The sequence below is a fragment of the Poromitra crassiceps genome (assembly GCF_964638095.1).
Source record: "Poromitra crassiceps genome assembly, chromosome: 13".
Classification (NCBI taxonomy): Eukaryota; Metazoa; Chordata; class Actinopteri; order Beryciformes; family Melamphaidae; genus Poromitra; species Poromitra crassiceps.
This window is the reverse complement of record NC_139644.1, coordinates 22499977-22572065: the sequence shown is the minus strand read 5'-3', so window position 1 is coordinate 22572065 and position 72089 is coordinate 22499977. Positions and strand designations below refer to the sequence as shown.

Below are 72089 nucleotides of genomic sequence, written 5' to 3'. Positions count from 1 at the left end.
GTGCGTCTGACCATGTAGCCCCCCAGTGACATCCGGTTTAGCTGGTTGCCTATAGCCACACATGATACGCTCTAATATAAGATATATAACTGTTTGACATAATGTCAGATCATGATGGAGCAGCGATTAGACAAGATCTATCTAGATCCCGCTAACCCCGCGGGTTTCTCTAGCATTGCTAAACTATGTGATGCCGTTAGAAATGACGATAAGGGACCGGTGAATGAAAGCAGCGTTAAAGATTATCTATTAAAACAAGATGCATATACACTACACACTCCGGTTTTTAGAAATTTCAAACGCAATAGAGTATTTGTATCGGGAATCGATAAACAGTTCCAGATAGACTTAGTAGATATGTCTGAATATTCGATGGAGAATGACGGCATTAAATTTTTATTAACGTGTATAGATGTATTCAGTAAATTTGCATGGGTTCAACCTCTGAAAAATAAAACGGGTCTAGCTGTTACAGATGCCTTCAGATGTATCCTCATGGATGGCCGTATTCCCATCAAATTACAGTCGGATAAAGGAACAGAATTCTTCAACCGTAATTTCAAAAAGCTAACCCAGGAATACAACATTAAACATTTTACGACATTTAATGAGACTAAGGCCAGCGTTGTCGAGAGGCTGAATAGATCGATAAAATCCCGGATGTGGCGATATTTGACAGCTGTCAACTCAAGAAGATACATTGATAACCTAAGTGATTTAGTTTACGCCTACAATAACGCCAAGCACCGATCGATAGGGATGACACCCAGCCAAGTAAATAAAGGAAATGAACGCATAGTTTTTAATAGACTGTACAAGAAACACCCAGAGCCAACCCCCTCGTTCAAGTTTAATATCGGAGATAACGTGCGGATCTCAAAACAAAGAGGCATATTCGATAAAGGATATAAAAGTGGATATACCGAAGAATATTTCATAATATATGAGCGAGTCGCTAGACATCCGGTGGTCTATCGCATCAAGGATCTATCCGGTGAGGCGTTAAAAGGATGTTTTTATGAAGCAGAACTGCAGAGGGTTATTATTGACGAGACCAAGGCATTTAAAATAGAGAGAATAATCAAACGACGTAAATCAAAGGGGGCAAGACAAATCTATGTCAGTTGGCGTGGTTATCCAGAATCTTTTAATTCCTGGATTAATGAATGTGATTTGATTACCATATAATATTTATAGTGGGTGGATGACAGCTAGGCGGCTACTCTCCCCGTGACAGGCAACGCGTTACGTCATCTACAACATGGCCACCCCGGAAGCGGCTGGCTTCTACGTTACGCTCCCCAGTAACGCCTCTATCGATATATATCCGAATAATAAAATCTGGAGTTATCGGACAAAGCTGGCGAAACCATTAGTGTTTAGAGAAGCCTTTGAAGTAGGTTTGGTAGAAATCCAATACCCAAAGTCTTGGCCTACTTTTCCATTAGAGGACGCAAACATAATGGTTTTTGATGTTAGGGGCAAAAAGAAGATTTTCAGAACCGTTTCTATGCAGATAGGAACTTATGGGTCAATCCCTAGTATTTTATCACGCTTCAACCACACATGCATGACTGTGTTCAATAACCCAAACCCACCTATAGTATTAACCTATAACGAGATCACTAATTTTGTACAAATCGGTGGCGTCCCTGGATCAAAAATAATATGTACAGGAAGACTGGCGACTATCCTAGGAATGAGCCCAAATGTAGAACACCTCTGCATTCCTAAACCAGCGACCGCTGATTATCAAGCTGATATTGACGCGGGTGTTTATAATATATTCGTGTACTCAGATGTATGCCAGCATCAACTCGTGGGTGACAAATATGTACAGTTGCTCAGAACGATTAATATATCAGACACGGACCGACGCGTGACCACTCTATCATTGGATCCCGTACATTACACACCTATCTCAAAGGACGTTATCGATGACATTGAACTGGTTCTGAAAAACGATCAAAACAAGCATATTCCATTTGCATACGGAAAAGTCCTTATCAAATTACATTTCAGACCAGTTGGTTATAAACGCTGACGCATAATGATGACGCCGTATGAGAGCGCCGGAAATGACGCGATGGATTACTATTATGATTACTATGTTAAACAGGCGGGTGGAGATTTAGCGGGGTTTTCTGGAAGCGCTACACAGTATGGAGCGGGACTAGGTGGCCTGTTTAGAAGTCTTTTTAGGATGGCTGTTCCATTATTTAAACGCGGATTTTCTATTGCTAAACCGTATATTAAAACTGCAGCATCAGGCATCGCTGGAGACATAGTTCAGAATATCGTCAGAAAAGCAACAGGAAGACCTGACCCCCAAACCGGAAATGGTTTTATGGCATACCCCCAGCGTAGACCACCATCTAGTGGTCGGAGGGGGTATCGCCCCGTTAAGAAAAGGAGTAGAATACATAAGCGAAGACGTTGCACAGCTCCTCGCAGACCAAAGACAGCAACCAAACCACGTAGACGTGCTAAAACTCACACCAGAGACATCTTCTAAATAATGTCACTCCTTCACAACCAATCGGTAGAGTGTATGAAGAGTGAGCTTGATATTTTTCGTCTACCACCAACTCAGACATGTATAGAGCGTGCTGCGTGGGTTGAAATTCCACCTGTTTCTCAAATCACCACTGGGGCACCAATCGAATTCGTAATTACTGGATCAAACGATCAATATATCGATTTTAATGACAGCTATTTATATATCCGACTGAAACTCACCAAGCCTGGCGGCGTAGCCCTGGCTGATGATGATATAGCTACCCTGATCAATTATCCAGGTGGTAGCCTATTCTCACAACTGGATATTCAGCTTGGTGATAGGCTTATTACTCAAGCTAGTAATACATATCCATACAGAGCCTTGTTGGAATGTCTTATTAATTATGGGCAAGAGACATTGGATACACAATTCAGCACAGCCCTTTTCATCAAAGATTCGGCTGCTGCTATGGATGGGTCATCTCTTACCTCGGGTAATGATGGTCTGGTGCGTAGGAATACCTACACTGCAGAGTAGGTATTAGGTAGTTGGAGCTTATCTGTCCTATACACGCCGATTTATTTATGCAGGAAAAACTGATGATAAATGGCATTGATGTGGGGCTGAAATTTATCCGCTCTAAAGATGAATTCTGTCTCATGTCACCCACTCCTGATAAACACATCGGGGTGAATATACTTAGCGCAAGTCTCTATGTGAAGAAAGTTAGCATTTCCCCAGCTGTCAGGCTTGCCCACATGAGGGCGCTAACGCACGCCAATGCACGCTATGCCATGGATAGGGTTTCACTGAAAATAGTGACAGTCGGGAGAGGCCTCAGGATGTCAAATCATGAAAACTTATACAATGGGCAGATACCCAAATTAATAATAATTGCTTTTGTTGATAACGAGGCACATAGCGGGAATTATGCAAGAAATCCCTATAATTTCCTTAATCTCAACACTGAATTTATTGCATTATATTGCGATGGTCATTCGTATCCTGCGAGGCCTTTTACACCTAATTTCACCACTGGCGAGTATGTCAGAGAATATCATGAGCTGTTCCAAGCCACCGGTCGTCATTTGAAAGACCGCCCTCTCGCTATTACACGCCAAGAATATGGGAGTGGCTATACCTTGTTTTGCTTTAACCTGGAAGCAGATGGTGCGAACACAGGAAACGTCAGCTTGATTAGGACAGGCAATGTGAAACTTGAGGTTCGGTTTAGACAGCCTCTGACTCGCACAATCAACATAATCTGCTACAGTGTCTTTGACAGCATCTTGGAAATTTCAGGGAAAAGACAGGTTTTATTGGACTATTACTAAAACTGGACACTATGAACACAATGGAGATTGATCGGATTCTCAGGAAGAAACTTGCAAAAGGCGTACAACTGTTGGGTGTACTAGCAGCCGACGCACTTCCGCGACATGTGCGCTCACTTCCGGCTATGGTTATTGTCAACACCGACTATAGTGACAAGCCAGGACAACACTGGCTCGGAATATATATAACTGCAACCCGAGAAGCTATGTTTTTTGACAGTTATGGTAATCGTCCTGATTTCACCGGGTTCCCAAAAGAAATAGCATGTTTTATAAACCGGAATAGCCGTCATGTCACATATTCAACTGTGCAGGTGCAGAACAGCGCCTCTGTCAGCTGTGGACAACATTGCATATTCTTTTTAATCAACATCCAAAAAGGTCTATCGTATCAAAGTGTTATGAAAAAATATACTAGTGATACTCTGTGTAACGATAATATGGTATGTACCTTTGTAAGCAGAATACAGCCTGGATCATGTAAAAGCTATCATTTAAAATGTATACAATGTGCAACACCACAGACCTGTATGTGACATTTTCAATCAAATAAATCATATGAGACTGGAACCAATGTTGGTTGTGACTTTTTATTTTTTTCAATATGTACATAGGATATTTTGAGCATTATGAAAAAAAAAAAACAACAACAACAATATGATCATACATCATGATATGATAAAAATAGGATGAGAAGCAATAGCATGTAACAAAAATGCTGAGGTTGTAAAAGCTTCAACCTGAATGATAGGATAAAAATAAAAATGGAAATAAAACATAATAAAGTAAATAGAATTTGAATGTTCTGTTTTCAATTAGAATCATTTGAATAAAAAATAGTAAAAATAAAAATAAAAATGGAAATAAAACATAATAAAGTAAATAGAATTTGAATGTTCTGTTTTCAATTAGAATCATTTGAATAAAAAATAGTAAAAATAAAAATAAAAATGGAAATAAAACATAATAAAGTAAATAGAATTTGAATGTTCTGTTTTCAATTAGAATCATTAGAATCATTTGAATAAAAATAAAGTATAATAGAAAATAAAAAAATGAAATAAAACATAATAATAATAATAATAATAATAATAAAACATAATAATAATAATAATAATAATAAAACATAATAATAATAATAAAGCATAATAATAGAAAATAATAGAAAATAATAGAGTAAAATAAAAGTATAATAATGTAGAGTATAAAAGAAAATTCTAATAGGATCTCCAGGCGGTCCTGGCGGGGCTAAACATTTCACCATCAACAATAACACTATCATTATCATCATCTTCACCATGCATTGTCTTGCTATGTTCAAACAGACGACGGAGACTCCTATTTGTAACGGTAGAGGAGGGGACATTTATCTCTGCTAGTGTCTTAAGAAACTCTCGCCATCCTAATGGGCGAGCCGACTCTCTAACCAGCTGTGAACCGGTCATAAACTTGACTAAATCAAATATGTGTGTTCCCCTGAGGGGCTGATTGTCAATAACTAGCTGACCGTTAGCAGTCCATCTGATTCTATCCGATGCATTGGAGATAGCGTTCAGAACGTGTGAGGCCTTGTTTTTGCTGTGTGCTGGTATGTGTTGTAATACATCCGTTATGTCAGCAGGTGTCGCATTGTTATCATTCACAGGTGCTAATGTCTCAGCTGGTTCAGAATTTGGCATCAATAGTGTTAGCGTGTTCTTTTCGTTATCGGCCTGTTTCACCAGAGTCAAATATCTGTGTAAAATGTTTGAATATTTCAACGCTTTACTATGTACATCAAGACTGGGATCATCTAGGACCTCTGCCATCAAACGATCTAGATCACACTGAGCCTTTGTTCTGATGTCAGGGGGGGCGATGGGAGTAGCAGGTGGACGTGTCTGAAGAGCCTTGATTTGATTGTGTGGTACAAGAAACATTTTGGTGGTGTGTTCCATGATCAGCCTCGATTAAAAAGACCACTAATAATAGGAATAGCCGCAGCTAGCAAAGGGAATATAAAACCACCGCGTTGGTTAATCTTTTTCTTTTTTTTCAATAGTGTAACTTTTTTATTGGCAAACCACCTAAGTAAAGCCTTGCTTTTCTTTAATCTCCTGTGAAGTTTAGGAGAAAGTGGAATATTCCCTTTTAATAGGTTCAATGCAAGCTCACATAATGCATTAATTAGATCATTGCTGGCTGTCGCAAGAATGGTCTTGCGCCTTTTGGGGGTCGCCTTATAAAGATGTTGAAGAAGTTCGAAATTCCTATGTACACGAGCAGACATTTCTAAAAGAGCCTAGCTTCTTCCCCCTCTGGGCAGATAGACAACCTGTCGCTCGGGGGTTAACTCAGTTCTGAGTCTTAACAGGTCAGGTGTCGTTGGTTTATAGTCTATGAGAATATATCCATAATTACTCGATGTGGCATCTTGAAAAGCTTCCATAAAATGTTTTGAATTTTTGGAGTACATTTGACGTGCTATGATGCTTATTTGTTGTTTATCGCGAGGGTTTTTAAATAACACAAGATAATTAGTGTTGAGACTTATTGTGCGGCTTGCTTTGCCTTGGGCGAAAAGATTCTGGACCAGATAGATACAACTTAAATTTCTGTGATGACAGTATTTTGTAAATACATTTTGAACCTCTGAATTATTAACGGCAGAAGACATCTGATCATCAATAATTAATAAGTTGCTCTTATCGGGGGGAAAAATACTATCATCTGCTAATGATGGGGGAATACCCTCAATAAAAGTAATTGGTCTAATCAGTAATAAATCATCATATACTTTTTGCCAGCAGCCATATAAAAAGACGATATTATCCAACGCTTGTGTGATCAGTTGTGATGCGTTTTGAATAATGGATTTAACAAAATAAGTTTTTCCACACCCAGACGGCCCAGAAATAATCATGGTAAAAGGGTGGAGTAGGCGTGCATCAAAACCCTCCTGCGTGTTGATGACGTTGTTAATATCCATGTGGACGTGTGCTGAAATCGTTCAGAACGCGGCGTTTATCATAGACGACCTGAAGGCGTTTAACTAATGACTGATTGCTTAGCTGTAGCGATAATTTATGTCTCCTGATTCGATCAGCGGTTGTTCTAATAACATTAACTTCACCATCCAACACATACGCTTCCAGCAGGCGTAAAAGGGAATCATAAGTGACAGCATTTTTATTTACACTAGTATTTAGCGTGATACCTTTACATTTCACTGACGAGCGACCTGTGTTGGTGATAAATGCATAGGATTTTGGACCCGTTGATACAAAGTCTGTAATGTGTTCGGCTGGTTCAAGCTCGCTTGTCAATTGTCCTAAATGCTTACCGAGTTCCGGGTTCCACTCCCCCTCCCGCGCTGTGAAAATTATTGAATCTGTATCACTATATAATGTGCGCGAGCCAAGTTTATCCATAATTTCATATAGCTCCAGACGAGCATATGCGGTGGTCATCGCGCCTAGAAAGACATTAATATCTTTTCCCTTCGGGCCTTGACCGGCAGCATGTTTCCATTGGACAATAGCGACCTCATCGGTGAGGAAGCGGAATTGACTCACGATGAATTGGTCACTGAACATTAGTTGTAGAAAACGAGCCTGGTTATTAATTATCTCACATGTACACTGTTCATCTCGTAATGCAAATCGTCCCCATAAAGTGTTCAAAAGTAATTTGGATGATGAACGTAGTGCAGGATTGTGCACAATTTTTGTTTTGTCTAAAAACACACCTTCGACTTTTTGGTATTCGGCAATGTACGCGTCTTTCTCGGCATCCGTAGTGACGTCGGCTGGGAATCCACTCGCTTCCTGTTTACGCTTGAGAAAAGCTTTTACGTACCCTTGGAATAATTCCTTTGTGCGGTGTTCAAAATGCCAGACTTCAGAGATTGATATAATACGATAACCTTTCTCGATCGCTTTGTGTAACTCAAACGAAACCCATACGCCGCTGAGAGCTCTCTCGTTCTCGTTGTGGTCGCACTCATCTTTAGAGAGCCCTTCTGCACATGTGCGACAAAGAGGGAACATCAGTTTCCCGTGTGCTCTGTGGGGGAGGACGGGGTGATACAAAGACCTAGGTGGCGCTATTACACACTTGATGAGTCCGAAGTAGGTTGAGATATCATCAAAATCCCTGGTAATAACTTTAGGATGTCCAAGAGGGTACTCTTTTGTGTTCTGTACATATGGATATAGAGAACAAAAGTCCACATAATGTATCTTTTCACCGTTTTCGACCTTATGGTGTAATTTTAAGGCGTTTGTTCGTCCCCCATATAGGGCTAGGCGTGGGTTCAAACGCTCAGGTTGTGTGTAAGATCTCATGAATGCCATCACGGAGACATCCGTGTGTTTCATACGGGTCCATTCACACTCCCATAAAACGACTACGTTCATACCATGGATAGATTCTAACGTATTTATTTTTTCAGCGAAAGCATGGTACAAGTCCCCAAACGTTGCGTTTTTGTAGGGGTGTGTGTCATTTGAAATATGACAGCGATCACACCCATGAAAAAAACAGCCGGCAAATTCATATGCAGTATTAGTCCTTGGGTTGAAACCATCTAGATAATAACCACCGACTCTATGCTCACCATGGTTGAGAGCATGTATAATGCTAATATTCTGGCTTTGTGCCAGATAAGATAACCACTGCATAGATGCGTCGCTGAATGTTCGGTTCTGACCTGTATAACAACCGTTATAGGTGAGCGCGACGGTGTCTGGTTTTAGGAATGTGGTTTTAAATACAGCCATGCAGGCGCCAGGAAGCGTGACATATTGGAGGGGGTCTACGTTGGTGGCTTTGATGAACGCTTCCCTATAAAGAACACAGGCTTGACGTAACACTCGAACATCTTGTGCACAATACTTGGCCTGTTGCTTAGCAAAGTTATATATCAGGGTCTTATGACTATTATACCATTTTAAGAACTTGTATTTATCTGATTCACGCATTGTACCATACCCAAACATCTGCTTTGAGGGGATGACTCCAATATAGTTTTCATTTTCTATTGTGTTAAATTTGTATGGGAAATAGCCTTTTGATTCAGCAAAACCTAAGGCTTTTGGGGTTTCGGCTAAACGCATGGGTAGAAAACTGGCAGAGTCTATAAACCTCTGTTTTTTGTATGTGGAAAAGATGGCTGTCAGTCTGGATCCCTTAACAATGACAGTGGGAGTTAGTCCTTGAGACACCATGTTTTTTAATATTAAATATCCATCAAAACCACTACCATTATGCGCTATAAACGTATGCTCTGCATAGCGGGGATTGGTATAGAACCTTAGAAAATCACCGATGCAATCTTTCCCATCAGCGCCACTGAAGTTTCTAGGCCTGTCATTTTTAAGCGTCATAGATGATACAAAACTTGCTTCATGCATACCTTCTGCATTTATTCTTGTCTCGATGTCATAAAATATATAGTTTTCCGTGGCTTCTTTAAATGGAGTAGGTTGTATGAAACAGGCATGGTCAGACTCTTGCGCCCCTAGTGGAACGCCACAATGATCACATCTTGGTGAGCTGCATATGTGGGGTGTAGTGGGTCTGTGCATGTGGCTCATTTTACATTGTGGGCAATATCTCTTTTTCTCACAGGGGGAGACGGTATGTTTGTCCCTTCTCACGTGTGCTTCATAGCAAGTCTGAGATTTGCACATAAGCCTACATACATTACATTTAACAGTGGTGTTCGCCTGGGGTGGATCTATGTGTAGAGGTCCGTAACAGACATTACATATGTGTCTACATGTATGTATATAAGGCTCCTGATACGGATGGTAGCAGTAGTCGCAAACATAACTAGACCCAATGAATCCATTTTTATTCAAAATGAGATAATAATGTCCTTCATATAAATAAACCCAAATTGTTTCTGGGTGGGGGACGTCTGTAGTCATAAATGGGTATCTGCGTTTAGAACTCTCTTTGTGGTGGAAGATAATTATCTTGCTGTCAAAATGACGTTCAAAAGTTCCAATGTCGGCAAATGATACTTTATACATATGGTCAAAACCCAACTCAGTGTATATTTCTCGAGCTCTCTCCAATAGACTAGCGTTGTTTAAATCAGGGTTAAAATGTCTGGCAATAACCATGCCGAAACAAAGATTATTTCCACAACCATTATCAGGATTATAAAGGCAATGAATCTTTCGATCAATAATATCTTTATATTGTATATCCATCAATCTAAGCCTACTGCCCCCTTGCTGATTCATTGTAACTGTGATGGTGAGAGATAGGTCACCAGAGATCATTGACTCATCATTGCTTTGAATTGCGTCTGAGACATAGTCCAGAAATTCTTGACCAGCATTGTCTCCAACTGTGGTAATAGTATGTACATCTGACGCTAGGCTATCGCCCCCCAACGTTACATCCATAATGCTACCCGTCGGGACATCGTTTGTAACTACATCAATTAACCCTGTTAATCTCTGTCTGACCATACCAGGCACCAATCCGAGATTATCAGTGTTAATATCGCGTAGATCTATATTTTGACGGTATATCCTAGCGTTGAATGTATCTATGTGTCTGAGGGTATAATCACTGGGAGAGATGGCAGCTGGGGGTTGAATCATAGAGTCTGCAGACGGTGTAGTGATGTCGTCATCGTCGCGGTCTGATGACGCGTCTATTTGTTGTGATGGTGTAACGACTGTCGCGGGTGTGGGTAGCATGTCGGCATTTGATGACGCTGCTATTTGTTGTGGGGGCGTAAGCGTAACGATTGACGTGGGTGGGGGTAGCGTGTCGACATTTGATGACGTCTCGTCGCAGTCTGATAACGCGTCTATTTGTAGGGGTATCCCTCGGGGGTCGACTGACTCTAATGACGTAGCAGCTGCGTCATTTTGGGGTTCCTCGTGTTGTTGTGTTGGGGTAGGCAAAGCGCCACCGGTCTGCGATACAATGCAGCTTCTCCGGGGTGGTAAATCAGCTATGTAGCGTTTGATTATACGAGTCTGTGCGTTAGCCCAGGCTCTAATATCGTTATTATTATTCACCCCCGTAGGTAGGTCATTTTCTAAAGCATAAGCGACGCCTTGCTCACTCCAGTCTATTCTAAGGGGAGGGGGTTTATCGGAGTTGAAATATCTAGTCAATTTAGGGGGAGGTGTTCGATTGTCTTCATCTGCATGTCGCCTACGCTTAGCCATATTGGCTGTTTAATTGATCTCTATATACATGGACTTTTTTTTTTTTTTTTTTTTTTAAATGATGGTGATGGTGATAGTGTTATTGTTCTACCTTACTGTACTTTTACAAAAAAAAAAATTACACATTCCTCAATTTTTCAAGCATGGAACATTGTATATTCTGATGTATCAAAATTGTGTTCAAATTGGCATCAGCCGATGCCATCCACCGTGTGTGTGTGCGTCTGAGTGTTCTCAATGTACGTTCAAATCTCCTTTGAGAGCGTTGCATTATCCTATAACCATTTCTTAAACGTCTATACACATTCTGCTTATCTGAGTTAGAGGTACCTGAGAGTTGTCGGTTCTTCTCGCGTGGTTGATGATCAGGCGAGGGTGGAGGTATCGCGTTCTCGTCGATACAGTGTGGTCTGTTGATGGAGAGGGCCGTGGGCGTATCTGAAGCTTCCACCCGCTCGTAGTCAGCAATCCACTCATTCAGTGTCTGATCACTGAGCTGCACATCCGTTTCCAACCACGTGGGTTGGTTGTTGATGGTGTCTTCAGCTGTTGGGGCCGTGTGTTCGCTGAGCTGCACATCCGGGTCCACCCACGTGGGTTGGTTGTTGATGGTGTCTTCAGCTGTTGGGGCCGTGTGTTCGCTGAGCTGCACATCCGGGTCCACCCACGTGGGTTGGTTGTTGTTAATGGAGATGGGTGTGGGTGGGTCTGTTGGTGAAGGTTGACTCCTGTACTGTGCAATCCACGCGTCCAGTGTCTGGTCGTTGGGGTGGATGGTGGGATTCAACGCTGATTCAGGTGATGTTGGTGATGAGGGTCGATACAAGTCTGCATCGGGGGTCAGCGCTGAGTTGTTGGGGGTTGTCTCCTGACTGTAAAAATAAATAAATAAATAAAAAATAAATAACGATGGATATGTCTATCTCAAAAATACATATAGCCTATATATATATATATATATATATATATATTGCTGGTTGTTATATCTGAATTATGTCCTTACCTCTGGTCGATTAAATCTGCAATATCGTTTGGGCTCAGCCCGTTATCCTTAGATGTGATGTTATCAGATGAATGGTGTATGGTGGCATCGGGGTTGCATCTATGGAAGTCACGTGGTTTGCCTCTATGGCGACGGTTGGCTGTCTTCGTGGGAGCCCCTCCCAATGATTGTGGATGAAATAATAATTCACCTGTGTGAGAACCCGTTCTATGGGGGGTAAAAAAAACAACATTTCAAAAAAAACAAACTGGTAGAAGTATGGTTACCACACCCTTTTTTTTCTAAACAAAATATGATAAATATGTAAACAAACAATGTTTCATTCTCACCCTCTAGGTCTGTTAGTAATATCTCGTAACGCAGCTCCTCGTTTTAGAGAGATTCTGGTGTAATGATCATCATCTGGATATTCCTCTGAGCGCGTGGTGTCCAATAATCTGGTCCCCGGGTTATATATGTAAAAAGCTGTATTGTTAATGTTTTTGTTAATATAACATTCCATAAAAAACAAGGAAAAGGATCTTAATTATAAATATATATATATTAAATGGATAGTCTAATTAAACAATATTAATAACAAAAAATCTTACCATTGAAATCCATGGTTGTTGATGCTAGGGTCGGTAGTAAAAAAATAAAACAAGCACACACTCTTGTTGTTGGGATCAAAAATGCTGCGCTCTGCCTTCTGCCCTCCACTGCTTCTCTCAAAGAAACTAACCGGTATGGCTTTGTGATTGTACTCTGCTGATCGCTCTCGTCCTTATAAAGGGAAGTGCTTCCTGTCGTGTAGTTGCGTCATAGAGGCGTTCAGCACGCAGCAAGCCTCTTCGTGACAAGAGGCGTGTTACGTGCTGCACGTCTCTTGTCACGAAGAGACGGGGTGCGTGCTGCGGAAGTCGTTGGTGTTTCACAAGTCGCGTCCATAACAACAGCGAGCAAAAGAGATATTACCCACTATGTAAAATGATCCAGCTGGGTTTGCATAATGATTGTTCAAATGTATTTCCCCCGAGATAAAAAAAAAACGCTGCTATTTTGTCGTGAGCTGTGCTATGGGGTAAAATGGAGAAGTACACTTTGGAGGCCTTTTGAAATAATCACTTTCCACAAGAAAAGTGTTTTTTAAGCACAAGACAAAAAAATGGAGAAGTACACTTTGCAGAACTATTGAAATAACCACTTTCCACAAGAAAAGTGTTTTTTAACCCTAACCCTAAAAATGGAGAAGTACACTTTGCAGAACTATTGAAATAACCACTTTCCACAAGAAAAGTGTTTTTTAACCCTAACCCTAAAAAATGGAGAAGTGCCCTTTGCGGAAGTACTGAGAAATTGATTTTTACCCAAAAGAAATCACTTCCCCTTTTCAAAAAAGCGGAAGTGCCCTATTGAGGAAGTTCTAAAAAAAAAATATTAGTTTGTTTTCCAAGGGGTGCTAACCCTACACTACTACTAAACGCTAAATAATAAATGTGTGTCCAATGTGTAGAAGGTAGAGCAGTACTAATCAAGGGTTTCTCATTATATCGAGGCGGCTCTCCCTGCTCCCAGATCCATACTAATAATGATTTTTATATGAATAATGTTTTGTACTGTACGCTCCGGCATGGACGCTGATGGGACAGGAACCTCGTCAGAGCTCCTCCCACACTGATGGTGATTCGTCAAGATGACTTCATACGCAGAATTACTTCCTTACTTGTTAGATGCTACAGCGGGCGGATGGTCCCCCGCGGCGAGACGGAGGGTGCAGTGACGGGTGGGGGTCGGAGGTCGGCGCCCCTGGGTGCCTGGCAGAATGGGGGGGGGGGGGGGGGGGGGGGGGGGGGGGGGTGAGTGGGCGGATGGATAGGAATCCACATGCTTCACTGCCCACACCATTTTTACATGACACAATGTAGCTTGAATATGGATTCATGACCATTCATTTTATTACTTACATACTAAATAAATAGATAGACAGATAGATAGATAGATAGATAGATAGATAGATAGATAGATAGATAGATAGATAGATAGATAGATAGATAGATAGATACTGTAGATAGATAGATAGATAGATAGATAGGTAGAGCTGGATGGATGGATGGGTTAGAGTTATCTCTGTGCCTCTGTCTTTACATTTACTTCTCTGTGCATTTCTCCCCTTTTTGCCAATGAGCGGATGCTTTATCAGCAACATTATTTTATTCAGTTGTTTCAAACCACCTACTCTCTCACCCACACACCCACCCCCCCACACACCCCCACACACCCACACACCAACCCCCCCCCCACACACACACACACACCCACACCCCCACTCTCCCTCTCTCTCTCCCTCCTGGGCTCACAGTCGAATATGCGGGGATATCATTATGGTTCCCGTTCCCATATATAGCCGTGACCTTTTGTGTATTTGTGCAGTTTTATTGCTGCTAAGCTAAAAGAGGCACGCAATTATTATCTTATATCTACTGAGTAATTTCAGCTTCATACTCCTACTGCAAGTTATTTAAGGACAGGGGCTAGCAGCCAGACAAAGCATAATGAGATTCTCAGTATGAACAGGTATGAAAAGGGCTTGGTATTGCAGGAAAAGTTGGGATAAATATGTGAATAAATTTCAAAATCATATGAGTCGGTAAAATCAGCAAAAAGAAAAAGAAAAAAGTGGAGAGTGTCCCTATCATTTGAATATGTGGAATAATGTTTACCTGCATTTTTAGGCTGACATGACTCTATGTCAGAACATCTCTATCATACTATGTAGTATCAAGCTGATGTAAGTTATTGTATATTATGAAGATAGGGGGAAAGGCATAGAAAACTGTGTGTTTGAAAATATAAAACATTTTTGCATATTGGCGGTTGTAGCTTATGACAATCTTTACTGCTGCAGAGCCGTTTGTCCATTTGTGTACACATCTGTTTCCTATAATCCCAGCAGTGCTTCTCATGCATGCTGGTTCTCACAGGTAAGATGAGAAGTGACAGTTTGCTGTGATGTGATGAAAGTACAGAAGACAGGAGTTTTAGCAGCACTTCCTCACCTTGTGCCTTCATCCCGGCTCTGGGGCAGCAGTCTCTTCCACCGCAGCGTCCTTTCCCCAAGGAGGAGATATTCCTGCATGGGCCTCTCTGCTGCAGCGCGCCCCACCCCGCCATGCTGGGAGCAAGGCCAGGCCACCAAGCCCCATCGCCTCCAGCTGAGCTTCTGACAGGCTGTTGTCTTTGATGCCTCGATGAAGGAAACCATCCTGGGGAATTCCTCCCCTGGGTCAGAAAAGAAGGAGAACAAAGACAGAAAAAGGAGTATAACACAAAACGTCCTCACAGTGTATCCTATGATGACACCCAGTTGAAAATAACTGTTTGATAGGCATTTAAATTGGTGCAGCTGTTTCTATAAGTGATGTGTGTCCATCTCACCGAAACTTGAGCAGTGCAACGAGATGAGAACGAGACTAGGCCCGTCCGGCTCAACGCCGGTGAAACACACGCACGCACACGCACACACACACACACACACACACACACACACACACACATGCACACACGCATGCACACACGCACACACACACACACACACATGGACACACATGGTGCCAGAATGAGGGGAGAGAGGGGGATAGGGGAGAAGTCTATGGGTCCGACCTGCACAAACCTGCAGCCATTATTTCAACACCTGTGTTGGGTTTGAACCCTGAATAGCTGGATAAACGGATTGGCCGCTACAGGGCTCCTGCCAGAAAGCACTTGCGACACCAGGTGGGGTTCAACACGTTTACTTGTGGTAAAGGCAGTCACCGACTGTGGTTTATGGTTTACAGTTTCTGGGAATAAAAGACGAATAAATGCTACATAAATATAAGAGTTCTGGAATATCCATCATGTTTCATGTAGTTAGGGATAAACTGATAATTGTTGAGAATTATTAACTAAAACGTACAACTGTAGGCTACAGTGCAAATGGAAATAATAATCCCCTCACACAGTGATAACAAGGCCCAGAATGAACCCCCCTTAGCTAATAGCTAATAGCATAATGACTAATGAACAAATAGCCTAAAAGGAGATAACTAGCTAGCCAAACAATTAGCATCCTTCATTGGCAAACAAACTACAGTGCCCATTTTAGCCACACAACACAACATAATAGTTCCAACTCACATCTTCTCTGACTGCTGTACGGGCAACTGATGTAGTGAAAGGAGAAAAGGGAGGGTTTATCCCTCTGACATGTTTCTAGCGTTTCTAGGTGCTCCACGTGTGTGTTTACTCGTTCTGACTGTTTCTAGAAACTTCCACGGACTCACCACACGATGAAATATTAATCTAAAATGCACATAATTGGTCTTTTTGGAAGGAAAAGAGGTAGCCGGCACTACTTTCCAAACATGGCCGCCGACCTCTTTTCCTTCCAAAAAGACAGATTAGGCCTATGTGCATTTTGGATTAACATTTCATCGTGTGGTGAGTACCCAAAGCACAACATGTATTTTGGCGTCGTGAGATGTGTGTTTTGACAGATTTTTAACAGCTGTACCATTAGCCTCCATTCTATGGCGATAATTACTAACTTCACGACTGTAGCTCACTGTAAACTGAGCAGACAGTGCCGGTAAGGCATGGTGTATCTTAGTTATGTTGGGGGGATGTGGCAAATGAGCTAAACTTCCAAAAAAGTGGTGTATCCCTTTAACAAGCAGTGCTTTCTCTGTGACAATTATGCATTTGGAGTTGACAAATGTTGGTTGTCCTCTCATAGAGCTGATAATGGCTCTGATGGGGTGGGCTTATACTAATTGGACAGGGTTGGTTTTTACACTGCCAAGAGTTCAATTAACACAGTTTTGCCATTTGAGGAACTGTGAGCACTGTGCACATAGGCTTGCAACTATACTGCACTCAGCTTCTTCCAAACAAACGGAATACCGGTAGCCTAATAGGCCTACTTCAGGATCCAGAAATCAAAGTTGCTCGCCCCTTGTACCTGGAATAAAAGATTTATGTAAGATTCCTCTCAAAAATAGAGCCATTCTCCTTTTTTTTGAAGGTTTTTGGAAGGCTGTTATGATACACTTGACAACTCTTTGGACCACACAACAGCTCAGCTGACCTATCAGCAGGAAGCCGAAGTCAGTTGGTTTAGTTTGCCACTTCCATTCTGTCTGTCTTTTTATTTCAATTCAATTGGCATGGCTCATCAACACACACACACACACACACACACACACACACACACACACACACACACACACACACACACACACACACACACACACACACACACACACACACACACACACACAAACACACAAGCACACACAGGATTTCATGACCTTGCTTCACTCACTCACACACACACACACACACACACACACACACACACACACACACACACACACACACGCGCGCGCGCGCAGACACAGAATTTCGTGACCTTGAAGCAATATTAAGGACCCAGTGGGAGGAGTGAAAACAGAACAGGCTAGGGAAGGCAAAGGCATGGCTGAATGTATTTATGATGTGCTTCTTTATTTGCTTTCTACTCGTCACAAAGCAGCTAATATTGCACTGCTAAAGCTTCAGCACGGGGCTTTGACAGTAACTGCTAAAGCTTCAGCACGGGGCTTTGACAGTAACTGCTAAAGCTTCAGCACGGGGCTTTGACAGTAACTGCTAAAGCTTCAGCACGGGGCTTTGACAGTAACTGCTAAAGCTTCAGCACGGGGCTTTGACAGTAACTGCTAAAGCTTCAGCACGGGGCTTTGACAGTAACTGCTAAAGCTTCAGCACGGGGCTTTGACAGTAACTGCTAAAGCTTCAGCACGGGGCTTTGACAGTAACTGCTAAAGCTTCAGCACGGGGCTTTGACAGTAACTGCTAAAGCTTCAGCACGGGGCTTTGACAGTAACTGCTAAAGCTTCAGCATGGGGCTTTGACAGGAAGAGTGTTTTCTTATGTTATCGCAGCTACTTCCTTCTGCACATTGTGCCGGGAAACGTCTGTAGACTTGCCTGCCTGTATTTTCCCAGTGGGAGGCTGAGTCTAACCTTTAACATGAAGGGGGAACGTCAGCCAGTGAACTCTACAGGCTGAGCCGTGTGTCTGTCGGGCGAAGATACACAAAACACACTTTTAATATCTTACATTTTAGGCATTCAGCTGTCGCTCTTATCAAGAGCAACTTACAGTGAGAGCAACAGTAGAACAAACAGAAATTCCTACATAACCAAAACGGCAAGTAACAAATGGGAAGGAGGATGTATAAAAAACTGACTATAAATATGACAAATATTCCAGTGCCGCAAAACAATTGGATTATTGTACCTTTAACGTTATTATTTTACAAGACAGGAGTAACGTCAGGTGCAGAGGAGGAAGGGAGAGGGATGTGAAGTGTTTTAGTGAAGAGGTGAGTTTTCAGTGACTCTCCAGACCTGACTGAGCTGGACCGGTCATCCCATCACCTTGACATCTGATTAGCTAGGATAGAGAATCCCCCCCCCCCCGACGGGGATTCTTCAGGAGTCAAGACTCGTTAGTGGCGGACTGGAGAGGTGGGTGGGACGAAACGAGAGCTCAGTGTGGACAAACAGCTGAGATGCCAGCTGCTGCTATAATAATAATAATAATAAATATGGGATTTATATAGCGCTTTTCAAGGACTCAAAGACGCTTTTGACGCTTGCTATGATTCGGCCAGGGAGGAAGGTGAGCTAAAATCTTCGCTATATATACTAGGATGAAACTGGCGACGACTAACGTCAGAACCGACATCATGCATCTTAACTGACGTCATACTTGACTGATGACACGGGCTGATCAGATATGATTATGGAGGTCAGTCTACGTGGGTTGAAATTCCATTTGGGACTACACACACACACACACACACACACACACACACACACACACACACACACACACACACACACACACACACACACACATATATATATATATATATATATACAGGGCCGCTGCTGGCCATTTGGGTGCCCTAAGCGTAATTGTTTTGTGGTGCCCCCCCCCCCCCGCAAAACTTTCAATAACTGTCAAACGAAAGACTGCAAAATCATTAATTATGAACGATACTAGTGTATCTCACATTACATTACATGTGGCAAACAAACAATTGTTAGAATTACTGTACATGTCAGCAAACAAGCGATTGTTAAACTGTACATGCAAGCAGGGGCGGACTGGGATCATAATTCAGGCCAGGCATTAGATACCAAGCAGGCCAGGCCAATACGGGCTGACGTGTGTGCCGGCGTCCGAAGGGCGGCGGCAAATTTTTTGGGCTGTTTGAAGCCCAATTTGGGCCATTTGAAGCCAGATTTGGGCTGTTTGAAGCCCGATTTGGGCCGTTTGAAGCCCGATTTGGGCCGTTTGAAGCCAGATTTGGGCCAGTTGAAGCCAGATTTGGGCCGGTTGAAGCCAGATTTGGGCCGTTTGAAGCCCAATTTGGGCCGTTTGAAGCCCAATTTGGGCCGACTCCAATTTTACAATGAGATGCACCCACTTTAACCATGAATAAAGTAATAAAACCACTAGTAAACCAGTAGGCAGCGCCTGGCCTGCTGTTCAGTGAGTGGCCTGACTGAGGGCACCAAAAAAAAAAAAAAAAAAAAAAAAAATTGTTGGTGCCCTCAGTCACATGATGCCCTACGCAGTCTGCGTACTCTGCGTAATGGGGTGCGGCGGGCCTGTATATATATACACACATGTATATGTACATGTAAATATATATATATATATGGCAGAGGTAATAAACATATTTAAAGGACATGAACGATTGTAGGAAGGCAGAAATCCTTTTCATTTATGACATCGACGGCAACACTTGGGTGGCCTGTGTCTGTGCTGTAGGATGATGAGTGTCTGTGCTGTAGGATGATGAGTGTCTGTGCTGTAGGATGATGAGTGTGCCTCTGTGTAAGATCCGCCTGTAAATATTTCAGAATCTTGCACTGTGATCATGCAAATGTAATCACCTCGTTGCACTGAAGAGTGTGTAGCAATAAACGGATGACTAACTGCTACATAACGTGCACTGTGTTTACAACATGGCCTAATCATTTTGGTAATAAGATCGACTGCGAGCCCACGAGCCCCCTACATGGATGAATGCAAGGCTGACTCGCCCTAAGTGGATGATCTCTGGCTGGCAAAGTCAGCATCGTTATGTCCTGTTAAAAATGCAATGCTGTCACATGCTTTAGTAAACAAGGCAGATGTCAAAGCTTGATAGAACCATGACGGCTGTGGTGAGGAGGAACACTTGGCCTGAGGGTATTCTGTGTGTCTGTGTGTGTGTGTGTGTGTGTGTGTGTGTGTGTGTGTGTGTGTGTGTGTGTGTGTGTGTGTGTGTGTGTGTGTGTGTGTGTGTGTTGTTTCCTCTGGAGTCATGTCCTTCACTGTTTCTGCATTCACCTGGATATAGTAGTACTGTATACTGTGCATGAGAGAGTGCGTGTCAGCAAAAAACCAGCGAGGCAGTCGAGGCTTAAAGCAAATACATATTAATTTCCCTAGCACATATATAAAAAAACAACCCCTCGGCTGTAGTGGTAAAAAAAAAAGTGGGTAAACTATAAATGTGTGCGGCAGCTCTCTCACGCTGTTATAAAAAAGAATGAAACTACTGTATAAACTTCAGTGGTCTTCAATTCGAGCTGAAATCGAATCATATGCATATGAATTAGGGATGGGCATCGAATTTCGAATTTTCGAATAATCGTTGTTATTATCAAGGTCGACTTTTATTATTGAAAGTCGAAATTCGTTTATTGAAAAAAAAAAAAATTGTGAGTGAAATGTTGCATTGTCTCCCCTGATTCTAAGTATAGTCGAATCGCTTGGTTTGAGCAAGTAAAACCATTTTTATAAGCAACCTCTCCCTCTTCATGGGATTTCATCCGCCATTCATTTTTCCATAAACCTTGCTTAAATTGCTTATAAAAATTGTTTTACTTGCTCAAACCATGCGATTCGACTATGCTTAGAATCAGGGGAGACAATACAACATTTCACTCAAAAAAATAATAAAAAAAAATATTTTTTTAATTTATTTTTATTTTTACATTTTTATTTTTATTTTCGAATTTCGATTAAAAGTCGACTTTGGCCAGCGAATTTCGAATAGTGTTTTTGCTAGAAATGCCCATCCCTAATATGAATATAAATATAAATATATTACTATTATTATTATTATTATTATTATCATCATCATCATTGCCTCTAACAGAGAGGAACCACATTCTTCAGGTTGGGTACCCATAGAATGCATTCTCATTCAGATATGTTGAGTTGAGAGGTCAAGGGACCCCTTTGAAAATGGACATGCCACTTCTTCCCTTGCCAAAATTTTGCCTGACTTTGGAGCGTTATTTAGCCCCCCTTGCCGACAAGCTAGCATATGACGACATGGTACCAATAGATGCCTTAGGTCTTCTAGTTTCATATAATACCAGTAGCTTCACTCTATCCCCCTTATTTCTGGCTGCCATGATGCCTATGCGTTTTTCTTCCGGTGTAATCCTTCCAGCCTTGTTGCTGACAGCTTGACACCCGTCTGGGCAAAGCAAATCACTAATCAGGTCCAGCTTGGCAAAAATCTCGTCGATAAATATCCCTTTAAGAGCGCAGTGCATCATGTGTGTAATCGCCTACTGTGGCTAATGTTAGCGGCTAGCTAGCTATGTTACATGGCAGTAAAACGCCACTGAATGACCAAATTGATATAACTTTTAACCATTTCGAGTAACACTGTTTCCATACGGATCACCATTGTTAGTTTGTTGTTTATAACCATAACGTGGCTATATTTGTCACGTTCTCTATCTAACTCTGATACTCTGAAAATACTGGGAGGTGGGCCATAGCGTCTCTGTCGATGATTTGATTTGACAGTTCTGGGCACTGGCGTTGGTGTTGGCCAATCCTGGCGTGTTCCACCCCCAAATCGATTGTGTTCTGGCGCAAAGCGAGTGGCTTCCAGGACGAGTCGCGCGCCACTAACGTTATTTTAGAGCAGTGCAGTAAATACACTGCACATACACACATCCATGTCCTCTGCATTCTACATCAAATAAAGACATTAGGCTACTGTTTGTTTTATTTGGTACTCTCGTCAGGAAAGTCTCGTGGGACTTGACGAGAGTTGTGTCTCACTGACCTGACAGACGAAAATGGGATGCCTGTAACTTAAGGTGACCAGATTTCTCAAATGAAAATCGGGGACATTTTGTGGTCCGCTAGGGGGCCCAGGGGGGGCTATGCCCCCCCGGCTTTTAGAAAATTGTGTACATTTTACAGTAAAATGCATAAATCTGGTGCACTTTGAGAGCAAAAGTAAGAGGCTAGATCTATGAAGAACTTTGTGATTTTGAAACAATTGAAAAAGAAGCAGTTTACAATGGTTACTAGTTATCTGGCACATTTTACCACAAATTAGACAGCCTAGGTAATTCATGGGAAATAGGCTACTGGTGTATTGTTTAGAGTGGCAGGAACAGAGGGACAACTTCTCTCTTTGACCTCACCAACTGGTGGATAATTTATTTCCACAAAACAAAAACATTACAGTAGTGATTTATTACCTCAGTAAACACTTTCCTTGAGTTTAGGGTGTCGCTCACCAGTTTCAAGTATTCAATGGCCACATGACCATATTAACTGCTAATTTAATATTAAATGCTGACAAAATAATTTTAAAAAATCATGTTAATACTAAAAGGCAATTTTAATGATTAAAATTGTAATCTAGAGATAAATATGACCTATTGTGTTAATTTAAACCAGGGGTTATCAAAGTTTTGATGGCTGAAGGCCAATTTAGGGAACGGTAGGCTAATGACTAGATAACAATGATCCATCGCCAATCATGTTAAAAATTGACATTTTTTTCAATGGAGTTTGGTGTACATAAAAACGTTACTGACTTCTCTGCAAAAACGTTTTGAGTTAGTTACTGCACTTACCAGATAGCTTTACTGTACTTTTAACTATTCAAAACAACTGGGATGGATAACCCGCTGAATGGGGTCCGGTAAACAAGGACGGTAGCAAAAGCAGCAAGCAGACGCCGCCTCTCGTTCGCCACCTGTGGGGCTTCGGTTGCGGGCGGCTGGGTCCTGGGCAGTAGCGGAGCGTACACCGGGGCAGAGGGTGCGCCCGCCCCGGGCCCACTCGTCAGTGGGGCCCCATCATTTTTTTTTTTTTTTTGCATGCCAGGCCAGGCCAGGCCAGGCCTGAGTGTGAGAGCAATTCAATCAATAGACAATAACATTGGTGTGTTTAAAATGAGATATTCCACTAAATATGGCTAAAACAGATTCAAACATGCAAAAAAGGCAAATTTTTCTTCGTCGCCGGCCTTAATTGGAAAAAAAAATAAAAAAAAATTGGGGGGATGGGGGGGCCCCCTAAGAGCTTCGCCCCCTCTGGGCTGATAGGGTCGCTCCGCCCCTGGTCCTGGGAAAACCACGGCACAGGCAGAGGGAGAACATCTACTCTGTGATCTACTCTGTCACACACAGGCAGCACTTTGCACAACGTGCGCACAACGACAGGCTTTTGTGGTGCCGCAAATGCTCTGTTATCGAGTTTCTTGCCAGTATTATTATTTGAGTTTGTGGCCAAAATCGGGGACATTTTCGGGGACAGCTCCAGCCGGGGACAGAGCACCGAAATCGGGGACTGTCCCCGAAAATCGGGGACGTCTGGTCACCCTACTGTAACTACCGGTGAAAAGAGCCTGGGGGAGAATTGCAGTCTGATGGTTCCTTAGCGAACAGTTTATGACGATACGCGTCGAAAACGGGAATAAAACTGTCTATTTAGATGGAGGAAAAGCACGCTGCCACTTGGCCCCCACGGAGCTTAATTCTACTAGGACTCGCTTGGACACTATTGATCTCAAAACAACGCCTAGGATGGACAAAAACGCTGCGGAGAACACTCGGTGAGTCCTCCTTTAAGTTCTCCTTTAATCATTAAATCACGCAACAAGGGCGTAAACCACCATAAAAAGGTGAGTAAACGCTATGTTGTACTTAAAAAGGTAGGTAAACTGTGGTTATGTGCATTTACCCTCCACTACAGCCCTGCTCAAAGCACACCCCCTCTCTCTCTCTCCCTGATCTCTCTCTGTCATGCACAAACACGCACGCACGCATACACACACACACACACACACACACACACACACACACACACACACACACACACACACACACACACACACACACACACACACACACACACACACACACACACAAGCTTAACTCCACATACACCTTTCAGAAGCCATGGGCAATTCTCTTCTGAACGCAGCCCTTTCCCTTCCCAATTTCCCCACAAATGCACCATCTACCCTTCACTCTCTCACCATTTCCAATTTTGCCTCCCTCTGCTCTGTCCTCTCTGTTTAACCCCCCCCTCCCCCCACACACACACACACACAGCAACTCAACTCCCTCTGCTCTGTCCTCTCTGTTTAAACCCCCCCACACAGCACCTCGGTGCTCTGTCCTCCCTGTTTAACCCCCCCCCCCCCCCCCACACACACACACACACACAGCACCTCGACTCCCTCTGCCCTGTCCTAGAACCCCCCCCCCACACACACACACACATACAGCACCTCGACTCCCTCTGCCCTGTCCTAGAACCCCCCCCCCCCCCCCCACACACACACACACACACACAGCACCTCGACTCCCTCTGCCCTGTCCTCTCTGTTAAACCCCCCCACACAGCACCTCGGTGCTCTGTCCTCCCTGTTTACCCCCCCCCCCCCCCCCCCCCCCCCCACACACACACACACACACACACCACCTCGGTGGGCGCCAAGCAGTGACAGCAGAGGCTGGATCCTGGCACTTATGAAAGGAGCTCTTTGATAAGCCTCGGCCAGGAGCAACACAAGGGAAGCAATCAGAGACACAAACTCAACTGGAGATGAGGCAGCCACTGTGTTTGCTTGTGTGCCTGTGTTGTTGTTTTGTTTCTTTGACCTGTTCGACTTTTCTCTTGAAGAAATCAAATCCCTGAAAGTGAGTTTTTTCTGACCCTTTACCTTCAGTGATTTCTCCTTGTGGACCTCTGAAACTGTCCTTTACCTTCAGTGATTTCTCCTTGTGGACCTCTGAAACGGTTGTAACCAGGGAGAACAACAAAGTGATTGAGTGCTTTTGAGCGGTGTTTGAATGTGGCTGGTGATGTCGTGGTTTCCTGCCTCATCACTGCAAATTCACCTGGCAAAGCTGCTATCTATGCTCTCTCTTAATAACAATCCATTCCTCCCTCAAAACAGGAAGTTCACAGAAGATTTCAATTCAATGTTGTCAGCTTTTGTTTCCATTTTTCATGACACAAGGAAAAGAATGACCCGACAAGTTCTGGCCAGATTAAATTATTTATGGCTGGGGGTTACTGTCCTTAGGTAGAGAGCCTTTTTACAGGTGCATGAGTATCAGAAAATAGCCGGGGGAAGGAAATGATGTCATAGCACAACCATGACGGGAGCAGCACATTTTACTAAATGGATTTTTGATGTGAGAAAGAGATTTTTGACATTTGTGATGTGAAGAAGGTGACAAATGCGCCAAAAATACAGTACAGTGGCAAATGTGTATGCACAAGGAGAAACAGCAACAAATAGCAAGACCAAAACAATAGATAGATAAGGCTTACCATGTAAACAGTAGATATATGTGTGTAAAAATGGATTTTTGAGATTTCTGGCTCACAGAAAAAGCAAAAAAGTGTAACACAAACATGAGATACTTGGCAAATTCTCCTACAACGCAACAAGAAGAGGAAACAAAAATGTCAAACTGGCAAGAACATCATTAGGCAAGTGGGACATGGCACACGATGATACATGCTGACACATTTGAAAGGAAGAAAGAGACAGATAACTAACTACACAAAGTGAATGAGGGTGTTCTCTTCATCAGGGCAGGGCGTCATGCAAGCCCAATTTTAGCCATGGACCCAACAAATTTTGCCGGTTTTACTAAAGTTTGGGCCGTTTGAAGCCATATTTAGAGGAATATCTCATTTTAAATTAACATTAGGATTAGATTGTTGTGATGTCATTATTCAGTTTTAACCATCATCTCATTAGGGTAAATACTAAACATTTTTGTCAATTACAGTATTTGTGCGGTTATGCTTTAGCGTAGTCAATCTTTCTTTCAAAGAATGAGGAGATTTTCCTCTGCATCTTGACCTGGAGACATCAAATGGAATTCAGTGTTTTGTTAACAACAGTATAACCTGTGATCGTGGTATACATTGGCAGCTCACTGCATCACAAGCTGGCAAGCCAGAAGGCTAGATGACATGTAAACAACATGATTGAGGGATGGCTAACGTTACAATGCTAACTTTAGCTGCCTGGTACATGTAGCCAACTATCTTGCTATATGCAAATTATGCCTATAATAAGTACCGTAACTGTGATGGAAATCTATAGAGATTCACACTCATCACACTAACAGCATTTCCTTTTCACACATTTGAAAAGGGGATTGATGCTCTAAGCACTTCAGCATAAACAGTGATGTCATTGGCAGCAGTGCTGTGTCTGTGTGCTTGGCTGTGTGCCGCGTAATGACTGACAGCAGAGCCAGAGACCAATGCACCTTTTGTTTGGAAGAACAAAGGGAGAAGGGTGTGTGTGGTTTTTTGAGGTATGATCTATGACATAATTAGACAAATACAAAAAATGATCATAACTACATGCTATAAAAACCATAGTAATGGAATATAAAATGAATTAAAATACTTTTCACGGATGTCAAAAATCTGAGGGGGCATGTGCCCCCTCAGATTCAATGGGCATGACGCCTCTGCTCTTCATTCACACCACAACATGTGAGAGCTTTCATTTGAAAAATGAATTTGCTCTCAAGTGGGAAGAGCCTTGTTTCTTGGACCACGTGACAGTGTAGAACCAAGTCTATACCACAAAAGGACAACTCTCAGCAGGACCTTCTGCCTCATTGAAATGTTTTGTCACTGAGGACCTCTCATCACCTGTCTTAAGGTCCTGTGTTCATTGATTTATTTGCAGTGGAGATGGCAATTCTTCTTGTCCATAAATTGGAGGCCACAGGGTCACGAAAGACAGCAAATGGCATTTGTAAAGAAACAAACCATCGTTTGATCCACTATTCCTTTTGAGGAACCGGATGATTCATGAACTCACGGCCCTGGAAAACTATGTGGAGAAGAGTGACCTTCAAGTGGAACATAGGAGTTGTGAAGGCCTCAGCTGAAGAGCCGATCCAAAGAGATGAATGTTGACTGTCTATTATATTTCAAAGCGTATGGGCATGATGTCATGGACGTGACTTGTTTAGGGTTTTAGTGCTGCTATTGCAAGCACACTTTGTTGAGCTCAGCAAATTATCCTTATTGAATTACCGGGTGGACAAGGTTAAGCCTATTTAAGTTTGTTTCAAAGCGCGAGTGAGATCTGACAAACTCTCCGTGAGAAGCATGAAATTGACTGCTGCTGCTTGTAAGATTTAAAATATTGAAATATCTTGGAAATCTTGGAAATGGGGGAAGATCAATTGCTAAAACCCTTCGGTTATAGTAAAAGCCTTCAAAATATAACAAATACTTCCATTGCTTTTAGAGTCTGGTGTTTCGATTCGGACGACCACAAAAACAACAACTGTGAAAATCTGCTGCTACCACATAGAAGCCAATCAGTATGTCCAAATGTGTTGTCACCAGCAAGACGATCAATAGCAGTAAAACTGTGGCATTGACACTCATGGATTGGCTCCCCGTGCTGCGTGCTCCAACAAATCAAGCAAAACAATGAAGGTCCACTGATATAAACCTCAGCTGCCACAGCAGTTAATGTGGTACTGTACCTCTCCCTCCCCCCCTACGCCTCTCTCCTGCTTGTTTCTCCCCCCCTTTCTCATCTCTCTCTCATCACTATCGCTCTGTCTGTTTGTCCTCTCCGCTGTGCATTGATCTCTGTGGTTCAGAGATTTAGAGATTTGGGCCGCAGCGATCTGACGGGCAGGTACAGCAGGCAGCTGTGAAGAACAAACAATGGACACCTAAACAAACCCCAAAACCAATTTAGGGATTGTGTGCTTCCACATATAGGCAAACTGTGTGTCTGTTATGAGGAGTAAAAACAAAACAGGTAAATACGCAGTAGCGCAGGCACACCTGGTGTCTGAGCTATTTGAGTTGCATATCTTATCTCACAGACTCTGCTCAGCGATCAATCAGGAAGCCAACTGGTGATGGCATAAGTTAGTGACTGAAGTATAATGATGATGAAGTGACAGAAATGCAGTAAAATAATTGGTGACGTGCCAAGAGTCCTGGTGACAAATAGTCAAGCACCCTGCGCATTGATCCATCTCAATCCTGCACAAAGGCTCCGTCTAGCTCTCGCACAAACATCGGCTAAGCCGGGGACGGGCAACCCTACGAGGGCCGAGTTTGCAGGTTTTCATTACAATCGACTACAGCGCCTGCCCTACACATTCCACCAGAAAGGAGGGGCTATAGAGTGAAATCAGCTGCTGTTGTGTTTGGTTGGATGGAAAACCCTCCCACTAGAAAAGATGAACAATAGTCCCCAGAAATAGCATCAAGTAACATTTTCCATGAAGTTACTGTCGTATCCTTGATAGAGCCACTTCACCGTCCCCTCACCCTATTGTAGTGTGTTCTAGATCATGTGTATGATTGTTGATAATGTCTATGGAGATTTTCTCATGTATGTTGTTTGACAATACAATTTATACATTTAGTTGGTCACATGACCTATGTGCTACAGTATATCACACCTCAGATGTATGATGTAATTATGAGAAAAGTGATGAAGCACGGATGCGAAACGCACATGCGCATAGTCATAGCGCCACCTACTAGCAACACAAAAAGCGGTTTATCTTGAGGACCGTTCGTCCGAAACTTGGCGGGTGCGCTGCTGAGAAGCCGATGGAGTGTGGTGCAGAATTTCATGCAATTCAGACACGTGCATAATGATCGCGCCGCCTATTGTCAACACAAAAAGTGGTTTAGCTCGAGAACCGTTTGTCCGATCGACTTCAAACTTGGCAGGTGCACTGCTGGTGATCCGACGGAGTGCAGTACCGGATTTTGTGCAATTAGGACACACCCATACATGTAGTCATAGCACCACCTACTGGCAACACACACAAAATATCTCGAGAGCCGATTGTCCGATTGACTTCAAACTTGGCGGGTGCGCTGCTGGGGACCCGAGAAAGTACAGTGTTGAATTTCATGCAATTCGACCAATCAGAACACAGCTTTCAGGCATCTCAAGAACCGTTCGTCCCATCAACTTCAAATTTGGCCTGTGCTGTGCACTGCTGGGGACTCGAGAAAGTGCAGTGTTGAATTCTGTGCAATTCGACCAATTGGAAGGGGGGGGGGAGCGGTGCAAGCAGGTGGAGGAGTGAATAGTGGGAGAGCATGATGTGTGAATGGGGGGAAGGGGCACTGCACTAGTAATGATAACTGTTTTTGGTCCAATGTTTTTGTGTGTGGCTGGCTTGTTTATAGATGCAGTGTATCCTCAAAGCATTTGTCTCATTGTTATTGTGAATTGTTGCATTAGTCAGAGAAAATGAGTGGCGACATCAAAGATAACACTCTCTGCAGGCACAACACATATTTCACATGATGACTGTGTTTGTTTACCGCTTACAAACTTTGTGATTTTCTTTCTCAGTTTACCATTCATCACTCTAAGGGATGAAAATGTCTAACAAATGACATCACTGCCGCACATAGATTTTTTTCTCTCCCAAGCAGGACCCTTAATTTGATAAAAAACCATGGAATCAATACCTAAAAAAAGACACCAATAAGAAATGGTGTCAGCGCATTCAGGCGGAGAAACAAGGTTATTGACACCGAGAGGGTGGAATAAAATAACAGCAGAGAGTCAATGTCAGTGACCCGTAAAGCCAGGAGACACTTGCCCCGCCTCTAAAGGCCCCTTTGGCCTTTGCCCTGTGTGTCACACGCCACTACGCCCATCGACTGGGAAGCACAAGTTCCTCTAAATGTACAGTTTGTTTTTTTGTATTTGCACAATATACAAAACTACATCAAATCCAGACAATAATAAAAATGACAGAATTTGACAGGAGAGGTCAAGAAGCCATGGGCTTATACAATGGACCTCCCCTACAAAGTATCTTACACTTGAAGTGGTTGGCACCTGTTTGTTCTGAGCATTAACATTTGTAATGAACACCTTTTGTATTTGAGAGGCCGTTGATGTCTGTGGAGTTAGTGTGTGTGTGTGTGTGTGTGTGTGTGTGTGTGTGTGTGTGTGTGTGTGTGTGTGTGTGCGCGCACATGTAATTTATGTAGAGTTTATGCCGTGTGCATTTTGCACATAAGGGAGTCAATGGAAATAGACCTATTCTGTAATTTCAGTATGAGGCATGTTGCTAGAATTCCCCTCCAGAAGAAAATCAAAATCAAATAAATAAATAGACAGACAAACAAACAAACAAACAGTTGTCTTTTCCACAGCTCAATCTCAATCTTTATTTTTAGAGGCTGGATGCTGATGAGAGAGAGAAAGAGAGAGAGAGAATGGAAGAATGAAAGAGAGGGAACAAGACATGGGGGTTCAGGGTGTGTGTGTGTGTGTGTGTGTGTGTGTGTGTGTGTGTGTGTGTGTGTGTGTGTGTGTGTGTGTGTGTGTGTGTGTGTGTGTGTGTGTGTGTGTGTGTGTGTGTGTGTGTGTGTGTGTGGTGTGTGTGTGTGTGTGTGTGTGTGTGTGTGTGTGTGTGTGTGTGTGTGTGTGTGTGTGTGTGTGTGTGTGTGTGTGTGTGTGTGTGTGTGTGTGTGCGCGCGCGCGCGTGTGTGTGTGTGTGTGTGTGTGTGTGTGTGTGTGTTGGCTCCTCACTGGTTCAGGAGAGTGGTAGAAAGTAAAGCGATGTGATGAGAGCCCTTCCTCTGAGTGAGCTGGAGAGAGAGAGGAGGGGACGTAACCACGCCAACCTCTCTCACTCGAGGAGAGGGGGATGAGAGGAGAAAGGGGAGGGGGGGGGGACTCCGCCGTATAAAAAGCCAAGCCTGAGAATCTGGCACCACAAACACACCACACACACACATACACACATACATACAGACCCAGTGGCTGCTCTGTATCTCTCTCTCTCTCTCTCTCTCTCTCACACACACACACACACACACACTCACACACACACACAGACACACACACACACTCACACACACACACACACACACACACTCTCATTCCACTCTCTCTCTCTCTCGCTCCACTCCTCTGGGCTGTGCGTCCTCTCCCTCCTGCTTCCCCGCTGCTTCTTCCACAAGTGAGAGTGAGTTTGGAGTGAGTACGCGCTGAATGTCTCCTCGTGTCTGTGTGCGTTCCTCATGTCTTCCTCTGTGCGTACGCGTGAGTGAGTGTTTGCCTACTTCAGTGTGACCGGAGCGGAGCAGTGAGGTGTGCCAAGTGTATGTGGGTCTCTCCCTCACCCTCACCCGCTCGCCGCTCCTCTCGCAGCTCCTCCCGGGCTCTCCGGGTCCCTCTCCTCGGTGGCAGGCTCCCCACACCAAGCAGTCACCATTTCCGCCCCCGGGAGATCCACGCTGGCAGCGCAGCCCCTTCCCCGACTCAGCATCGGGAGGAAGACCCTGGTGGCGGCCGCCGTGGGGGTTATGCTGGTCCTGGTGCTGGTGGTGCTCATCCCCGTGCTCGTCAGCTCCGTGGGGACGGACGCCAGCCACTATGAGATGCTGGGCACCTGCCGCATGGTGTGCGACCCCTACCTAACCAAGGGCACTCCGGCCAGCGGCACCGCCTCCACCGGCCTTCAGGCTGAGGCGGAGGCTCTGAGCGACCACAGCAACATGCCCCCGCCCTCCACTCTGCTGCAGGGCCCGCAGGGGAAGCCCGGGAGGCCGGGCAAACCCGGACCGCCGGGGCCGCCGGGGGAACCGGGCCCGCCGGGACCGGTGGGGCCCCCCGGAGACAGAGGGGATCAGGGAAGGACTGGGCTTTTGGGTCTGGGGGGGAACGGAGCTATCAGCACGGCCACCTACAGCACGGTGCCCCGGGTGGCCTTCTACGCGGGGCTCAAGAACCCCCACGAAGGCTACGAGATCCTCAAGTTTGACGACGTGGTCACCAACCTGGGCAACAACTACGACGGCATCTCGGGCAAGTTCATCTGCAGCATCCCAGGCACGTACTTCTTCATCTACCATGTGCTGATGAGAGGAGGAGACGGGACCAGCATGTGGGCAGACCTCTGCAAGAACGGCCAGGTTAGTAACAGCTGGTGCCCTTTTCCTGCTTTGTAACTTTCACGGAGTTATCCTGCCTCAATGTAAACACACCTGATTCCCCTGATGCTCTCTCTCCTCTCCCTCTCGATTTAGAGCCATAGCGCTCCTAAAAATGCACACATTTTAGGAAAGCGCTTCTTGATAAAGCCTATGAATAAAATAGGAAAAGTGACATTGTGGGTCAAGCATCTGCCGTGCGCCTCCAAAGCCCCAGAGCGCACAGCTGTGCCTCGGCGCGCCTGGAGAGAGAGATGTGCTGTCTGGCTGCGACTCCCATCCTCTCTTGGCGTAACGCGTCCTGACATTGCCACGGTCCAAAGGACGGTCACTTTTCAGTTGAGCGGAGACTCGGCATCCTCTTTGTTACACAGATCTATTGTGAAACTCGACAAACGTTCGCGCACGGTGTCGTATTTGTCTGGATGGGGGATTATGGTGTAGATGGTGAAGTTGGTGCTTGACTGCTTTGAGTGAGACGGGGTGGAGAGTTATGAGACGGGGTGGAGAGTTACGGACTGAACAATGTCAAGTGACAGAATATACACTGAAATTTACTTACTTGCAGGAGTTGGAAATGTAGGGAATCCAGAATAATGTATGTATAATTGGAAGGTCGCATTTATACATATTGTTTGTATCGTCCAGTGTATTTGAGAAGTGATTAAATAATTATTATTATGTTGTTATTATTATTATTATTATTATTATTATTATTATTATTATTATTATTATTATTATTAATATTATTATTATTATTAACAATAGTAAATATTATTATTATTATTACTACTGTATTATTATGTAAACAGTTAACTACTCAGTTTGTGCGCAAAATTCTCTCCCGTCTGCTCCGTTCTAAATGATAGTGACAGCTTTCCCCTCAGTTTAACCTGTGCGCAGTGTAGAGGGGTGGGGAAATATTGTAAATCTGGCTTAGAAAACAAGCAGCACGTACCTGTGCCAAGTATTGGATTAATATGCAGTGTTGTCTGTCTGTCGCATGAGTAAGGATGCATTCATCTCTTTGCCGTCGTTTTAAATGTGATTGGACATCTACATGATCTATTCTCGGCTGCTTTGATGCATCATTTTAATGGGTCTGTAATTGTATTTTGCACCCCGGAGGGTCCACTCAGGTTGGTAATGTGCGCGCCGTGATGTGTGACTTGGTTTAGTTTCCAGCATTCCGATCAGCCGTCAGATCTCTTATCTTCCAAGTAGCCCCAAAGTACTTTTTGTGTGCAAAAAAAAAAAGATGGGTTTTCCTCTACAGTTATTCCTCGATTTTATTTGCTCAGATACCAGCTTGGAAATCATGAAATAAAGCATTTCTAACTTGAAAGAAATAAAGTGAGGTAAGAGGCAGTTCAAAATTCAGTTCAAAAAGGATATCAGAATATCCAGGCTTAAACATTTTGCTCCTGCAGAAATAGGTTCCTTGGCAAACAGGAGATGTACTGTAAAACTATCCATCTGCAGTGCTTTCAATACTTGATCAAGTTTAACTCTGTTGTAAAGTGCAGTAGGCTATATGTGATACAATGTAACTACAATGCTTTTATGCAAATGTATAGTTGCATGGCTCACTCAGTTGTTGTCCACATACATATTCAGTGATGAAAATGTCTTGTTATCTAAGACTTTGACCTCCTATCTAAAAGTGATCATCACTATGTCAGAATAGGTCAGAGAAAGAAAAATGAATTCCTCCCCAACACTACTCGTGTCCGAGTTGCAACTTATATAAATGTAACCATAAATTACACTCTGTTCACTGAAAGTGAACTGCAGACACGAAGATGCAGTGTTTTAATGAGAAACGCTGCTGCTGCTGGCGTGTGTCTTCTATTTGATGGCAAACGATTTTCTCACCTGATGAGGTGAGGGCGAGGCACAGTATCACAGAGATTGGGGATTTTAAATTTGGCTGAGATTTGACCTCTCCATCATCAGCTTGCTCTGTGGTCATAATTAAAGAGCCCTATAATTTCCACAACAAGGACTTCCTCTGTTGACGAACAAGATCAACAAATATCACTAAATAGCCTAAAAAGCAGGAAGTATCTGACCCTCCATTAGGCTGAGATCGTGGCCCTGCAGCGCCTCCCATGTGACCTATGCGACACCTTCAGGCATTACCTCATTATGACGCTAACGAGAGGGAGATGAATGTAAAAAATAATATTGACATGGGCAGGGTTCGAGTTATAGTCAGATAGCTATGGGGTCCCCCTAAATCGGTGGCCCCCGGAGGGGGTCGCCGAAAAAAAATTGGGCCGTTTTTTCCTCAAATTGTGGCCGTTTGAAGCCAGATTTAGAGGAATATCTAATTTTAAATTAACATTCGGTTTAGACTGTTGTATGATGTTATTATTCAGTCTTACACTTGCATCTGATAAAATACAACAATTTAATTTTACAAATGAGACAAAATTGCTTAACTTAAATTAACATTTATTTAACTCTGTCTCTGCACTTATAAATCAAAAACTACAAAAATAAATACATAATGCTCATACAATTTGCTTTCCGAGCAGTTCTCTGCACTCAGCAAGAAACGCTATCTAAAAACAACAAGAAGAAAACAGATGAATGGGGCAGCCATCCCCTACGCTACCGTTGCATAGCAACAACAGACCGGAAGTTACCAGAGTAGGCTAACCTTACGAACAAACCCCTTGTGCACAGGTAATCAAGAACTTGTGAATGAAAATCAAATTGCAACAAACAGCAGCATATTTCAGCAGATACAGTAGCAGCATCTTGTTAGAACAAAAACAACTGTAGGCGTAATACTTACAAAATGAAAAATCTCAGACTCCTCTCCTCTCCTCTCATCATCAGACCATAACGTTAGCTTACCTACTAGCTAGTAGCAACCTAGCTGTTGCACTAACAGGTCGTTGTCCCTTGTCTGAAGTCGTTCTTTGTTTCTTTCTGAAACCGAAGCTATCCAGGCTTGTACACCCCGTTGGCAGCTTCAGCCTTTTCTTCAGTGGCATGATAACGCTATACTAAAGATTAATAAGATCTTGTTGGCTCAGGCGGCTGTTTACATCACGTGATGGTTGCATGTTGTGGCTTCTTCTCCCTGCAACTCGGTTGTAGCAGTAGAACACGCGCTCATGGGCGGCACATGGTGGCTTGGAGGTGAAATGCAGCCTATTTCACACAACAATTCAAACGGTTGTTTTGGGAAAACTGAAAACATGTTTCTTATTTAGCCTATTTATCTAGTTAACATAAATAATAATAATTCTTCCATCGAAAAATTTGTTATTTGGAACACAAAAAAGGAAAAAATAAATAAAAATAAAAAAGTTATATTTGTGGGGGTCCCACAGGTGTTCTGGACTATGGGGTCCCAGACTCTAGCTATGGGGTCCAAGACCCCATAGGTCCCCCCATAACTCGAACCCTGGACATGGGTCATTCAAGTCTTTTATCGGCTCCAAAAATGCCTCATGTTATTCCCCCAATGATATCTTCACAGTGACTGCTCAGTCACTGCTCAGTCACTGCTAGATTCAAATAGGACACTGGTCCTATTTCTATCAGGGGTCTTACATTAAAGGTGCCGGCTACCTGAGACTGTAATACGTGCAGAATGCAGATAAGAGTTCAGCTCGCAGTCTTGCCGAGACAGCTAGAGGTTAACTCCTTTGCCCTCTCAGCAGGTTCACGCACAGCAACCACCACCCCCCGCCCCCCCCCCAAAAAAGAGTTATAGCAATGTGAAGGGTCCTCTATATATAACGTCTCACTCTGCAGTAACGTTTATGGGCGGGTGTAAAAGCATTGATACATAATAGGCGAAGGAGAACATATGTTCCTATAAAACGCCTTCTGTTCCTGCCTCATTGTGCTCCCAAGAGGTGGGAGTGAAGGCACTTAAGTTAGACGCACGCAGCGTGCGCCTCCAGAGACCCCGGCTAATGTTTAGAAAGTGGTAACTTGCTCTATCGTTCCCACTCGTTCTCCTTCTCTTTCCTGTATACGCAGAGCTGAGAGAGGCAGACACAGACGACGTCGATATACTTCCTCTCTGGCCCGGAGAAAATGTGCAGTCCTGTTTGCTTTGCTGTGATGTTCTGTGGGTCGTGTGGCTGGTGCACCCTGAACAGCGCCGCAGCCTCTGTCTGTGTAAATGACTGTGAATGGTTATAAATGTTGGGCCAACTTGTGCTATGTCATTGATGAAGTGCTGAGAGGCAGGGCGATCGTCCTGTAGTCAGCCCGGTGCTTTCCTCAGCTCATTTAAGGCTGCGGAAAAGCCAGGCTGTGTTGGGACAGGGGAGACCGGGGAATTGCAGACAATGCGAGTATTTTATCATCTTTTGGCTTTAGTGAGGCGCCGCCTTTCCAGGCCCCGCAGTGCCGTTTTGTTCCAGCATGTGCTCCTCCCACTTCGGGGGTTCTCAGAAGCCATGTTTAACATCGCCAGCCATGGCTTTCGCTTTTTGCCCGTCTCCCTTTCTTCCTCTTCCGGCTCAGCGGAGTCCACCAGAAGAATCCCAACATTGTACCCAGGAAACCCTGACACTTTTCAAGCTCGACCAAAAAATGAGCTCACTGGTAAACCAGAAAGTCTATTTTCAGCACAGATACACTTCACCTGCTCTCTGAGTTTCTCTCCGCACCCTCTGTCTTTGGCGTCTTCATCGCCCATTCTTTTACTGGTGTGCCGCCTATTCCGACCGATCCTAAAGTCTCTCCAATGAGTCGATGTTTCGCTGCCGTGTCTTGCACGCATCCTGGGAGGCGGGGCGGTGACAATGAAGACAAATTCATTGCTGCGCGACGGAAGAGGGCGACCGAAAAGAGGGCGGGAAAGACATAGCTGTGGCGCTATTGTGCCATCGAGTCGATTTAATTGTAATTAAAAAGCTTGAACCCGATCCAGGATTCTCTTTTCCCTTCTTAATATTGTTATTAATCCACAAAACCGTTTCAGATTTAATTAAAAGCAATGACTTCAGCGTCAGTCTCTCATGAGGACCGTCGTGAATAATCACTCTGTCTCCTCCTTTAATAAGCTTCAATGTCCTTCGTGCACATGGCTCTTCCCCAGCAATTACTGCTCCACTCGCCTCCTCACACACACACACACACACACACACCCCACCTCTTCCCCCCAACCCACCCCGACTGTGCGCTGCCCTCCATCTCTCCTCTGTTAGGTCTGTTAGCAGCTCGCTCTTGGAAACGAGTTACAAAGTTTCCATTTGAAAAGAAAACTTTAGTTTTCAAAGAGCGGCAGCGTGCTGAAGAGAAGAATACGGATGGCGGCACCACAGAATCAGTGAAGCTAACACAATGACAGCGATGTTCCTCATTGCTCTCGGGTGATGTATAGCATTATAGCAGAATGAGCAAGAGCTAGCCATCCTTTTAATGGATGCTCTTTGTGTGCTAACCGTGGTTCATAAGAAACACAGTTCTTTTTAGCCTGGAGGGGGCGCTGAGGTCCGGACGTGGCTCAAGTTAGGTAGTTGTATGTCTTTTTCAATGTCAGACAGGATCATTTATAGGTGCTCAATTAAGTTACTGTGGTGTATGTCTGGTGTGGTGACTGTGGTGTCTGTCTGGTGTGGTGACTGTGGTGTCTGTCTGGTGTGGTGACTGTGGTGTCTGTCTGGTGTGGTGTCTGTCTGGTGTGGTGACTGTGGTGTCTGTCTGGTGTGGTGTCTGTCTGGTGTGGTGACTGTGGTGTCTGTCTGGTGTGGTGACTGTGGTGTATGTCTGGTGTGGTGACTGTGGTGTCTGTCTGGTGTGGTGACTGTGGTGTCTGTCTGGTGTGGTGACTGTGGTGTCTCAAGATAGAATGGAGGACGGCAAACATGATCAGATGGATAATGGCAGTGGTGAGGCCTATAATAATGTTATCACTATGGAGGAAGAGGAAGGTGATGGGAAGCCTAGAGAGGGAGATTGAGAAAAGTTATCCAACTGAAAATGAAAGTGTGGGGGGAACCTACGCTAGCCCTCCAGGCAATCCCACCGTTGGCCCCATGGATTTAAGTCAAGGTGAAGGACGTCAAGGTGTCCTCAACTAAAGTTGTACCTCAGTCGACCAATTGAATCTCATGGATGATGCAGCTTTCTGTTATGCATGTTGGCATAAACAAGCGATGGAAGCTATGGATTGGACATTGACATTGTCACTGCTGTGACAAGTGAGTAGCCTAAAAAAAATGTTGCTTGTTGATTTTAAGTCACTAGTTATTATCAGCAACTAGAAGTGCACTTGAGAGCGCAGACCTCCACCCAGGCCAATTAGTCCAGTCTGCTATGATATGAAAATTTATGAAAAAAGTCAGATCAGATCAACTCAAAAATTGAATGGGTTCTTCCTTGGCCCATGCTACACCCTTCCACAAAGTTTGAAATGAAAATGTAAATCAGCCCAGTTGTTTTTCCGGAATCCTGCTAACAGACTGCTATAGCGCCACCTGTGGGAAAAATGACACCAAACTTCTCATGCTATCTTAGAGTTGAACCGTACACAGGTGAGGTCGGTGTACCACATTTGGTTGAGGTAGACCGAAGAGTTCTTGAGTTGTGGCAATTTGTGGACATTAGGCACCGCCTCCAAAGTTTGAAAGGCAATTATATTAAACGATGTATCAAAAAACTGCTTGATAACCTTTGTGCAAGGAAGACGACAGCAGAGGAATTGTGTTTCTATGATTTACACCCACTGAGTTATGACCATTTAAAATGAAAAAAGTTGCTGTAGCGCAATGACACCATGTACACCTGTACCAAGTTTAGTTACCATAGGACAATGTATTCCTGAGTTATGGTTTATTTTGTAGAATAGGCCCCGCAATGAAACTTTGGAAGTGGATTATATGAAAACGGTGTGGACTATCAAAAAACTGCTCCATTAGTTTTGTGCAGGACAGTCCAGACATGCAGTGGTTTGGTGAAGATTGGACATAATTTGTAGGAAGAGTAGCAAAAAAAACCTATGGCCTCAACTTTGTAGGCTGCACAATTGTTGCTGGTACTGTATTTAGTTCCTCCTGTCAGGTTGGAGTGTTATTCCTCCAATTCCCTGTAGTCTGTGGGCATCGCATGACATTGGTCCCACCTGCAGTTTATTTATTTTCTGCATTCTACCTATTTGTTCCATTTATTTATTTATTTTTTTCTTCCATTTTCTTCATTTATTGGGTACCCAATTGTTTTTAACTTTATTGTTTTCTTCTCCATCATGTATCTAGCATTATTGTGAATATTGCAAGCTCCCTGTGATGCACAGGTGTATCCAGGAAGGCTAATCACTAATTGCTTGAGTGATGTCACTATATATGCACATACATTTCTGTGTTAGGCCTCTACCCTGATGAAGGCTGTATAGCTGAAACGCGTTGGTCTTTTTAATTGTTAGATTTAGCTATGCCACAATAAAGGCTTTTTAACTTTATAGGGGAGAGTGGGGTGAGTTGTGCCACTTTTTACTTGAGGTGTCTTTAAAGTGAGGGCATGACAGTAATGCCTCCAACTACAATATGTAAATATATTTCAGGATGTTGTGCACCACTGGGAACACTCCCTTTGGATCTTAAATAAACTGTTAAAAAAATATGGCTATTCTTAAAAAAGTGGTCTCTTGGCACAACTTGCCCCCGGTGCGGGGTAAGTTGTGCCTTTGGAGAGAATACGTTGGGGTAAATTGTGCCATTGATTACTGAAGTAAAACAGAACATTTTCATCTCATATACTGTAATGATATATCAAAGCAAGACAAAATAAAGATAACACTAAAGTCCAGTGTACTATAACAGGGTTAAACAAGGCTAAACGGTAGCAGCAGTTGACCTACATATTTAACATTTTCAGAAATAAAAATTATGTTCAAAATGAACAAAATCAACTATCACAGAGCCAGGCTACACTTGCCAATACTGCAATATTCTTCAACAAGGTCTATTTAAACATTTAAGAACAAAATGAAATAAAATTTCACTAAATCAACTGCAACTGCACTGGCACAACTTAACCCAGGCCTTTTGGCACAAATCACCCCATCCCCACCATTTTAACAAACTTGTATCATATAGCTGGTTTGGAGCTAACATCATGCTAACAGTATAGCCTCATATTGTAGCTTACTAAAACACTAACACATGTGTGAAATGTTTTGAAGCTTGTCTATAATTGTTCAGACACAACAATCAATAAACCTTGATCATAAAAAATTTACTTTGAGAGGCAAAAAACAGTTTTTTGAACTTAAATGTGCTTAGCTCTTGTGCAATCTGCCTCCCTTCTTTGCAGAGTGAATAAAATGGATGCCTCTTCAAAAATGTGTGGTCACATGACCAATTTCTTCTATGGTTTTCTAGATACAAGGGGTGGCACAACTTCCCCACTGGCACAACTCACCCCACTCTCCCCTACCTGAAACAGAGAGGCCTTGGATTTTCTTCAAGTTTTTCCTGTATTCTACTCATATTTTTTTTACTTTTACAAGGATCCAACTTGAACTTTTTTCTCATGCTTCTCTCCACCCTCACCAAAGAGCACCTGTTTCAGTGATTTTACTAAGGACCCACGCAGCACTTCCTCCTCCCTTCTCTCGAAAAGCAAAAAAACCCTGTTTTGGACAAAATTCTAAGGGTGTATTCACACCTATCTCGTTTGGAGCAGTTGTTCCGAAACGGAGAGCATTTTCCCCCTTGGTGCGGTTCGTTTGGGGGAGTGTGAACACAGCAATCGCACTCGGATGCGGGACAAAACAAGCGGACCGAGATCGCCAAGAAAGGGTGGTCTCGGTCCGCTTCCAAACGAACTCTGGTGCGGTTCGTTTGTGGTGAGAACGTGAGCCGACCTCGATCCGCCACAACAGCAGTAAACGGTGCGCATTTTTGGATAAACCAGCTGCCGTAGTCAGCTGCGCTGTGCGTAATGGCCGGAAGAACGAACATTTTTATCGTTTAAAAACAACATCTTTCAGATCCTGTTTTGGCGACTTGTGACTTGCATCGATAAACTTTGGGGGATTTTTGGATCATCACATCAGCAGTTTGAACTCAATCAACTTACCTCGGACCATGGGAAGCAACGTTAATGTGTTGAATCTCTACGGATTTTGCGTGCGGTGTGCTGCGCAACACACCGCCCTCTCTCTCCCTCTCTCTGGTCTCCATTCAATAAATGAAAACAAATCGTGGTAATCAGAGCCAGCCTTCTTTGTGATAAGATTGTCTGGTTCAATCAGACAATCAGACTGATTGCATGTCTTCCTCGAAATGTCCGTTATTATTAAATTATTTATTAATATTTTATTCCTGACAGGACAGGTGTTCATATAGGCTATGTCTCGGCTAATCCTCATCTCCGTGATAGTAGCCTAATAGCAGAATTTGCGAGGGTCTTTGATCTTCTATCTCCAAATTCCCAATAGCCTAAATAGGCTAAATAAATACATAGGCTTACATAGCCTACATAGCATACATTAATAAATAAATAAAGAACTTTCTCCCTCTCTCTCTCTCCCGATCCCTCCCTCTTTCTTTCTTTCTTTCTTTCTCTCTCTCTCTCTCTCTCTCTCTCTCCTCGCACGGCGGACGCCCGACATAGCCTAAAATGTAGGTCTAACAAAACGCATTTTTATAATCATACCCAGCGAGCATTTTTCGGTTGAAAAGACGTTTAAAAAACGTTTAGGGTCAACGTTGAAAAAACGTGCAAGGAAGGTTTGAAAGTGAAAGTTTTTTCACCCACTATTTGCAGACGTTTATTGAACGTTCAGATTTAGACCATATTTCACCAGCATCTTAAATTAAAAACTCGGGAGCGCACACGGGATTCGAACCCCGATCTCCCACGTGCAAGCCACTGCGCTCTGCGTCGTGAGCTATAGATTTTCTTATACTATACAGAGAGCCGGGCATATATATACTCTATCTCGCACACAACTTAGACTACACACAATTGTCAACGATTGGGAGGACAAGTTATTTTATGTGATGCGTACGAGACTATCATATTATGTAACAGACTAAAATTATGTTGTGTGTGTGTGTGCATCTGTAGTCTGTAGGCTGTATGGCTTCAGAGGTTAACAGAGAGTTAACTTTAACACGAGAGACTCAGGGGGTACACAGAGCCTCGTATAGCCTACAGTATGTTACAATCATAGATATATAGTTACAATAACATAGCGTGCCCAGAGCACCTCGTTCCGCACTTGGTGCAGACCGGTGCAGACTTGCTTTGGTCTAGTCAGTCACAGCTAGCGACTAAGTACTTGCGCATGCGCGTTGCTGCAGGAACTGAATTCATTATTTTACAGTATTGCGCTAAACTATTAACCATAGTTGTGTCCTGGAAGCTTTTTGCTGGCACCACATAGCCTATATAGTCCCATATTTATGATATTCCATGTGACATAAAATGCGTTGAAATGTAGTTTTCGTGTAGACGAGATTTCAACTCTCAGTTACACAATAAAATGGACAAATGCCAATTCACACACTATCAATATTGTCTCTATTCCAAACTACAACAAATGTTTTAACAATATGATGAACCAAATTGTGTTTTTTTACACGTTGACGTTGTAACCGCATTTTAGCCGGTTGAAAAGAGGGTGAAATTAGGTCTTAGACGTTCAAACCCAATATCACCCAGATTTAAACTAAAAATCAACGTTGAAAAAACGTTTTGTGCTCGCTGGGTATAGGAAAATCTCTGGGAATTATTTTGTCCATCCCGAGAGGCTATTAGCCTATCAGAAGCTGTGTTTCCATTACAGTTTTTCGCAAAAGAATTGCGATATTTCTACAACTTCGACAATGTACAATTGCGACTTGTAGGCGTTTCCATTGAAGTTGCGTTTGAGTGATTCCCCGTTGCAGCAGCTGCCACAGTGATTACGCACGGGGATCTGCCCCATATCCCGTCCCCTGCATGATCAAATCCAACCAATGGTCAATGCAAATCCCAACATGAAGTTACAATGCATATAAACGAGCCTGATTATCAATTCAAAAGAAAATGAGTCGCAAAATGTTGCTGGCTGCGTGAATGCAGTCAGCGCGACAGGCAGAGGAAAAAAGGTAGCCTAATAGCCTACAACTGGTCCGATTTAGAGATGGAGGGGGGAAAAGGCTGATTTGGTTCTATAATTGCACCTGAAACGTGTGCAATGTATTAGCCTACTCACAGTCACTGTATTCACTTCAGACAGCACCACCGCACCAGTGTGTGCTTTTCATCCTCTCATCTCACCGCTGTGCCAAATGCGCGCACACAGGCAGCCTGCTGTCACCATGGACCGATTTCTGCCATTAAACATTATCTAATTTGCCCGGCTACGCTTTTGCATAACACTCGTCTTTCTGCTAGGTAGCGTTGCTTCAAAGTTTTCCACTTGCTGCGGAGGTTTTGACACGGCTATCGAACCTTACTTACCAAACTTATTTTCCGCTCCTTTTCCAAGGGATAATATGGGTCACATGACGTGCAAATGCGAAAAATGTGTTTCCATTACACTTTTGCGATAAACTTCTATATCGACACGTCTGAAAAACCACCTCATGAGAGCGAAAAAACTTTTTGCGATATTTGGGAGGTTTTTCGAAATTCACGTGTTTCCATTACCCAATTTCTATTGCGATATTTAGATTTTGCGCATTTCTGAGGGTAATGGAAACACAACTAGTGTCTCTGCTGGCCAATCCAGGAAGTTTGACAATACTATTTGGACCGTTTCATTTGTGGCTGTGTGAACACAAACGAACCAAGGCACAAATGCAACAATTGTATCAATTAAGTACCTGAATCGGAACAAAGCAAACGACCTACAGGTGTGAATACACCCTAAATAGCAGAAAATCTATTTGGGTATGTGAGCCGTGCCAAAATGTAATGGGTTCTTCCTTGGCCCATGCTACACCCTTCCACCAAGTTTCATGAAAATTGGCCCAGTAGATTTTTCTGTAAACCTGTTCAGAGACAAACAGACAAATAAAATAGACAAACAGCACCAACATAACCTCCTTGGCAGAGGTAATGAGTCAGTGGACCAATCATAACAGTCAAGTGTGATCATGTGAGAGGTACAGTACCATCTACAGTACACAGTGAGTTTCCTCAGTTGCTTGATTTTAGACCATTGGCAATGAGTCGAGTGAGAGCTCCATTTAGTTTGCTCCGTCCTTGCATCTACAGTAAGCTGTCCAGCACAGTCCACTGTACAGTCCTGTCAGTGGTGTGCTGTCTGTATTACAGGCTGGTTGTGTATGTATGTAGCGCTGTCTATATGAATTGTTCTATTGCTTTTTTACTATAGCACTGCATGATGAATGGATGTAACTGTTTGTTTACATCACTAATACAGTAATTAATTTGTCTGATATAGCCATTTTCAATATTTTGTGTAACTTCTGACTATATATATATATATAGATATAAAGATTATATTTATATATATCTATTCTATATATAAATATATAAAGACACAGTCAGTCTTCAGTAATTGATGCACACGCATACAATGTTGGGTTGGGAATTTGGCTCCCAATGGAAAAACAGTGGCCCTCCTTGTGTAGCACTATAGCCTAATTTGCACCCTAGTCTATTGTAATTTTATTTTGATTTTTTATATTATTTCAGGGGGAACAGCACCTGCTGTAAATAATTAAGCTCCCCCAGCCACAATTATCTGCAGCCACTACTGATGTCAGACCATCTCCGCCCCATAAGCACATCTCCAGGGGGGTCCTCAGACCACGCGTCTCAGCCCATCTCCGCCCCATAGACACATCTCCAGGGGGATTCTTAAGCTCTGGTGCACATGAGCACAAGCTTGTTTATCCTATTGCTGTGTATCCTCCAGGTGTAACCTGCGCAGTGTGTTAGCATATGATGTCAATCCCGACATTAAACAGAGCCGACGGAGCCATCTGGATGTGCGGGCTTGCTCTGTTTGTTTTGATTATTGAAGTACACTCTAAAGCCAGGTGTAGATCAGGAAAGGGATTCCAGGCTAGGCTGTGGGCTGCCAATCGCCAGAATAGAATGTCGGCGTTATACGTTTTTGGAATCCAATGTAAAATATGAACCAAAATACGTCTCGAAAAGTAAATTTGAAGCAAAACGGCAAAACGCAAACAGCAAACAGAACAAAGGCAAAAATGCAAACAGAACAACGTTGGTTATGTTTAGGCGAGTAAAACAATTTTGTTCGGTTTAGACAACAAAGAGACTTGGATAGGTTTAGGCAATTAAAGCAACTTAGTTCAGGTTAGGGTTATGGTTTGGGTTGGGGCTAAAACTGAAAGTAGAAACACAACGTGCCTCGGTTGGGAGACAAACTCGCGCTCTCTTGCTTGTAAAATGGGGACGCTAGAGGTCCACCAATCTCACCCCTACTCCCCTTGGCATCTGCAACATATTTCCACATGATGAGACCGTCATGAACGTTAATATTCACGTATCTAGAAATATGATATGCAACGTATTTTCGTTCAGAAATGTTCATATTTTACATTTCCGTGGATTCTAGAAACGTACAATGCAGACATTTTATTCTGACGACTGTCCTGGGATTCTACCACACATCTGATAATTTAAGACAGGCTGTATTCTTTCTTGATGCTGCACAAGGAAAGCATACTGAGACAGATTCTTGTCTTATTCAGCCTCAGAATAGAAAAGAAAGGCATTAAAAGCACTGGACACATTGGTGAGTGATAGACACCTACTGTACTGTCTCTGTAAGATAATGATTCAAAGCCTTCACCATGGAGCGCAGATACAGGAATACTTTGACTTTTGATTTTAACATTCTGGTAATGTTGGGAGCTGCCATTCTGTATGGTGGTGACTTCAGCACTGAGAGGCCTCTGTGTGTGTGGGGTAACAGAGAGACTCTGTCTCAAACAGACAGACAGCCGTGTCTGGGTCGGAGAGAGACACCCTCACAGTGTCTCAGCCTCTTCGCCTGTGGTATTGATCTCATTAGATGTGTGTGTGTGTGTGCTGGCAATGTGTGTGTGTGTGTGTGTGTGTGTGTGTGTGTGTGTGTGTGTGTGTGTGTGTGTGTGTGTGTGTGTGTGTGTGTCTTTGTGTGTATGCCATGTGCGTGCATGTGTCCCTGTCTTCGTTTGACAGACCCATTTCTTTCGGTGTGATGTATACCGTGGCACTTCTCCTAATCAGCCAGAGAGGTAGTGGAGGCGGACCTTTGGCCTTGATCTGCTGTGTAATTGGACATTGGATTTGACACTCTGCCGAGTGGAACATTAGGGCTGCCCTAATTAGGTGCGAGGGCTATTAAATGAAGATTTGCCCGTGTTGTTAGGAAATACCACACAGATCGCAAATGTCAAGATGACACGGGGCCCGTCATCTGCGAGCGGAGGGAAGAAAATCTATCATTTATTGGTGAAGTTTCAAAACTCAAACTGCCTTCCTCCACTTGTCTGTAATCGTCCCTCAGAGACTCTTTACGCGGAGCTCTTTTCACGGAGCCGTGGCAGCCTACCAGCAGCGCACACATTCCCCTCGCTGGCATCTCACATTAACTCCTTCATGAATACGTATACAGCAGCATCTCATGCACTGTGAAAGCTAAAGCATATGGTCTAAAATAGGCTAAAATGCATTTTCTTTTTCCAGCGGCGGGCTGACTCAGGCGAGCTATAGTATTGACTCACAAGGCTTCTTCATTATAATGAGGGCCCATACGGGAGATAGACAAGTGCCCCTGGCCCCTCTTATGTAAACACCTCTCTCTCTCTCTCTCTCTCTCTCTCTCTCTCTCCCTCTCTCTCTCTCCACACGCCCCTGACATTTAGATGTCACTTGAATCCAGTCTTCAGTGATACCCACAATTTCCCTCTCCCACTTCACAGCGAGTCAATGGCTGCACATGAGTCAGTCTGCTACATAACTGTGTGTTTAACACATCTCACCCCCCCCCCCACTTAAAATGAATCATATAAACAATCTTCCTTGTCAAAGATGACGAATTGGCCCCTTCATGAAAAATGCATGTCAGAGCAAAGCTGGGACTCTGCGTCTCTCTTACATAGAAACTCACTTTTCCTTGTGTGAGTTGTTGTTTTTTGAAAGAAAATGAGAAATGTTGCAGCACGACGCTGTGCAGTGCCTCTGGGTTACTAGGAGTTACACTAGAGGGAAACAGGCCTGCTGTGAACAAAGGTTGGAGATTTTTCAGTAAAAGTCTCTTTTCAGAAGAGAGTGATTGGGGTCTTGGTGTTGGAGCTGGAGGCACACAGGGCTGTGTGTGTCTCAGTAATTGACTGAGTGTGATGAGTCAGACACAAAGAGAGACAGAGTGGCTGGAATGCAGGTCAGAGTTGATGCTTCGTTCTCCCTTCCAGCTTTCCTACTGACCAGCCTCTTTAAGAGCCTCTTTACACCAAACCTTTCCCACTGACCAGCCTCTTTAAGAGTCTCTTTACACCAAACCTTTCCCACTGACCAGCCTCTTTAAGAGCCTCTTTACACCAAACCTTTCCTACTGACCAGCCTCTTTAAGAGCCTCTTTACACCAAACCTTTCCTACTGACCAGCCTCTTTAAGAGTCTCTTTACACCAAACCTTTCCCACTGACCAGCCTCTTTAAGAGCCTCTTTACACCAAACCTTTCCTACTGACCAGCCTCTTTAAGAGCCTCTTTACACCAAACCTTTGCTACTGACCAGTCTCTTTAACCAAACCTTTCCCACTCACCAGCCTCTTTACACCAAACCTTTCCCACTGACCAACCTCTTTAACCAAACCTTTCCCACTGACCAACCTCTTTACACCAAACCTTTCCCACTGACCAACCTCTTTACACCAAACCTTTCCCACTCACCAGCCTCTTTAAGAGCCTCTTTACACCAAACCTTTCCCACTGACCAACCTCTTTACACCAAACCTTTCCCACTGACCAACCTCTTTCAGTGCCTCTTTACACTTTACACTTCATTTCATCCTCTCTGTCGCCGCTGTTGAATCGCGATGCTGTTATTGTTATTCTGGTCCCATTCGGTAGGAGGAACAATGCTACATTGTGATCAACTTAAATAATGCCTGGCACCAGACGCACCTTTAGCATTGTGTAAGCAATTTCATAAATCGCGAGAGGCTTGTGCAATAAAGCCATCTCATTTGAAAGGAGGCGGCGGTGCAGGTACCAAGAGAACAGCTGGTGGAATTAATTCAGGAAGCCTTTTTCTACTTCTTCCTGACAGATGGCAAATCTCTTGTCACCGTTTTATTTATCTTATAAAGTTTTCATTTAGGTTCCTCCAATTAATGAACCTGTTACACAACGGAGGACCACAGCAGTCTGACACTATCTGACAGCAGCTTCTCATTCTCATTATTTGTGTACATTTGTATCTTGAGCGTGTGTGTGTGTGTGTGTGTGTGTGTGTGTGTGTGTGTGTGTGTGTGTGCGTGTGTGTGTGTGTGTGTGTGTGTGTGTGTGTGTGTGTGTGTGTGTGTGTGTGTATATGCATGCATGGTGTTGGGCCAAACACAGCCGTGTGTCAAGCTATCTAAGCTGCTGTTAAGGATGCGGTTCACGGCTGGAGTGTCCAAACACAATTAGACAGCGGTGCACTTTGATTTAAAGAGGGCCAGTGGAGTGGGTGATCCAAAATGGAGGGTCGGCATCAAGTCCACAAATCCCCTGTCTGAAGACAAGATATGTCCTTGTCACTCACATGAACAATGCCTCTCTTAACACAGCAGATTGCTGTCCCAAACACACTGCGCATGCTATTTCTGTGACAGCCATAACAAATACAACTCAAATTGTTTTTTTTGTGTAAAACAACAACAACTTGTTTTTCATTTCATAAATATATAATAGTATTAAAACGTGAGCGTTTGATAGGAGCTTAGAAGTAATGCATGGGCAATCCAGTCAACCGTACAAGCCTGCACGCCACAGTTGGATGAGGATAATGTAAAATGCCATGAAAAAGAAGTGTGATTTGCAACTCTGTGAGAGGAATCCGACATGATGAAGGAGACGCGACAGTCAATACATTAAAACTTGTCATGCTTTCACAGATGAACGTATAAGTGGCGTCATTATTGGTAAACCGTGACATTTGTATTCACACTTATACAGCATGCCAGTTAAGAGAATCAACACTTCACTTTCGCCGGCATGCATTATCTATTAAGCGGTTGCACTTTCTGTGTCTCCTCCTCAAGAATATTATTCAATCAGAGCCATCACGGTGACGATGTGACGGATGCAAACACGCGCGAGCAGCCGCGAGGAAGACAACATTGCCTGACACCTCATTTACCATCGCTGGAGCAGGCGCTTACGGCCTCATGCTTTGTTTGCCTTGTCAAAGTTCCTCTACATATTCTGTGTCAAGGTCACGCACCGCCGCCTGCTCCTCTCTCTCCACATCTGCCTCAGCCCACGCATCAAGCCCCGCCTCACATCTCTAACAAAACCCCTGCCTCATATCTCTAACAGAACCCCTGCCTCATATCTCTAACAGAACCCCTGCCTCATATCTCTAACAAAACCCCTGCCTCATATCTCTAACAGAACCCCTGCCTCATATCCTAACAGAACCCCTGCCTCATATCTCTAACAGAACCCCTGCCTCATATCTCTAATAGAACCCCTGCCTCATATCTCTAACAGAACCCCTGCCTCATATCTCTAACAGAACCCCTGCCTCATATCTCTAACAAAACCCCTGCCTCATATCTCTAACAGAACCCCTGCCTCATATCCCTAACAGAACCCCTGCCTCATATCTCTAACAGAACCCCTGCCTCATATCTCTAACAAAACACCTGCCTCATATCTCTAACAGAACCCCTGCCTCATATCCTAACAGAACCCCTGCCTCATATCCTAACAAAACCCCTGCCTCATATCTCTAACAAAACCCCTGCCTCATATCTCTAACAGAACCCCTGCCTCATATCCTAACAGAACCCCTGCCTCATATCCTAACAGAACCCCTGCCTCATATCCTAACAAAACCCCTGCCTCATATCTCTAACAGAACCCCTGCCTCATATCCTAACAGAACCCCTGCCTCATATCTCTAACAGAACCCCTGCCTCATATCCCTAACAGAACCCCTGCCTCATATCTCTAACAGAACCCCTGCCTCATAGCCTAACAAAACCCCTGCCTCATATCTCTAACAGAACCCCTGCCTCATATCTCTAACAGAACCCCTGCCTCATATCTCTAACAGAACCCCTGCCTCATATCTCTAACAGAACCCCTGCCTCATATCCCTAACAAAACCCCTGCCTCATATCTCAAACAGAACCCCTGCCTCATATCTCTAACAGAACCCCTGCCTCATATCTCTAACAGAACCCCTTCCTCATATCTCTAACATAACCCCTGCCTCATATCTCTAACAGAACCCCTGCCTCATATCTCTAACAGAACCCCTGCCTCATATCTCTAACAGAACCCCTGCCTCATATCCCTAACAAAACCCCTGCCTCATATCTCTAACAGAACCCCTGCCTCATATCTCTTAACAAAACCCCTGCCTCATATCCCTAACAGAACCCCTGCCTCATATCTCTAACAGAACCCCTGCCTCATATCCTAACAGAACCCCTGCCTCATATCTCTTAACAAAACCCCTGCCTCATATCCCTAACAGAACCCCTGCCTCATATCCCTAACAAAACCCCTGCCTCATATCTCTTAACAAAACCCCTGCCTCATATCTCTAACAAAACCCCTGCCTCATATCTCTTAACAAAACCCCTGCCTCATATCTCTAACAGAACCCCTGCCTCATATCCTAACAGAACCCCTGCCTCATATCCCTAACAGAACCCCTGCCTCATATCCTAACAGAACCCCTGCCTCATATCCCTAACAGAACCCCTGCCTCATATCCTAACAGAACCCCTGCCTCATATCCGTAACAAAACCCCTGCCTCATATCCCTAACAGAACCCCTGCCTCATATCCCTAACAGAACCCCTGCCTCATATCCCTAACAGAACCCCTGCCTCATATCCCTAACAGAACCCCTGCCTCATATGTCTAACAGAACCCCTGCCTCATATCCCTAACAGAACCCCTGCCTCATATCTCTAACAGAACCCCTGCCTCATATCTCTAACAGAACCCCTGCCTCATATCCTAACAGAACCCCTGCCTCATATCTCTAACAGAACCCCTGCCTCATATCTCTAACAGAACCCCTGCCTCATATCCTAACAGAACCCCTGCCTCATATCTCTAACAGAACCCCTGCCTCATATCTCTAACAACTTGTGCAAGAGAAGAGTATTTTTATTGTATTTTATTCATGCATGCTCATCATTGAAAGCAAACATAGCAGTCGGCACCGTCTCAGGCAGGGACAAAAATCATTAGAGCAAGAAAGGGTAAAAAAAACCTATTACTTACTATGACTATAACTATAACTATAACAATGGTTATTGTAAAAAAACAATAGCATATACATATACACATACAGTAGCCTATACATTGTATATACCGGTACTAGAAATCTTGCGGTTTGCACGAGCTCAATTTCTAGGGTGGAGACTCTGGGGACGATGCGCCATGGGCACAATTTTTGGGGGGTTTAAGTGACTAAACACATGTCAACTCATGCCAGGTCATCCTTAATGTAGCTCAGTGTTTTCCAGTTGACCCTTGCTCTGCTGCCCGCTGACCTCGTCCCTGTCAGGGATTGGCTGTTTAGAGTGTAGCCCTCCTGGTCATACAGTACCAGGCCCTCAGTTGAAAGGCCTCAGGTACAGTATGTCTGTGTTGACCATGACTGTTGAGCTGAACAACAACTGAAGCAGAGAGATCTGCCCCCAAATCAGAAAGACCAGTGATGTCATTCATGCACAAATTACATTACTGGTCCACAACTTAACTCAAATCAACTCTCAACTGTCAAACAAAAAATGTTTATACAGCTTTTGGACATGTGTGAGATCATGTGCAAAATAAATCAGCATTGTTTTTCGGGGAAGTTCTCCTGGGTTAGTTGAAGTGTTACCTGTATATCTTAGTGGCTGGACTATAGGAAAGTTAACTTTGCTCATTTTGTCTCTGCTGAATGAAAGTGTGTGATATTTGTACGACTCCATAATTAAATAAATCATCATGAACTAAGAAAAAATAGCTGACATTTACATTTTTATTTGAGCTCCTTTCAAAGTAAAGGAAGAGAATAATTTAAGCTATATTACACATCTCTGACATCGTCAGAGCCCGCCTTGTTCTGTGTGAACAACTGAGCAAATCTTTAAAGTTTCATTAAAATCCCAACAGACAAATCCTCCTGATCCTGCATCGCCCTCCCGTCGATCTCCACCCACCCAAGCCCTGTAATAAGACGGTGTTGACTCTGTGCGCTCAGGGCAGATCATATCATATTAATATGCACTGGACGCCTGCTTCTCACAATCAGAATAGGAGGCTTTGTTTGCACATCAATATGAGCCTTGCTAGATTTAATCAGGAGGATAAACAATGAAAAAATGTACAATATTCCATATATTACCACTGCACCTTCAAACCTCTCCTCATATATTACCCCTGCACCTTCAAACCTCTCCTCAGTATTTCATTATCCAGATGATCCTTTACAGTACTCTCATTTCATACCTATGACTGCCATTACACTGAGCCCACAGTGTACTTACGGTACACCACACTATCTTCAAAAGTTTGACTCGCCCCCATTATTGTCTATTCCTCAATCCAATAGGGACCATGTTGGAAATAAGTGTTCACACTTTTACATGTCATCCCTTGGATTTTGTTGTCTTCTATCCACCTTATTTCTACAGTAGCTTGCCATGATGCCTTACGTGAAATATGGGTGCTCCTTCTGGTGTAATCCTCCCAGCCCCACCCATTACGTTGCTGACACAGACACAACATACTGTAGCCCGTAGCCCATCCAGCTTGGCAAAAATCTCGCCAATATATATCCTGAGTTGTTCAAAGAGCAACAGAAATAGCGGATGTGATAGATACAATTATTACATTCCCTCAAATAAGTTGTCAAACGAGTGTTATTTATTGTGACAAGCAACTTTTTTAAAGTTAATTTCATATAAACAATAAAAGAAAAAGCCTTTATCATCACTGAAAATAACACAGTTAAGAGGGCTGAAGCAGGATCCACCTTGCTTCTCTCCGCCTCATACTGTAACTCAATGCAGTGAGCTGACGACAACAGCTCAGCCTCATCCCTTGAAAATCACTCTGGCTATTGTTAACTGAATGTCTGATAGGTAGAAAGAGCACTTGACAGGAAATCACAGAAAGTTGGCCTATGCCCAAAAACTTTATAACGATTTGAGAGAGGAAGAGAAAAATACATCTAGCTGCTGGTAAATCTGAGTTCCAAGACGTTTTTGTCAAGAGCGAAACTTTGGAGAAATGTATGAAGTCCATGTTTGCTCTTGGAGTTTATTTTTGAATGACGGCAAACCGACGTGTTACATGTTTGAACCGCGTCTCCGGGGGCATAGTTGTCTGAGTAAATCCGTCGTCGTCAGACAATAGATCTCCACCTCCGCGGTGCCCAGAGGAAGACTGTGACAGCAGCAGTCACAATGTTAATTTCTGGGAAGTATTAGGAGACGTGCTGTCCCTCCTGTGACACTTGTGATTATTGTCATGATGATGATTAAGAGATTAAGAGTTCAGTGGAGATTAGATGCCCTGTGGTAATGTAATGTCACTCACATCATTTGTAGCTTGGTTTAGTCAGGTTTGAAATAATGTGTCACAGCTATTACCATCCCACCTAAATGCTTTTTACAGTAGCCTAGTGGAGGAAAGCCGCCCTGTAATTTGATTTCACAAACGACTCCAGTCTATTCTGTCTGTGTAACTGAATAAATCAGTCCTCGTGAGTCCCGAGTGGCAGCGAGTAAGTTGGTTAAACTCACTCCCCCAGTATAAAGGCCCGTTAATCAGCTCCGCCAAGGCAGCTATAGCTCTCTTGGTGTAGTGGTTAGCGTGTGCGCTTTGGAAGCAGGAGGTCGGCGCCGCGGTTCGAATCCACCCCGGGGCAAGCCCTTAACATGGGTTGCTGCAATTACCATCAACACAACGCCGTTACATCTGTATGCTGCTCATTGTGTTGTTCAGGAGTGCATCGCTCAAGTCTCTTGAGGACTTTGATGTAAATTACCTTCCGAAGTCCCGCCCCTTTTTTCTCTGTGCTCCAATAACAGTTGAGCAGCCTATGGAGTCAGCCTAGAGTGCACGATGTCACAATTCACTCTAGCAGACTTTCCAGGCTTTACTTTTTTCCTAAATCCACACATTTTAAAACTGGGACAGTTCAACTTTAACACTACTACATATATATATTATACAACAAAGCCTTCAGCTACTTCTCTCACCCACAATGTCAAAATATAAGCAATAGCATGTACAGTATAGCTTTTGAGATAAATTATTAACGTTTGTTTGACACTCTTGTTTGACTGTCAGCTGTAGGCTAAAAGTTTGACCTTGTCATCGGCTATCAGTTGCTTTCCACTCTCATACCATCAAGGGCGAGGAAATATTTACTTTTAAAGTAATAATAACCGACATTTTCTTGTGAATAAATCGTGTTTTTTCCTACTGGCTGGTGCTGCCGCACAACAGTGATGCATTCTATACAAAATGCATGAAAGCTTTGACATGTGCCTTTCTATACAGTGTTGTGTGATGCATGTTATGTTTGTTTGGAGTAGAGCCTGACCGATATAGCGGTCCACCGATATTATCGGCCGATATTGGCTTATAATAACTAGGGGTGCACAGATCGATCGGCAAGCAATCTGTATCGGCCGATTTTGACCTCAAATATGCGATCGGCTGATTGCCGATATTTCGGCTGATTGCAGATATTTTTTTATTTGATATATATATATATATATTTTTTATATATAAAAAAAAAAGCCCTATCACTAATCAGGCTTTCCAACGATATAAAATACAATGGCCAATTGGTATTATTAAAGGGGAGAAATAATCAACCTAAAATAACGTTTCCAAACTTTTTTTGAGGAGTTTATATATCGGTGATCGGCGATCGGCAATCGGTGATCGGTGGCAAAAAACGTGATCGGTGCACCCCTAATATTAACCGATATATCGGTATCGGCCAATATGTTGGTCGATTTGCAGATCTTTTTTAATTTGTATTTTTTAAGTTATAGACAGCATGTTGTGTATATTTGAACTTTTTTCTTAACTCAAGTTATATTTTATATTTGTTCTATTTGTGTTTTTATATTTCTAGTTATTTATAATGATGAAATTCCCACTGAAGTTTACGGTTTCATTGCATTGATGTCATTTTGGACAATAAAGTTGATTGATAAGCCGTAAAATATCCTGCATACATTACATATCTCAAGTCATGTGAAGTCATATCTTTGTTAAGTGTTTGATATTTGAGGGATCATTGCAAAAAAAGTGCAATATAATGTGTATATATTATATAATGTGTATAATATAAGAATATCGGCCGATATATCGATATGGGATTTTTTTTACTCCCTAATATCGGTATCGGCATCGGCCTCAAAAATCCAGTTCGGTCGGGCTCTAGTTTGGAGTAAACAGAAGAAGAAGTGGGTCGTTAGCATGAGCAGCGACAGCCACCACGGCTGAACAGAGAAGGGAAAGAGCACCGGCTACAGAAAATCAAACTGCATCAACAGAAAATCACAGGAAAGGTCAAAGGTCACAGTACCGGACACACGCTTTGAATGATAGGTGATCTCTGGGAAGTGCCACAGCGATCAATTACTGAGCACCAAAAATCTCATCATTAAAAAAAGAGATCACTAAATTAGTAGTTTGCCAGAAATGCTAATGCTGATCCCATTTATTATTTAATGTAAAGAGAGGCAGTTCCAAGCTCCCCGTTTGGCAACTCTGAGGATGTCTACGTAGGAGATCTCCGTCAGTAGCTGGCCTCTCCTCACAGTTGTCAGTATGCCTGTTGTGTGTAGTCCTTAAATAGGCCAACTCATTATCGGGCGTCCTCCATGCCGCCTGTTGGGCCAGCTTGTCGACACCCGCTCAAACAGCCCTGACAGGGGGCCTCGCCCGTCCTTTCGAGCAGTGCTGGACAAGTGCCAGACTGGGCTTCAGAGAGCAGATACCGAGCCAGAAGAAAAGCACTTGAAATGCACATAAACTATTGATTTTGATTCAACCCTACTGACCACCCTAAGTGCACTAATTGGCTTATTTAACCAATGGCTACTAGAGGATGTACCGTGCTTTCAGTTTTTCACACTGAGGAGAAAATAATGATCTTCGTGTCCTATTCTATCTAAATTATGACCAGTGTGGTTCTTGTTAGTAACTGTTCAAAATAGAAGTATACTCGTCGCGGTGTTACCTTTTTGCATAATAGTCAATTAGGCCTGGTAGCTCAGTGGACATAGTGAATGCTGGTTTAAATCCAGTGCATGACCTTTGCTGCATGTCCTCCTCTGTCTCACCTGACTCCACTCACTCACTTTGTACAAAGTCTACAAACAGCGGGGCATGTCTTAACAACTGTGACTTCACATACCGTAGTCATCACATAGACATCATTAACAGTAGTTAAGTACACACGCACGCATGCACGCACGCACGCACACACACACACACACACACACACACACACACACACACACACACACACACACACACACACACACACACAGCACACAAAGTGAGCACCCATTTGGCACAGCAGCCTACACTTTTCTCCCTAGAGAGGAGTGCATGTTTGCAATGGAGGTCTTAATTAGCTAGGACAGGTTATGTGGAAACTGGTCCAAATGTCCTACAGTACTATATATATATAGACTGCCAACACGCACCCACGCCCGCCCGCCCGCACGCACGCACGCACGCACACACACACACACACACACACACACACACACACACACACACACACACACACACACACACACACACACACAAAATTAATCCTTTTCTCTTTATTCATGCAAACTCGTTCCATTGATTGGAGTCACCCCTAACTGTGTGTTATTGTTTATTTTATTTTGTGACTGTATCAAACGTCTGTGCCTGTTTGCAGCGGGCGTCCTTGATATGTTTGTACTGTATTTGAGTCATTTCCTCCACACTGAAGCCAGGCCTCCCCAGAGTCAGCCCTGTTGTAGAGTTGCTGAGACTTTCTCCTTCTGCAGACCTCTTGTTTCAAGGTGGTTAAAGGTCTCATGGCTTGATTGAAGCCAAACATGTCTTTTACACAATGTCCTGAGGTTTTGATTGACCCTCTGCTTTGTCCTGTAGCTTTAATATCAATACAGGGAAATACTGGTATCTTTATATTGGCAAATGAAACCTTCAACCTGTGTGTTTTCATTCGTAATAAGGACAACTTGTCCTGTGTGATGTTACAACTTTCTTTTCATGGGACACGGGTTTGATTAGTTTTATAAAGTTTGTCCCCGATATTCACGTTGGTTTCCTTTCAAAGTCCATACACATGCAAGTCAGGTGGATTGGGGACTCTAAATCGCCCATGTATGTGACTGTTAGTGTCTGTTTACCTGTGTTAGCCTGTGACGAACTGGCGACCTGACCCAATACACGAACCCTGCTACTTGAGTGTGTACTAAGCCTCCTCTCCCACTCTCTCTCTCTGTCCCTGTTCTCACAGGTCCGTGCCAGCGCCATCGCCCAGGACGCCGACCAGAACTACGACTACGCCTCCAACAGCGTCATCCTCCATCTGGACGCTGGGGACGAGGTGTACATCAAGCTGGACGGGGGCAAGGCCCACGGAGGCAACAACAACAAGTACAGCACCTTCTCTGGCTTCATCCTCTACGCAGACTGAGAGCAGAGAGACAGACACACAGAGAGACAGACAGTCAGACAGACAGGCAGACAGAGAAGAGACTGAGAGGAGGAGTCGTACGACGCGGGGGTGGGTGGGTGGGGGGGTTGTGGGGGTGTGTCAAAGGCCAGAATGCTTCCCAGTTTCCTAATTCTCTCCATCGTCACCGACACTCTCCGATTTGCATCCTGGCTGCAAAGCTCCCGAGGAAACACTGAGCGCGGGGCTGGAGGAGTGGGAGGAGCAAGAGGCGGGGTGGGGGAGGAGCTTAGCGAGGATCGGGCTCCCCCCGTTTTCAGTGTTCCCCCTCTCCAAGACCGCTCCATCAACGCACCGAGAAAAAAAAGAAAAAAGAAAAAAACAATGCAAAAAACAACCACCATGAAAACCCTGCATAACGTGGATGGTCTTCACCTCTTCTCTCCACAGTGGCCGCAGTCAGTGGACTCTATTGACTGAAATTCGTAGTGTCGTTAACGTGCTTTTTTCCTTAGATTGTGTTTTTATTTTGTAGACATGCATAATATTCTACACAAAAAGAGGATTTAAAAAAGATTATATTTGTCCCTCGTGAAGATATCCTGTTTGACTGAGAGAACGGCTCCGTGAGATGTTACTTGTGACGCAGCTTAGAGAACCAACAGTCGGATTTGAAATCCTTAAATCATGACTGTGGTGTGTTTTTATCGCAGTGGGTGTTTTGCTTCATCTCTGGCTACAGAAAGGTAATTACATATTGTTCATCTGGAGAATATCGTCAAACCCAGAACAATACATGCTGCACTACACCTTCCAATGTATCTGAAAAAATAAAACCTCTCATAGCCGATACCCTTCCCCCCCAGAACCACCCCACTCTGTTCACACACTATGTCCTGTTGTATGGATTCTAGGTACAGTAGAGTTCAAACGTCTGTTAGATGTTGGAGTTTACTGTTGATAACTCTACTTGGCACAAGCCTTGTGACGAGGCAGATCTTCAGAGGTGACAATGCCCGCTTCTTCTCCACATTCACTGGCACACCGGCATTATGGTAATATTTACTCCACATGGCGGCTTGACAGCTTGCTTGAGAACGCAATTGACTGGGTGAGTGACTTGGCCTGTTATGACTGCACCTGTGTGTGTGTGTGTGTGTGTGTGTGTGTGTGTGTGTGTGTGTGTGTGTGTGTGTGTGTGTGTACTTGTGAGTGTTTGCATTTTAGCATGTGCCGTGCCATAGCTACAGTACATTGTTCTTTTCAGAGTTATCCTGTGCTACAGCCAATGACAGATATTTTACTCAGCCAATGAGATTGTGCCCTGTAGGGTGGGAGGAGCCTCTCGATAGGATGAGAAGAACAAACAGCTTGTAAATGAAATCTATGCTATGTTTGTCTATCTTATCTTTTGGAATTGTTGAATACATTTAAATAATAAATGGGATTTTTTGAGTGACTTGTCTCACGAGAATTCTTGTAGCCCAAACACGCTAATTGGGGAAAATGATCTGTGAAGGAGCTCATTTGCTATGTGGGACTAACTAGCAACAGTGCAAACAAACATGACTTGGAATGTGTGCTTCTTATTCTGTTTAAACAAAGAATTTTCGCAATGGCCTGTTGGAGTAAACAGATCCTATCAGCAATTCCCTCATCTCTCTTTTCTCTCCCAACCATTCAAACCCTGAAAGTGTATTTAGGATGATCGCGCATGTGTGTGTGTGTGTTTCTGTATGTGTGTGTGTGTGTGTGTGTACGTGCGTGCGTGCCTATGTATGTTTATGCCCCCCCTGTGTCCCATCCCAAAGCGATCCCATGGAAATTCTCTCCCTCAGCAAAGGTGCGCTGGGAGATAAAGACCCTCTAACTTCGGCAACATCCGCTAGCGGCGCGGCAAATAAAACGCTCCTTCTGAATGCCAATGATTCCTGAAGGAAAATCCGGCTATTCCTCAGTCGGCGAGGAAGCGATCACAGCGTCTATTTGAAGATACTCATCAACAGAGGGATGATTTACCCGGCGAGGGGGAGAGGAGGAGGAAGGGAGGAGAAAAGACAAGGGGAGAGAGATTGAAGGGGACAGAGGAGGAGCGGAATATGGTTTGACAGAGACAGATGGAGACGAGAGAGTAGGCCACAGAGAGACATAACAGCAGAGAGAGAGAGAGAGTAAAAATAAGCAAGAGAAAGAGAGAGAGAGGGGGGGGGTAATACAAGATTTGGGGTGGAGAGGGAGGAGGGCTGTATAATAGTGTGTCTGTGTTGGGGCTGTGTGAGGTGTCAGGAGACATTATCTGGCATGGAGCTGCAGGAGAGAGAGCTTGAGATGGGATTGGACACGCGTCAAGGCCTGGACATCCCTCAGACCTGCAGCAATGGGAAGTGACACTAGCTGCTATCTTACTTTATGTTGCTCTTTAGGGAGGCAGTCACCCCTCTCTGTACCATTTGATGCATTTCCCTCTAGCATAATACAAGTGCAGAAAGTCCAGACTACTGGCTGGGTAGTGAGCACATCTAGCCTTATCTACAAGTGCTGCGTGTAGCATTGATAAATCCTTAACACATTCATTTTCAGACAATTACCGTCGCCGAGAAGAAGCCTCTACCAGCCTCGACACTGCATTTGACATTGTGTGCCATCAGATTTCTTCTTCCAGTGCAGAAACACAGCTACAGATTTCATGGCAATCAACTGAAAAGCCAATGGAAAAATCCCTTGCAACATGTTGAACCTTTTTAGAGAAGCCAAGGAGAAAACCTTTGACCAAAGAAGCAACTTCCTCTAACATCCTCTTTGTGACAGGAAGCAACAGAGTTGAAGGGAAATGTGGGTGAAACACTAACACTAATCATACTGTAAGATAGGATGTCCTCCAAATCATATATCATTTGTTATAGTAATGATACCAAGGCAATTTGTACAATTGTAAATTGACTGTTATAGTGGATGTTTTTTTGTGTGGCATTTTAGCTGGGCAGGTTGCATCGAAATGTGCTCTTGTGCACCAGTGTGGGGGGCGGGGGGGGGGCTCTGGGGGGTTGACTGCCTTGCTCAAGAGCACTCTGACATTAGTTGTTTGACATTAGCTGTTGAGGGAGCGAAAAGCACTTGATGTTTCCAGCCACTTGAAGGTTGCTAAAAGGGTTACATGTAGCTTTTAAACTTCTGACCTATATGCACTCTAGCAGCTTCACATTCTCTCTATGGTTAAGTCTATTTTTTTAATCAAGTTTTTATTTTATTTCCACCCCACGTTTTTTCTCCGCAATTGGAATTTGTAAATTCCCCCTGCTAGGCTGTCCCGCTTGTTGCTCCACCCACTCTGCCGATCTGGGGAGAGTTGTAGAGTAGCACATGCTTCCTCCGATACATGTGCACTGCGCAGTCACCAGCCGCTTCTTTTCACCTGACAGCGAGGAGTTTCACCGGCAGTAAGTAGCGTGTGGGATGACGCTATTTCCCCCCGGTTCCCCCAAACAGGCGCCCCGTCTGACCAGAGGAGGCACTACTAGTGCAGCGACCACGACACATACCCTTAATCCAGCTTCAAGTTCCAACATGGCCAGTTGTGCCTGTATGGACACCTGACCAAGCCGGAGGTAACACAGGGGCTCGAACCTGCAACCTCGTGTTGGTAGGCAGAGAATCTACATGTACCACTGCGCTACCCGGACGCCTTCTCTATGTTTAAGTCTGACTTTTTCTCTCACTCCCCCTTTTCTCCTCACCGTGCCCGGCCTTTAACCTGCCATGCCAAACACAAAGGTTAGGAAAGCAGACAGCTGTTAGGAGGCTGGCCTGGCCTCCTCCTGGCTTCACCCAGAGCTCCTGTACACACACACACACGCACACGCACACGCACACACACACACACACACAGACACACACACGCGCGCGCGCGCACACACACACAGACACAGACACACACACACACAGACACACACACACACACACACACACACACACACACACACACACACACACACACACAGACACACACACACACACACACACACACGCACACACGAGCGCTGGCACATACAAAAGCCACTGCATGATAAGTGCAGCCGCACATTAACACCGTCAACCTTGCTGTGTTCTGCTGCTGCTGCCACCCATGATTCCCTGCGGCACTCTGGGTCGCGGTGGAGGAGGAAGCCTCTCCCACTTGTCCCTGGATGGTGTGAAGCTGCCAGGCCAGCTGTTCTCTGCAGTGACTCCCTGCTGCCGGGGTGTGGGGACGGGGGATGGGGGTGTGCTCAGCGGCCCCAGGCCCAGGCTCAGACCGTATGTGCAGGGCCGCCTCGGAGCGCGTGAGACGGTGACCCTGCCTCGCATTCATTGACTGATCGCGGCAACAACATACAACAGAGTTCACTCAAAGAACTTCGGACACCTCTAACCCTCACGGATCATTTCGTTCTCTGACTTTATAACTATACTAGGTGAGCCCCAGGTGCGTCCGTGTAGTGCAGTGGTAGATTCCCTGTCTACCAACACGAGGGTCGCAGGTTCGAGCCCCGTGTTACTCCCGGCTTGGTCAGGCGTCCATACAGACACAATTGGCCATGTCTGGTTGGGATTAAGGGTATGTGTCCACTACTGCCTCCTCTGGTCGGTCGGGGCGTCTTTTCAGGGGGGAGGGGAACTGGGGGAATAGTGCGATTCTAGAAAAGGCCCTCTCATACCCACTGATGAGACCATGCACATTGGGACACCCACGAGCCGGATGCAAGCCTGCAACCTAAGGATCTGATGTCATGGACTTGACCACCGTAATCGGTGTCCCTCCACTGGGAGGTCATTGATGATGTCACTGCAACTGTGTGAGGTCATCAATGATGTCATAAGTGATGTCATAGTTGTAGCTGTGACGTGATCAGTAATGTCATACATGCCAAGACATAAATAAGCAATGTTTCAGTCTATGGGTGTATTCACACCTGTAGGTCGTTTGCTTTGTTCCGATTCAGGTACTTAATTGATACAATTGTTGCATTTGTGCCTTGGTTCGTTTGTGTTCACACAGCCACAAATGAAACGGTCCAAATAGTATTGTCAAACTTCCTGGATTGGCCAGCAGAGACTCTGATAGGCTAATAGCCTCTCGGGATGGACAAAATAATTCCCAGAGATTTTCCTATATGATTATAAAAATGCGTTTTGTTAGACCTACATTTTAGGCTATGTCGGGCGTCCGCCGTGCGAGGAGAGAGAGAGAGAGAGAGAGAGAGAGAGAAAGAAAGAAAGAAAGAAAGAAAGAAAGAGGGAGGGATCGGGAGAGAGAGGGAGAAAGTTCTTTATTTATTTATTAATGTATGCTATGTAGCCTATGTATTTATTTAGCCTATTTAGGCTATTGGGAATTTGGAGATAGAAGATCAAAGACCCTCGCAAATTCTGCTATTAGGCTACTACCACGGAGATGAGGATTAGCCGAGACATAAGCTATATGAACACCTGTCCTGTCAGGAATAAAATATTAATAAATAATTTAATAACAACGGACATTTTGAGGAAGACATGCAATCAGTCTGATTGTCTGATTAAACCAGACAATCTTATCACAAAGAAGGCTGGCTCTGATTACCACGATTTGTTTTCATTTATTGAATGGAGACCAGAGAGAGCGAGAGAGAGGGAGAGAGAGGGCGGTGTGCTGCGCAGCACACCGCACGCAAAATCCGTAGAGATTCAACACATTAACGTTGCTTCCCATGGTCCGAGGTAAGTTGATTGAGTTCAAACTGCTGATGTGATGATCCAAAAATCCCCCAAAGTTTATTGATGCAAGTCACAAGTCGCCAAAACAGGATCTGAAAGATGTTGTTTTTAAACGATAAAAATGTTCGTTCTTCACGCCATTACGCACAGCGCAGCTGACTACGGCAGCTGGTTTATCCAAAAATGCGCACCGTTTACTGCTGTTGTGGCGGATCGAGGTCGGCTCACGTTCTCACCACAAACGAACCGCACCAGAGTTCGTTTGGAAGCGGACCGAGACCACCCTTTCTTGGCGATCTCGGTCCGCTTGTTTTGTCCCGCATCCGAGTGCGATTGCTGTGTTCACACTCCCCCAAACGAACCGCACCAAGGGGGAAAATGCTCTCCGTTTCGGAACAACTGCTCCAAACGAGATAGGTGTGAATACACCCTATGTTTCTACAATCGCTCTCTCTCTCTGTCCATTAGCTCCAGTTTCTATCTCTCTCTACTCTGTTCCCTGTTGTTCATCTGCCACGTACTGGATCTGCTACCTTACCTCTGCCTGTGTGACTCCAATAAAGCTTGAAAGACATCTCCGTGGTTCTTATCGGTCATCTGTAGCGAGTTCCGATTTAAATAATCCAGCACAAAATAAGCGGAAGCTACAACTTCCCTACAGTGATCCTCCCACGTGCTACGTCCAGCCGGTGAAACTCCTAGATGTCAGGTGAAGACAAGCAGCTGACGACTGCACATGCATCGGAGGAAGCATGTGCTCATCTACAACTCTCCCCAGAATGGCAGAGGGGGGTTCAGCAACGATCGGGACAGCAGGGGGAATTGGAAAAGTACAATTGTCTGATCAAAGCCTGCATGCTGCTGGCGGGGATGTATAGAGCAGATCACGGAAGGTGAAGATGTAGTGAATGTTTCTCACTTTGCTCTCACAGTGGAAAAACGCTGTGCTATTCTCACATGATGCAGCGGCGCGTCTCCAGAGAGCCGCTGAAAAGAGAGATGAAAAAGCACAAACAAACATCCAACATGCCTTATTCTCCCCCTCCTTCAGCAGGCTGGGTACAAGAGTGACCTTTAAAGTCTCCCTGCTGCTTTGCACAAACCCCAAAGAAGAGGAAACTATTAAGAAGGCTAAAAAGCTGACACACTTTTAAACTAAGATCAAACCATTTCTTGGCTGTGAGGCTGCACTTGCTGAATTAATTGTATTCAATTATTTAGCCAAACTTTGTAGAAAAACACCAGCAGCCAAATGGGTAGAGTTTTGTGTATATACTGTAAAGATAGATGTAAAAACATGAATATGGTTTTATATTCTAAATATATAAAATGCTCATTATATTATAACAAATAGTGTGGATTTGTGTGAATATGTCCACTGCATATCCACCACACTTTGTATCCATTTAATTTCCCATACAGTACAAATCATTATTTTTTTGATGAGAGCAAATTCCAGTACACCTAAGCAAACACAATATTGTTGCTGCTGCTGAAATAGCTTTGACACTGACTCTAAATGTGACATGGATGGGAATAATAAATAATCCTTGCATTTTTACCAATTTATTTTGATTCTGAATTTAAAAACAGATACCAGACAACATAAGATGTTGTTGGTCCATAAAGTCAGCACAAAGATATCAAATGACAGATTCTAGGCTGGAAGGCGACGGCTGGAGCAGAGACACTTGGGAAATCACTTTACTATCATCTCGGAACAGTAAGGAGACGTTAAAATGCCATCTAGTAGCAGCTTGCAACGGCTGCAGTGAAAGTCGTTTAGATGCACTTCAATATAATAGGAATAGTGTCGCATCATCATTACCATCCTCCATCCCAAACACTGTATCCTTCACGCACTTTTGCACATATGGTGCGTCATTTGTGTAAAGGTAAGCCCACTATAATGTCCCCATTGCTATCTATAAATAGCAAATACCCCATGGCAACCTCTGTAAATAATTTCTATACACTATGTACGTTTTGCACCAAATGTTACTATTCAAAAAGCAAAGGATTCTAATGAAACAACGGGTGCAAATAGCCCATGAATAGAATAGAATAGAATAGAACATATTACTCTTAGGTGTATGGACAGAAAATGCCTCTTGACTACATTGGAAATGGCGAACTTGCAGAAATGGAAGTATCTGTTTTCTTTGTCTACAAATGACCTGATTGGTTAAAACGTGGGTGGCAGTAAGCTCACACCATACGACTCTAATTGCAGTTTCTGTGTGTACTGTATGTCTGTCGTGTGTGTGTGTGTGTGTGTGTGTGTGTGTGTGTGTGTGTCTGTGTGTGTGTGTGTCTGTGCGCGTGTGTGTGTGTGTACTGTATGTCTGTCGGTGTGTGTGTGTGTGTGTGTGTGTGTGTGTGTGTGTGTGGTGTGGGTGTGTGTGTGTGCGTGTGTGTGTGCCTGTGTGTGTGTGTGCGCGTGTGTGTGAGTGAGTGAGCGGACATCAGACAGAGCTACAGGGCCTCCGGCAGGGAGCTGTGGAGAGGTGGAGAAGCTCAGAATTGCAGAGGGCGGATGTCAAAAAGGAGACATTACCCTCCACACTACTCCCACTCCACCAGGCCATTACATACTGTATCCCGCAGACATTAGCATGCAGTCGACACAGATATTGACAAGCGAGGAAAGAAGTCTCCTAAGTGGGCAAATTAGTGCATTGTGAACAACAACACGAACCCCGAGGTGTTGCAACTCACCAGGCATACAAAATTCTGTCCTCCTTCAAGTTCCAATCGCCGTGTTTCGCCATCAGAGATAAGACACAAAACGCTAGCAGACACTTGCATAACTTACATCGGCGCAGTCTGCTAGTACTGAGTAATAACTCCCCAAATTTAGCTCCGTTTGCTCTCTCCCGCTGCTTCTCGCGCTCTGATGGATGTGTGGTATGCTAGTCATGCTGCCTGGTGTCACCTGTGCGGCGCACGCTCCGGGCCGCGAGACAGCGAGGGAGCCACGGGGGGTCTGCAGGAGGCCAGTGAGCCACGGGGGGTCTGCAGGAGGCCAGAGAGTGGGAGAAACCAGACATCTGTGATTAACACGTACAGACACGTGTCGCTGTGGAGCATTCGCTGAGCGGGGCGCGCTGACATGCTCGTGCACAACCTGCTCCTGACAACAGGAGTTTGCCCGAAATAAAGGAACGCATAAAGGCCGGGAAGACGCGGGGACGGTTTCGCCGGGGAAAGGTCGCGATGGCAACGAGAAACTCACGCACAGAGGCATGTGAACGCTTACAGCACGCATGTCGAAATTAATGTGTGATAACAGCAGAATGCATACTGAATGAAATGCATCTAGCTGAATTCACACACACACGACACGCACACACACACACACACACACACACACACACACACACTCACTCACACGTCACGCATCGCACAGCTCCCCTTGGCATGTACTGTAACAATGAATTGTTTGGTGTGTTCTGTGGAAACGCCAAAGGCAGACCTATGGAGACTTGCCAGATTGGTTTGGAGGTTTGGAACGACAATTATACTATACTTTTCCATTACCATATGCTCAGTTCAGAGAAAACTCACTCTCACACGCACGCACGCACGCACACACGCACGCACACACACACACACACACACACACACACACACACACACACACACACACACACACACACACACACACACACACACTCCCACTTTGAATACTTTAACCTGCTGATTGGCTGAGAATGAGACGAGGGCTCAGCTGAGCAGAGGAGGCAGTGAGAGGCAGCAAGGTGAAGGAGCCCACAGGGAGGAGAAGAGGAGGCCCGAGAGAAGCGTCATTAGACATCCCCCCCCCTTCCCCCAAACCAACACCAATAGAGACACTGCATGAAATAGGCCACGCCCATCACGGGGGAAAGCTCTCCATTCACTTCCATACACCAGCATCATTTTCCTTGAATTAAACATAGCTAAAAGCTGTTGTGTGGTGGGCTGCGCAGACAACAAATGTAAAAAATTGCCAATTCAAGTTTTTTTGTACTCCCGAGCAAAACAAGGAAGCCATTGAGAATTGGCGAGAAGAAAAATGTGGATGTAGCTGTCAAGGAAGTAAGTTGGAGTGTTCATCTTCCGTATATATGATCTTTGTGTACAACATGCGACATAGGAGAACGCCAGAGTTTTTGTTTTCCCCCGTTTTGGGCGTGGTTTCTGAATGATGACGCGCTCCACAGTGTCTCTATAGCCCCCACCCCTATCTGCCTTCCGACTAGAGTACCGCAGGGATGACATATTTTGGTAGTCAGAAGGCGGAAGTCCCAGACTTCCTGGATCTTACGGGGAAAAGTCAATGGGGTTTTAGAATGGGGATTTCACTTAAATGCATAAAATAAGGTCTGTGGTTAACAAAAGGTTATGGGAGTGGTAATTTGAGTTCAGCAGGATAATCTTCACGAACGTAAATCACTTTTATGCCTTTTGAAGCGTTTTCTAAAAATAAAAATAAAAACACATTTACGTTTCAAAAGTCATAAAAGTGATTCTTCAGTTTGTGAAGATTATCCTGCTGAACCCAAATTACTGCTCCAATAAACTTGTGTTAACCCGGCACAGACCTTATTTTATGCATTTAAGTGAAATCCCCATTCTAAAACCCCATTGACTTTCCCCCGTAAGATCCAGGAAGTCCAGGACTTCCGCCTTCCATGCTACTTCCGCACTCATTCCTGCAGTGCTCTCTTAAAAAGCATCATCCTTCTGCAGATCACAGTGTAAGCTTGAGAGGGCGCTTTGAGGAGTCTTTGTCTACAAGGAGGGACACACACACACACACACGCACGCACGCACACACACACACACACACACACACACACACACACACACACACACACACACACACACACACACACGTGTACACACTTGAGGGAATGGCTCCACAGAGAGATTCAGTCAGCCATCTGCCAAATTGGGCCGTGAGCCATGAGCCCACAACTTTGCTGTTCTGTTCAATTTTCAATTACTGGGCTAGAGGCTTAAGCAGGAGGCCTGCACGCACTTATCTGACTACAATCATGTGAACATATCCACGTATATTGTCGCATACACGCATTCAATATGGGGTCAAATGAATCATGCAAACACGCTTGAGTCAGTCACTCATTGGTTCCATAATGATGTTATGGATAAATCACTCGGTGGCACTACACGTTCAGACGTTTTGAAATCCTGCACTTGGCATGCAGAGGCACAGTGTCGGGATGCAACAGCTTAAGTGAGAAATCAGATCCTCGAGGGGGAAACCACATGAAGACATCTACATACATGCATACACATGAGCGTACAGACATATAGGCTGTCTCTAAACAAACACATGAACCAAGACTACGCTAACAGAGACTCTGGAGCCGACAGCAGAGCTGCTGCTAAACGCATTGTGCCAGCTCCGTCCCATCCCAAATGTCAGAGGAGTACGGAGCGCAGGGGGTGGGTGGTTTGGGGGGGGGGGGGGGGGGGGGAGGCGCTAAACGCAGCCGACTGAAAATGTCAGAGTGTCACCCGTTTCCATGACAGCCGGCAAAGTTTGGCATGGACTGAAGTGTTTCAGCCAAAGGCCAGATTATCTGATGCAGCTAATTGAGCCTGTAGTCTGTATAACTGTATATAAGCATATGCTAAAAACTGACTTGCTGGAAAACCTGTAAATGTCTTAATTAGTCATATGGAAAAACAAAGAAAATACCACCGCTACACAAGTTAATTAGACTCTGGACGGTGACAAATGATCCTTCACAGTAAATGAGTCAGAGACACTAAATTAAACTGTGATCACAAGAATAGTGTGAAATGTTTATTTAGGGGTGTCGGTGAGAATCCCAGATTTATTCTGAAACAAAAGCAGAATTACTATTCAGATATGATTTTAATGATTAGACAAAGGTACCATTAATGCAATTTCTGGATTACCAGGTGTGACTGGAAATCCGACTTCTGTGAGCTTTCATTTGCTAATTAAAAATGCGCGAAAACGTGAAACTGATCTCGTGGCAAACCAGCCGCAGAATTAGATCCTATTTTAAGTGAACTAATTGAACCAGTGTCAGGCAAGGCAGAATAAAAGAAATAAGACAGCTGGTTTTCAAAATTGTCTTTTTAGAGTAGTAATAATAAACAAGTACCATGGAAGACCTCAACTCCACCGTGCTTTAGAAACTGGCTGGTTTCAGTTATTCATATGGAGAAACTGCGATTATTTTCTTTAATTTAAAATGTCAACATAAATGGGAAGAATCTTGGGGTCCCCTTTTGAAGTTTTTGGACTTGCCTGATTGTATCAAGATGGTTCTTGATACATTGATGGTTTCTTTCTTTGTCTTTGTCTTTTTTGTTTTGTTTTTTCATTTGTGGCTGACCAGTGTCCTTGGTGGATGAATTTGTTTTGTATTTGCCTCTGTCTGGTGTGCCCTCCCCCACAGGTGTGTGTGCGTGAGTGAGTGAGTGAGTGAGTGAGTGTGTATGTGCCCGTATGTTGGGTGTTAGGATTGATTTTTTTGTGTGTGTCTTGAATATGATTTAAAAATGAATTTAAAACCCCCCGATAATAAACAAATACCACAGTGAAAATAGTGTTTGAGGAGGAATTGGTAATAAACAAAAATGTAATTGATGTTATTTTTCTAAATGTTCTGTATACCCTAATATGTTTTTCTCTTTCTTTCAAAAGTGAGTTTTCTGGACTCTTACTTTGAAGGCAAACTTGCCTAACCTCCATGTCTGCTCCAGTCTATCTGACTCTCTGGCTGAGTGGCACAGCTGCTGACTGTGTTCCTGCAGGCAGGTATGAGGGTAGCAGCTGACTGATGATTATGGAAATGTGATAAATTACTCTAGCTGGCTAAATGCTTGTGGTCGCAGCTAGTTGATGCTGACAACAGTTACAAAAGTTAAGCAAGGTTACATGTAGTATACATGTAACAATGTGAAAGCTTGAGTTTTGCAATGTTGCAGCTCAGTTTTGAGAATGTTAGTGGAAATTAATTTGTACACCACGTGTTTGTACAATAATGTGATCCTTGGGGGGAGCAGCAGTGTAATTCCAGTTTGAGAATATGTGAGGCATGAAACACTCTCTTGGGAATTCTATCAGCCTTCTCTTAGTGGATCAGTGTGTAACTTCAGGTTTTGTCATCTCGTACATGATACCCATAATCCAGACCCAGTGCAGCCTGGAGGCAGGGTCAGTCGCATCATCATCTGCCCTCTGTGGATTTTGCTGGAATTCCTATAAAAGTAACACCAGCAAAGATGGCTGCCTCTGTGCAAGGAGTTTTCATATTGTAATGTTTTTTTTTTTTTTTTTTATAGTTTTGGACCATGACATAATACCAATGGTCTAGCTCAGTGGTCTTCAAGTGGCGGTCCGGGATACCTAGGAGGCCCTGCAGAGGTACTGTACTGCAGTGGATCCGCAAGTTTTTGTCAAAGTGAAAAATGAAAATTTGAAAAATGTATTTTAGACAAAAATAATAATACAGTATTGAGTAAACTCCAAGCACTAGTAGGCAATAATAATATGCTACTTTTGACAAAAATGATTTACAAAACGAATCTGTTTAAAGCAAATTATGAGAATCGCATTGTTAGCTCATTCTTGCTTTTTTATGTCACTCCTGATATCCTGGTGTGCACTGCATTATAAATGTTATTATAAGCCATATTTAAAATGCAACACAATTGTACAATTGTATTTTTTGTATTGTTTTAATTGTAGTGGATCCCCACTCTGTTTCTCTATCTCTCTATCTATCAAGACCTCTGGTCTAGGTCATCAACATGAGTGAACCTGACCAGCTGTGTGGAAGGCGGGCGGGACTAACAACCCTGTACCTTTAAGTGAAAAGTGAACAGGAACGACAAGTTCAACTTGTTCAACTTTTGAGAGAGAGGGAGAGAGAGAGAGAGAGAGAGAGGGGTGGTTGGGGGTCTGTCTCTAGCTGGATTAACCCTAGCTCATGCATCATCTTTACACAGAGGGCAGCCCTGTATTCTCAGGGTTGGAGCCCTTGTTGCAAACAGAGGTAATGAATCCTCATTAGTTGGCCAAGCTTCTCGTACAGTACAGTAGTGTACTGTACATTACCTCCCCTGACACTGATCACTGGTGAGCAACATCACTAGTGATGTATCTCTCTGTACCTAAAT

The 72089-nt window shown here is 43.9% G+C and overlaps 1 protein-coding gene across 1 annotated transcript; it reads left to right on the top strand.

Moving 5' to 3' along the window:
- Window positions 1–31734: 31734 nt before the first annotated feature.
- Window positions 31735–58211, top strand: LOC310787253 (C1q-related factor-like; the record flags this gene model as incomplete). The annotated part of the gene is made up of 2 exons (XM_083648623.1): window positions 31735–32343; window positions 58032–58211. The coding sequence occupies 2 exons, from the start codon at window positions 31735–31737 to the stop codon at window positions 58209–58211; spliced, it is 789 nt and encodes a 262-aa protein (XP_083504749.1).
- Between the last annotated feature and the right edge of the window lie 13878 nt (window positions 58212–72089).